The sequence below is a fragment of the Diaphorina citri genome, unplaced genomic scaffold (assembly GCF_000475195.1).
Source record: "Diaphorina citri unplaced genomic scaffold, Diaci psyllid genome assembly version 1.1 scaffold151, whole genome shotgun sequence".
NCBI lineage: Eukaryota > Metazoa > Arthropoda > Insecta > Hemiptera > Psyllidae > Diaphorina > Diaphorina citri.
In genome coordinates this window covers 213208-285296 of record NW_007377588.1, presented here as the reverse complement: position 1 = coordinate 285296, position 72089 = coordinate 213208, and the positions used below count along the sequence as shown (strand labels likewise).

The 72089-nt window shown below is 36.7% G+C and overlaps 3 protein-coding genes across 4 annotated transcripts; 2 read left to right on the top strand and 1 right to left on the bottom strand.

Moving 5' to 3' along the window:
• The first annotated feature begins 30984 nt into the window (after positions 1-30984).
• On the top strand, positions 30985-48717 carry LOC113465720. Its single transcript, XM_026820487.1, has 2 exons — positions 30985-31087; positions 48187-48717. Exon 2 carries the CDS (start codon positions 48205-48207, stop codon positions 48715-48717), a length of 513 nt encoding a protein of 170 aa, XP_026676288.1. The 5' UTR covers positions 30985-31087; positions 48187-48204.
• LOC103505107 lies at positions 41003-59136 on the top strand. 2 transcript variants are annotated; one of them, XR_541156.2, is made up of 4 exons: positions 41003-42361; positions 58258-58448; positions 58565-58989; positions 59066-59136. XR_541156.2 is itself a non-coding variant. In XM_008469416.2 (2 exons), the coding sequence occupies exon 1, from the start codon at positions 41064-41066 to the stop codon at positions 42348-42350; it is 1287 nt and encodes a 428-aa protein (XP_008467638.1). In that variant the 5' UTR covers positions 41003-41063; the 3' UTR covers positions 42351-42361; positions 58258-58515. The 2 variants fall into 2 exon arrangements, 1 of the variants encoding a protein (XP_008467638.1); XM_008469416.2 differs by lacking the exons at positions 58565-58989; positions 59066-59136 and having other exon boundaries at positions 58258-58515.
• Positions 59137-63919: 4783 nt separating this feature from the next.
• On the bottom strand, positions 63920-70181 carry LOC103505114 (NSFL1 cofactor p47-like; the record flags this gene model as incomplete). Its single annotated transcript, XM_017442273.2, has 3 exons — positions 63920-64005; positions 65315-65515; positions 69917-70181. Coding segments are annotated over 3 exons (552 nt in total), but the record flags the coding sequence as incomplete, so codon positions are not given.
• Positions 70182-72089: the final 1908 nt, after the last annotated feature.

The window sequence follows — 72089 nt, the reverse complement described above, 5'->3', positions numbered from 1 at the left end:
CTTTCGATCAAGATGAGGCCGGAACTCGCAGTACAATGCATCTAGCATTACATACATAGCTCAAGTAACTAGCGAGCAACCAGCGCTCGTAAATTCGAATGGGAAGGAGAGGTGTGAACTGTGACATGTGCTTCATCAGATTCACACGTTTTGCCTGAGCTTCGTCAATAAAATAACCGGAAAGTCAACATGATGCTAAAGCTTGGACTGCAGTTAATGCGAGCTTCAGCATTCAGCTTGTTGACAATATATACTATTGGCAATTTGAACTTGCGTCAGGCCCGTTTATACAGGGTTCGTCGCACTTCAGGAAACGCTAGACCAAAGATCTAGCAATATTAAACCCCCAATTAAGAGAAGAAAGATAAGAAAGACAAGGAAGAGGAAGGCCCTGGATGAGTTCATGGAGCAGATCATAGAGTATGTTTACACAGATTCCTACAGTGAGCTAAAGAGATTAACCCAAGACAGAGAAGCATGGAGAAGAGCTGCCAACCAATCCTTGTATTGAGATGATAGATAGAAACCCCAAAATTTGTTTATTTTGGCAAAGGGGTCACCCGGTCCCACTTGCCCGGGGCTTTGGCTCTTCAAGGGGGTCCGAAACCAGCCGTTTTCCCCCAACCTTGGTATTTTAGGAGGGGCCCGGTTAGGCTCTAAGCGGCCCTGAGACTTGCATTCTGTAGGGAACATTTTTCAAACGGTATAACACCGTGTTAAATGTTCATCCAGTGATGTTCCATCAATTTGTCTGATGATTGTTCTATGATACCTGTTTAGTTTGTCCAGGTCTTGGAACGGTTTGTCCGATTTTAATGAATTTAGAAAAAGAGAGAAAATAAAAAAAAGTAGAATGACACAAAGCGATTTTTTTTTCTTTTTTTTTTAACTTGACTATAGGAGTTTCCCCTTTTCTGTAAGTAGTCTATTACAGTTTACTGAACTGCCAATGATGATGTTATCAGACCAAGCACAGGTGTACACTAGGATCTGAATCATCGGGCAAAACCTATGTTTACATCATTTTCCAATAGGAGATATTGATTTATTCCCATCGCTGATTTTGTTTACTACATCGTGGCATTCTGACATTCCATCGACTTTGCGAGGTTTTTTCATTGAACTTTGATTTTAATGAAGAATTTATGTATAATATTGGCTATTTCTGCCCGTATCTTACTTTTTTTTATTGACATGGATAATTTCATCAATCTCTTTCCAAGTCTAAATGGAATGTATCTTCGCCAACTTAATGGAAATGTTGTGTTCCAACCATTTCAGTCTGAGAAGAGGCACTTTTGTTCGTCTAGTCTTTTATTTCCTAGTAGAATGCACTCTGGTTCCTGTGATGCTCTTTTCAACATTCTAACTAACATAGTTTGTATCAGGCCTTCTTGTAATATTAATGGTTTCTTCTACATTGCAGGTACAATGGTACATGCGTGTTTGTGTGTGTATTATTTTATTTTAGGTTTAGTTTATTGCAGAAGATAGCTACATATTTTGATACTCTTCTGGGTGAAATCGAATATTGGGTTGTCTTTTTAGTTGTCGCTCCTCAGGGCCTTCAGTAGTCTCGATACTTATACCTTCCTACCTATATCTTTGGTGATTTAAAGATTGTAGTCAATAATCTTTGAAAGATTACTTTTAAAGACCTAAGAGCCACTCAAAGCTTACTTGAAAGTTCAAAAGAAATTAAAGTTTTTATTAGCTTACACTTTTTACTCCAGATCGGTCTAAAATCCTTCTACACGTAAATTATCTACTTTCAGTTACGCATTGGATGAGGGAAAGTGTAATGAGTTGGATGATTGGTTTTCTGATTTTTTAGGATTTTTACTTTCCTTATCCTATAGGAAGGAAAGTAATGTAATCGGATCAAATTTTCGATGGTGAGTTTTTAGTGCCATAACACGTTTTAAGGTCCCTAGAGCCTAAATCCAAAGTTTTAGCCATTGGTCCGTGTGTCTGTCTGTCCTTCTGTCTGTCCGTCTGTCTGTAAACAAAATATGAATTATCAACTGCAACAGTTTTTGCTTAATTTATGTATATTAACAGACCCTATAATCTAAACTCTCTAGGCGCTCCGAACAAAATATTATTATATGTACAATGTTCCATGTTATTATATGAAACAGAAGCAAGCGGTCAATATACCTACCTACTACCTATCCATCTAAGTACATATGTTCGTAAGTGTAGAAGAACGAAAATGACTGGCACTACCCATCATCAAGTTAGTGTAACTGACCTCATGAGTAAAACCAGAAGCCAGAAACATCTCTAAACCACGAGACCGAACCCAAGAACATTGTTCAGAGTGAAGAGTGGACTGGAATATACTATATCAAAACATGATGTCATGGATTCAAATAGAAGAGATTAACATTGTAACTAACGCCTTGTCCGCCTCGCTAGTATTTATAGTGTATCAGAATTTTCACCTATTCAACAATAGTCTTGTCAAACTTTTACCTGACTTGAGAACAGAATTTTGAAATATAGACACAAGTGCTCGTATTAGAAGGTGTGGCATTAAATTGTTACTAGACTAAAGTTGATAGCAGGAATTTCAATTATTATTTAGTTTTTAGATAGTAATTATTAATAAATAAACTATTGTCAATTTAAACCAGAAACCTACAATAAAGAGGAAATTCACAGAAGCAAAAATGTTTTCCTAGAAATTCCATGTAGATGCCAATTCCCAGCTATTGCAGGGGCAAGAGATTCAAAACAATGCTCTAGGTTTAGACTTTAGACCTTATTTAAGCCTTTCCAGCTTATTACGATAGTTGTTGAGTAATTCCCAGCTAATAAAGTGTAATACTAATCCTAGTATTAGCCTGTCTGGAACTAGTAAAGCATTAGCATGTCTAGGAATACTAAATCCGTGCTGAAATCATTGTGGTTTGTCATTGACCACCCATCGTTCATCCAATGCATGCAGTTTGTCATGAAATTTATCTAGGTGAAATAATCGGGGAACGATGTTTGTGACAAGCATTTAAATATGCTTAACACAATTAAAATTCCATTTATCCATTGAAAGGACTCTACTACATATATAACAAGGTTATAGTGAATGTCATTTGAGGACATTTTAATTATGTTTAATCATAATCATACCCAAGAAAATTTGCACTTTAGAAATAAACTCGAGTAATTTATTGTTTACATCCATGATCTATGATAGTTCAGCATCAACGAACAACAAATGAGACTCGATTACAAATATCAACAAAGAAAATACCTTGTATCAATAACCAATAGAAACCACCCAGCTCTCTCTCTCCTAGCCTTTCATGTGGGAGGTCCTGAGTTCAGTTTCATTATTGGCAAAATATGCAAATGACATTGTGGACAGTGCATTGTCAATGACTGGTTGGCTAGGATCCGGATCAAGAACTTGCAATGTTGTTATTATACTTGAGCAGCTTAATGTGGAGTTTTGTCTATGATGGGCAAGGGTATAACACTACTTTTATATGATAGAGATAGTGAGTTCATTACCATGTTTTCAACCCAGATGTACTCGCATGTGTTTTGTACAAAGGTTGAATTGTCCTTGAAGTTTAAGGCACATAGTCACATACCTACCTACCTACCCAAGAATTTTCATGAAATGTTGGAATAGGTATCACAACTCAGTTTTAATATAGAACGTTGCAGAACTTTACGGAAACAAAGTTGACTTTCTGTTAAGAGTACCAAGTCACTCAAAACTCCGGAAAGTACACATGAAAGACTTTTACGGACAAAACAGTCTGAATTATCATCCTAAAGATTCTTTAGATTCAGTAATACAAATGGGCTTTTGGCACATCCACTAATCAAATCCTCTTATATGATTAGATACATATTATATATCTACTTGTATTTTTAGTGGATGTGCCAGAAGAACCAAAATTTTGAGCAGTCTTTCCGGACTTTGTTTAGTAGCATGCTTTTTGGATTTAGCTATGTGTTCACTGTTTAATGGATTTGACGTGACAAAAGTTTATTACAGGTTGATATACTCTTTGGATATGGTATGTTATTAATGTAGGTATATTATATACGAGGAGGTATGTAATATTGGGTGTTTGGCAACACTCATCTAGTAGGTGATTTGCTTTGTCAACAATGTCGAATGACTTGGACTTTAATTGCTCCATGAATCTATAAACAAAAGTCTATTAAAATCCTGCAGAACAATGCGTCATTTTGTATTGTTGTCAGTATACTATTCTGGCAATTAATATTTCAGTCATGAGTTCATGTTATAACTTTTGTGTTTATGTAGCCACAAGAATGGTATAATCACATAAAAGGTTTATGTTCATGTTTCTAATTCAATGATGATGTTATCAGACCAAGCACAGGTGTACACTAGGATCTGAATCATCGGGCAAAACCTATGTTTACATCATTTTCCAATAGGGGATATTGATTTATTCCCATCGTTGATTTTGTTTACTATATCGTGGCATTCTGACATTCCATCGGGTTAGGTTCCTACTTGTAATACGCAAGTAGGTTTTCCTAACAATCTTTCATGGTAAAGGGCTTTTTTAATCTTTAACCTATAAACGGAGGAAAATATGTCAAAGTTTTTCGACCCAAAGTTCCAAGACAGATCAAGTGTAACAAAACCCATGCTAATCTTGGAAATGTTATACTACGTGGTAAGCTGAGACTTGAGTTCTCTTTGCTGAAATAGTCTGGTCATGTCTTGAATCTAATCCGGTGTATCCTATCCGAGAGCATAAGTCCAGCCTAAAGTAGAGCTCCGAGCAAATTGCACTGGGAGCGTAAAGCGTAATATCATAAGAAGTTTATTCACATTTTAAGCTTCACGTAACTTTTCATTGACTTACATGGGATACAAAGTTCAATATACTGATGTGTAGAGCAAATTGCACTGGGAGCGTAAAGCGTAATATCATAAGAAGTTTATTCACATTTTAAGCTTCACGTAACTTTTCATTGACTTACATACATGGGATACAAAGTTCAATATACTGATGTGTCGGGTGTCTAAATCGATCTCTAACAGCTGCACATTCCGAAAGACTCCCCCTTTGAAGAAAAAAATCATGAATCAAAACTGAAGTGTAACCGTACTGATGTGTACGAATAAATTTTAACCGAATAAAAAACCCATCAATTCAAAATTATTAGATTGCTGGGTATCGGTTTTTTTATTGGCATCATGGTAGTCAAAAATTCAAAATCAGTTATGGGGCCTTGATTTTGATTGAGCGCTCTAATAAAATTAATGTAGGTACTTATCTCACTATAAAGGGTTCACTGCTCTTATGTTTGAGTGGATTTTCATAACTTTGATACAAAATCCCTATACGAAACAAAGCTATGAAATATTTGGGTGTAAAAGCAGAAATGATAGGTAGTTATAGATACCGCTATAAACCATTCCAAAGTCTGTTTGATTTATATTCCAAAGCTACTCAATACTTATAGGTACACATATATATAAACATAGATATACCTACCTATTATTATAAAGACAGGTCCTAGGTACCAAGTGTTATTTCAACGAGTCAGCTTTTATCGACTTTTGACCATCAATTTCTAGTACAACTACCTAGGTAATAGAAAACATACCTTGACATCATTGGATATGGATAGCTACTTCAAACAATTTCATATCATGATTTTAAAGAAAATAAAATTAGTTACCATCAATAATAAAATATTGATTTATAAAATATGCAGCCATTGGTATTCAATATTCTCAAACATTTATCCAGTTTCTAATTGACTTGGAATATTAATGTTTACGTTTTGCTTTATGATATTGCAGGCATGTTTTGTTTGTTTTCAAATCAATATTGCCCCAGAGAAGAGTATAAGACAATGAAGGAACAGTAGCATCAGGCTAATATAAGGTATAGTAACATAGGGTAGACTGAACTCTTATCAACATACTTCATGAACTAGTAACATTTTATTCCGATGGGAAATTCAAGAGATAGGGTACGTACCTAGTACCTGTAACCTACAAATAGGAGTGTCAACCATCATAAATAAGTAGGTATGTATAGGTATTTGTCTCATAGTGTCACAACCTATCTGTGGGCTAAGTCGGTAGACTAGGTTGTAGATATACGACTATAGATATTACTTAGGTCTGGGAATGTCCACATGTGGCCTTGAATGACTAACCCCCTGATTATGAGTCAAAGGTCTTTGCCAATTTACCTACCCAGTGAGTCACTTTAACTGTCTACGAGTTAGTCTGTGAAACGAGTTCCAATCAGTTTTGTCTGTATGTTGCTTCAGGCAGATACCTTGGTTAGGAAGGAGTCTGAAATAATGTTATTGCGTTTTCCAAGAGAACGATAGACCCTTTATTGAGTTTTAACTCAATTTTCTGAGACATAAGGCATACTGAAACTTTTTCCTCTGCATAAAATTGATATTCCTGTTGAGTATCGAGTAAAAAGTACACTTTGTTTCAGCCTTCATGAAAGTAAAGCTCTAACCTAATCATAAGCACAATAGTTTATATTCTCTCACAACTCTGGGACATACTGGGTGGTTCCTCTTTAAATAGTCATGATTTGGGAGGTCCTAGGAATGAAGATGAAACAGGGTGTAACATAATAAGTATAATTATTAGGTACATATTGAAGTGGGCCAAAACACAAGTTACAAACTCCAAGGAAGGTTTCTTTACAAAGTTTACATTATTAGACCATCAGGAAGAATGCCGAATCTTGTGCTAGATTTAGAGGAAATTAAAAACCAAGAGGTCCATTTGTCTGACTTTCCTAGGTCTCTAGGTATAGTAACTATTCTACACACTGCAACTCATATTATAATATGCGTGCGTTCGTACAACAATAAGCAAAATAATGATCGCCAGCTTCACACATCGAAGTACATGGTCAACCATTCCCAACAATAGGAAATTACCTGGATCAGTATAGCTATAGTTTGGCAGGCATTGTTATTAAATATGATGCAATCCATAACACTACAAGTGCTATTAATCTAGCTACTGACTGACCAATGTTATTACATTTCAGTCAATGACAGTTCAATCAATAAGAACAATATTGACCATTGTGTTATTTGTAATAGTCTTCATTACAGCGAGATTTTTATTGTGCCTGCAGATTGCAAGAGACTATGAAGGACATTCAGTGATATTGATAATGAATCAATAGCTACTAAATGCTTTGTAACATATAGGACAAGAGCTAGTTCATGTACAGAATAACAATGTCCTGCTATGCAGATAAACGTTATGACATATACCTACCTTAGATTGTTGTTAAATGTTTGTTAATAAACGCATGTGTAGGTACGAGTAAATACTGAGTAAGTAAGTGAAGTAACAAAATACATATAAAATAGGTATGTACAACACAACATGAATAATTCTATATACTTCTTTGGCATCAGGCTAATCTTGAAAATCCCAAACCAGTTGACAGAGTTTTAATAAAAATTGAAATATAAAATAATATTTCCATATTTTTCAAGTGTAGGTCTGTACAGTAAAATTTTGCTGTATATTTCCCTGAATCAGGGGAAAAAATCAAGGCAAGAACTATGCAGATAGAACACAGGAATCTAGAATGTCCAGAAAAATGTAATTCTTATCCAAACATTCTTGCTCATTCTGTGTAAGTAAAGTCCTATACAGGTCCAGGTTTAAATGAGTAATTACAGTGCTGCGAGTTCCACGCATTGTTACCATTCTATTAGTTCTTATCATTGTTTACACCAGTGCCGGATTAAAATGTAGCCAATATATCGTGCTAGAAAATATGTGATCTATTTTGATGTGTGTTGGTACTAGACCATTTTGATATATGTACCTCCGACTATCTTAAACCACGGCATCTCCTAAGAATGTGAATTGTGAATATTTATAAAACAAATCTTCTTATTCTTTATCTGACACCCTGTACTGACCTTTGCTCTTCTCAAAGTGCAGCACGGAAATGCATAGGTACCGGGTGATTCTAACGTCGCGCCGTTCTATCATACAGACTTTAAATTTGCTCTTGTCCAGTACCTATATTTGTGGGGACAGAAACGATTTACGGGAAAAAGGGCTAACAGGGACCGAATGGGAAAATGGAACTGACTGGAAAAGGCTGACTAAGAACTCCGACAGCACATCTGGACGGGAAAAGCTAAACGAGAAGGTGTGTTTGTTTAGTTGAGATTAACCAACTGTTTACCATCCTAAAATCAATAAAGAAATAACGGAAAGAAAAAGCTTACCTTTTTCATTTGTGTGTGGCTTTGTTTTTTGCACTTATTGTTCCTGACAATACCCTCTTGGCAATCTTTCAAATATTTGGAGGTATCTGGTAGGTACCTATAGGGGGTATCAATCGTTGAACTGTTGAACAAAAACTTGAAGATCGATATTTGGACACCCTGTATGGAAGGCAAAATAATCAAAATCATAACAATATTGCATGAGAAATTCAGAATTTCTACAACAGGTTTCTTTCACCTTCTCTATCTATCATCTCAATCCAAGGATTGGTTGGCAGCTCTTCTCCATGCTTCTCTGTCTTGGGTTAGTCTCTTCAGCTCACTGTAGGAATCTGTGCCAGCATACTCCATGATCTGCTCCATGAAGCTCATGCGGGGTCTTCCTCTTCCTTGTCTTCCTTCTCTTTCACCTTGATTGCCTTGAAACTTGAATCAAACTGTTCAATTAGATTATTTTGTCGTCGATCCATTTAATTATTATGTTACCCTTCGTTCCGACGTGGATATTAAAGTCAAGATCAAATTTAAGTGAGTCGAATATTGTTTTGATCCATGGAACCTAAATCAAAATCATAACAATATTGCATGAGAAATTCAGAATTTCTACAACAGGTTTCTTTCACCTTGATTGCCTTGAAACTTGAATCAAAATGTTCAATTAGATTATTTTGTCGTCGATCCATTTAATTATTATGTACAGATACCCTTCGTTCCGACGTGGATATTAAAGTCAAGATCAAATTTAAGTGAGTCGAATATTGTTTTGATCCATGGAACCTATACTTTCCCGTTCTTTCTTCCAAGTTTTGATCTTTGGTATCCTTCTACATATTGGAGGTATCTGGTAGGTACCTATAGGGGGTATCAATCGTTGAACTGTTGAACAAAAACTTGAAGATCGATATTTGAAAAAAAAAAAGATAAATTTCTGATTCTAAATAGAGATAGTCATCTATCAAGAAGTAAAAGAGAACATTCAACAAAATGTTGGGGTTCTCTGGAATTGATTTGATCAATTTTAACTTGGTCAGCAAAATTTAGAACCATTGTCAATACAAGTTTCTGGAGCTTAGTATTCAGTTAGGACTGTTAGGAGTCATTAGTGGAGGCGCCATATGCCAGTTAGAAATAAGGAAGGAAAGAAAACATTCATTGTTCATCGACTGCTAATTTCCATGCAAAGGGCCATTCATGTTGATCTCTTGCTCTTTTGCATAGAGAATTCATTTTTCGACCCATCACTCATCTGTCGTGGTAAGTATGGGGGTTAAAGTTTCTGGAGGATAACAAAATCTGACATCAAGCAAGAACCGTTTCCTTGGACCAAATAACCAAAAACATTGGTCATAATAATAATAATAATCCCAATAACATATTTCAAGTGTCACATTGTAAATGATCAATACCGTTTTCCGTTATGTCATTCTGTGCTGTTCATTTCAGATTCTTAAAAAAACATACGGTTGTACGGATTTAAATCACTAAAAACCTAGAATGTCAGCAAACATGACGAGTCTAAGCTCATTAGGAATTAAAATATTCATCATTACACTAAGCAGATATTTGGTTGACCTTTCTTTATCAAATCATTGAGAATTCTGGCTTGTCATCACTTGAGGAGAAAATACTTGGTAAATACGATTTTACACATATTTTATGAATGAATATACCTGTTTCTCAGTTACAAATTATTTTCAATGAATTAAGGATGAGTTCTACAGAAATAAATGGACCATGTTTCTGGAGGATAACAAAATCTGACATCAAGCAAGAACCGTTTCCTTGGACCAAATAACCAAAAACATTGGTCATAATAATAATAATCCCAATAACATATTTCAAGTGTCACATTGTAAATGATCAATACCGTTTTCCGTTATGTTATATTCTGTGGTGCCATTCATTTCAGATTCTTTAAAAACATACGGTTGTACGGATTTAAATCACTAAAAACCTAGAATGTCAGCAAACATGACGAGTCTAAGCTCATTAGGAATTAAAATATTCATCATTAGACAAAGCAGATATTCGGTTGACCTTTCTTTATCAAATCATTGAGAATTCTGGCTTGTCATCACTTGAGGAGAAATTACTTAGTAAATACGATTTTACACATATATTATGAATGAATATACCTGTTTCTCAGTGAAAAATTATTTTCAATGAATTAAGGATGAGTTCTACAGAAATAAATGGACCAAGCGTAATAACAGCATTAACTTGACAAGGATTGAAAACTCTTTGGATGACACGCAAACACGAATCAAATCGTTACCCCCAGAATCATTAGTTTAAGTGATACGGACGACATACAAAGAGGTTTTAATTTAAATTTTACAGATGAGAGTAACTATTTACAGTTAAATCCTCTCGCATGTTACATGCCTCTTTTGTGAAGCCGTGGTATAAGTTGATCATTTAATAATACCTAATTACGCGTACATTTCGTTTTCAGTGGTGTAGGTTTGCTCTATTACCTTACAGACTATGCAATACAACAAAAGAAATTAGAAGAACAAAAGAGAATGACAAATATTCGTAATATGTAGGTAGAATGAAACTACTAAAACGCGCCACCCTATAATATTCTAAATACCTACGTCCTGTAAAGTGTAAACTCATGAACCTGGATTATTCAGAGGAGTTTGATATATGACTGCAATTATACCTACATTTGAGAAGACCACCATAGAAACTTTAATACTTTTACGATTGATATATTGATAAATCTCATTTGAGTAATGGTGATCGTCTATTTATAGGAATCTTCAATTCTTCAATTTCTTCAGTCTGTTGAAGTGATTGATGTAGACACGTTATTCTGTCCCAGCGATGGGGCTGTTGTAAATGATTCAATAATCTTCCTAGAGACAACGGGCATTTCAATAAGATATGAATTGCAATACGTTTGTTTACTAAAAGAGCGTACCTACATAATTTTCCGTAGGTACCTAGTTGTCAAGAGTTTCAAATTTCGAAACATGGAAAGAGGCCCTCTTGCTAAAATGACTGAAAATTACATAAGGACGGATTAGTATAGGACAAAACATAGAAAATATCTGTAATTTCTTCTTTAAGCCAATCCAGTAACAACAATAACCATGTCTCTAATTCAAGTATTCCTAGCATTATCATAAAGTTTACACGATTCCAGTTATTGAACGTTGAACCGGCTCTCAGGCAGCAACAAACATCAGAGGTAAATGACTCGAAGATTATGAACACTCCAAGCACAATCACACACGCATGTCTTTCTGGTGAAAAAAATACTGTCGACCTTCGGATTCACAATCAATAAATAATAAATCTAATCCTCTTTCTCCAAGATAACTAACAGGAACAAGGAATTCTCTCACACTCCCTGGTGAACCCACAAGTACAATGCTCCAAGTCCATTCAATCCATCATATCTTCTAGCTTTGTGGTTTTGGACCCAGGACCGAAACACTGTAGGTACTTCGCCCACAATGGACACCACAAGCACTACAATCCTAAGGTTTATTCAGGATCCAAGGTTCTATAGCTGTATGCTATAGCAGGTTCAACAGCTAACATACACGTTATTTTTTTAACCTGAATAGTTAAGGCAAGAATTTTCCAACATAGGTACAAATCTCTCAGTAAGGAATTTGCAAACTTTTTTTCAAATCAACTTACCAACTAACTATTCTGTCTGATGGTAACATGTTTGTAACATGAGGAATTGAGGACCAATCACCAAGAAAATCAATGTCATCTCCACTCGCATGTTAGTCATCAAAAATTTGCAAGGCTTGAACTATTCGTAGGTAGAACATTCATTGTTTTATTTCTGAGCATGAGCTCAATTGAGCACAAAATTGAGTTGTTAATAAATTATACACAGGAACACAAAGGTGTAGGTACATACGAACAATCTTCCAACAAAAGTACAAGAAATTAATTACATACTGGCAATGATGATGTTATCAGACCAAGCACAGGTGTACACTAGGATCTGAATCATCGGGCAAAACCTATGTTTACATCATTTTCCAATAGGGGATATTGATTTATTCCCATCGTTGATTTTGTTTACTATATCGTGGCATTCTGACATTCCATCGGCCAAGGATGTGACTTCTGACTTGTCCATTGTAGTACGTGACCACGAGACAACTATGATGAGAATTGATGAGCGTCATGAAGGAAAAACTCCATTGTATATCGATATTCTTAATTATCGTTTATTTTTTTAAAATCGAATTGACTTGAGATGTCATGACCTATGTATCTGAAGACTTATCTGCCACAGCAAGATTAACTTTGGAAATGGGATACCATGTCAAGTAGGTACTAATTAATACTAAAATAAGAAAAAAATAAGTCTTCACTTGACTAAAAACATAACTTTATTGATGGAAAAGAGTCAATACGTTAACAGCAAGATTAATAAACCAGGATCCCTGATGTTGTTTGGAAATCTAGGCGTCGCGTCACCTCTTTTCCCGCTCTTTGAGAGCAACAATCAACAACGATCAAATAATGTTCAGCAAAGTTTCTATTCCTGTTCTCGCCAGTTGTGATTTCAACATGAACTCTTGTAACATAACAATAGGTGTGAGCCGTGTAAGACTTGTAAGAGGTTACACAAATTCACAAATCAAGGGACTAACAGGAACTGCAAGTCTTCACGTTCCACTCAATCAATATTGATCACAATGGTGTTGGCTGCATTAATTAGGTAAATGGCAAAACATTAAATTGAACCCTCTGATGTCATTCACACGAATATCACTTGCAGTCCTACTGACCTTTGCTCTTCTCAAAGTGCAGCACGGAAATGCATAGGTACCGGGTGATTCTAACGTCGCGCCGTTCTATCATACAGACTTTAAATTTGCTCTTGTCCAGTACCTATATTTGTGGGGACAGAAACGATTTACGGGAAAAGGGGCTAACAGGGACCGAATGGGAAAATGGAACTGACTGGAAAAGGCTGACTAAGAACTCCGACAGCACATCTGGACGGGAAAAGCTAAACGAGAAGGTGTGTTTGTTTAGTTGAGATTAACCAACTGTTTACCATCCTAAAATCAATAAAGAAATAACGGAAAGAAAAAGCTTACCTTTTCCATTTGTGTGTGGCTTTGTTTTTTACACTTATTGTTCCTGACAATACCCTTTTGGCAATCTTTCAAATACTGGTCACTCAACGCACCCTGTAGAAAATGGCGCAAAAAGTTTCTTTCGATCAAGATGAGGCCGGAACTCGCAGTACAATGCATCTAGCATTACATACATAGCTCAAGTAACTAGCGAGCAACCAGCGCTCGTAAATTCGAATGGGAAGGAGAGGTGTGAACTGTGACATGTGCTTCATCAGATTCACACGTTTTGCCTGAGCTTCGTCAATAAAATAACCGGAAAGTCAACATGATGCTAAAGCTCGGACTGCAGTTAGTGCGAGCTTCAGCATCCAGCTTGTTGACAATATATACTGTTGACAATTTGAACTTGCGTCAGGCCCGTTTCTACAGGGTTCGTCGCACTCCAGGAAACGCTAGACCAAAGATCTAGCAATATTAAACCCCCAATTAAGAGAAGAAAGACAAGGAAGAGGAAGGCCCTGGATGAGTTCATGTGAGCAGATCATAGAGCTAATGTTTCCTTCTCACAGCACAATGAGATTAGGTTTGACCCTTGAGATGTCACAAATTTCCAGTTTCCAGAGCATTAGTGAATTTTATTATTTTGACCATGCTTACATTTTAAACCATGCCCTATTAATAATTTGTTGTTTTAATGTTTCCTTCTCACAGCACAATGAGATTAGGTTTGACCCTTGAGATGTCACAAATTTCCAGTTTCCAGAGCATTAGTGAATTTTACGAGTATTATTTTGACCATGCTTACATTTTAAACCATGCCCTATTAATAATTTGTTGTTACGAAAGGTACGTAAGAAATGGCTTATGTACCTACATCCTTTAGGATGACAAGAAACATAGTAGGTAAAGTACTAAAGTACATGCTAGAGTACCTCACGTGGTGAGGAAATGGCTTATGTACCTACATCCTTTAGGATGACAAGAAACATAGTAGGTAAAGTACTAAAGTACATGCTAGAGTACCTCACGTGGTAAGCTAGTAACTGGTATGAATTTTATTAAATAGTTCACCACTTACCACTCGTAAGAACCCAATGTAAGCATGCTTACATTTTAAACCATGCCCTATTAATAATTTGTTGTTACGAAAGGTACGTAAGAAATGGCTTATGTACCTACATCCTTTAGGCTTTAGGATGACAAGAAACATAGTAGGTAAAGTACTAAAGTACATGCTAGAGTACCTCACGTGGTGAGTTACTTAGTAACTGGTATGAATTTTATTAAATAGTTCACCTCTTACCACTCGTAAGAACCCAATGTAAAAGTGTGCTCGTTGTCTTATCAACAGTTGAAATAGCTTTGGTTTTATCAGCATGCATTACACTCTTACCTATGTCAGTTGAAATGGTTGAGTGCAGTTGGAAACATGGCAGTAGTTGTTGCATAGCAATTACACGAAGCACAAAACCCATGTAAAATTAATAACAACTCATATGCTACTACTGTGTAATGATAGTAAACTATCGAATTATGAAACATAGGTCAAGATTACAATTAATATTTTTTACAAAAGGAACAAATGTGAGTACTCCGCGGCCTTGGTTGTTGATATTGAAGTCAGTTGTATCTAGTCTTTGTGTTTGTATTCATGTTAAGCAACAACTAGCAAATAACTGGGGAGGGCGGATCTGCGAGGCACAAGATGACAAACATAATTTTCATTTGGTCTTGGAGGAGAATGGATTTAATTTATGCAGAGTTCTAATACAAACTCAAGTACACACAGTGTATTGTTATGTTGAAGTCAGTTGTATCTAGTCTTTGTGTTTGTATTCATGTTAAGCAACAACTAGCAAATAACTGGGGAGGGCGGATCTGCGAGGCACAAGATGACAAACATAATTTTCATTTGGTCTTGGAGGAGAATGGATTTAATTTATGCAGAGTTCTAATACAAACTCAAGTACACATATAGTGTATTGTTGTATTGAAGTCAGTTGTATCTAGTCTTTGTGTTTGTATTCATGTTAAGCAACAACTAGCAAATAACTGGGGAGGGCGGATCTGCGAGGCACTCTAGTCAAGATGACAAACATAATTTTCATTTGGTCTTGGAGGAGAATGGATTTAATTTATGCAGAGTTCTAATACAAACTCAAGTACACATAGTGTATTGTTATGTATGGAAGAGTGTTGAGCAATATGACAGATCGTAAATCCTACAGCCGGACTAAAACGTCGCTTGTGGTGACAACTGCAGATCGTAAATCCTACAGCCGGACTAAAATGTCGCTTGTGGTGACAACTAAACATATGTAAGAAGATGACAAAGTTTACACTTACATGACAACACTGAAAGTTCACCGGAACTCTGAAAAATCAGGGTAACAATTGCCCTTTCCCCTCAGATCTACAGAACTTCAGAGCCTAGGAGTGGTACTTCTATTCAATCTTTACAGGATTGATGTAGATGTAGACTGTTATTGTCTGCTCTCCGTCTGCAATCTCTACATTGTCTTCACTCCATCTCCATACTCCATGTCGGATTATAACGTTACCCATCAGCCATCAGAGCCCACAGGATTGATGTAGATGTAGACTGTTATTGTCTGCTCTCCGTCTGCAATCTCTACATTGTCTTCACTCCATCTCCATACTCCATGTCAGATTATAACTTATAACGTTACCCATCAGCTACACTTACATCACAACACTGAAAGTTCACCGGAACTCTGAAAAATCAGGGTAACAATTGCCCTTTCCCCTCAGATCTACAGAACTTCACAGCCTAGGAGTGGTACTTCTATTCAATCTTTACAGGATTGATGTAGATGTAGACTGTTATTGTCTGCTCACCGTCTGCAATATCTACATTGTCTTCACTCCATCTCCATACTCCATGTCGGATTATAACGTTACCCATCAGCCATCAGAGCCTAGGAGTATGGATGCCCTCAGAAATGTCGTGTTCTTCATATTACCGTTGAACTTTGCGAGGTTTTTTCATTGAACTTTGATTTTAATGAAGAATTTATGTATAATATTGGCTATTTCTGCCCGTATCTTACTTTTTTTTTATTGACATGGATAATTTCATCAATCTCTTTCCAAGTTTCCATCACGCCAGAGATCCTGTACATTAGATAATAGATAACATGCAATACTCGTATACAGTTCAAATAGCCTCACACTTCTATCTACAGGATGGCAGTCAGGTGTAGGGCTACAAATAGAATCGGTTTTCCATTCAATTGGGATCTTTCTTATCTATGACTGACCTCAAATCACCCTTTAAAAAGATATTGTGAAAAGTGCACATCCACTAGTACCTATTTCTCAATATGTTTTACACGCAAACATATACGAGTATTATTACGCAGGTGCTGTGGGAACAGGCTGACCAAGGTAATCAGAATGAGGAAATTTTGGGCTGAAAGTATACCCCAAATATTTTGGGATTTCCAAAATAACTTCGGTGTCTACTTTGGTTCTCGGTAAGCATAAGTGTTACATCATTTCTCCAACAGAAACTTTCTTATTTAATCAGTTATGTAAATTTGCCAAATTTCCAATCTTCAATACCGTAAGCATAAGTGTTACATCATTTCTCCAACAGAAACTTTCTTATTTAATCAGTTATGTAAATTTGCCAAATTTCCAATCTTCAATACTGTTTGTTATCTCATTGGAAACATTAGAAGGTATAGTAGGTACATATTCATTGTGCAACTATCTTGATTTGATATAATATGTAAGAAGCAATCAGATTTTGTTTTCAAATAGACTTTCCCTAAATGGAAGTAATTTCATACGACCTATCTAAACCTACATAGGTAGTTGATAGATACATAATAATTCCATTACTTTCCTTCCTATAGGAAAAGGAAAATCATAATTATCAACCTTAGCTACTAGTAGAAAATACATAGAGTAAGTGTTTGTAGATATAATATGTAATGAAGAATCAGATTTTGTTTTCAAATAGACTTTCCCTAAATGGAAGTAATTTCATACGACCTATCTAAACCTACATAGTTGATAGATACATAATAATTACATTACTTTCCTTCCTATATAGGAAAAGGAAAATCATAATTATCAACCTTAGCTACTAGTAGAAAATACATCGAGTAAGTGTTTGTAGATGCATCTCTCATCTACTTCTACTTATTGTCTAGTTGTAGATGCTCTAGGTAGGACTTTCTCTAGTTCACCTACTGGATACTTAGGCACTACTAGATACATAATAATTACATTACTTTCCTTCCTATATAGGAAAAGGAAAATCATAATTATCAACCTTAGCTACTAGTAGAAAATACATAGAGTAAGTGTTTGTAGATGCATATTACATGGGCAGCTGAAAATTATTATCTCTACCAAATCGAGATCCAAGCATTACTCTTATGTTGGGAGTAAGTATTTATTTTAATAATAGTAAAAGTCATGTCTATATTTTATAACTACTACAACGTAACATCCTAGAACCATGTTCGTTCTAATTTGCTTTTAATATTCCATATTATTATCCGTACCTACCTATACACGTAGCGTGTACCCAAGACATCTATTAGTTACCTGTGTTGGGAGTAAGTATTTATTTTAATAATAGTAAAAGTCATGTCTATATTTTATAACTACTACAACGTAACATCCTAGAACCATGTTCATTCTAATTTGCTTAAAAGCAATTCCATATTATTATCCGTACCTACCTTTATACACGTTGCGTGTACCCAAGACATCTATTAGTTACCTATACCTACATAAATATTAAATACAAATGCTCTATTATAAATATGTATTCCATATTTAATAGATATAAAGCGCCATTTTATAATGTTAATCAATATGAAATCGATTTTACGTACCGCTCTGCTTATCTTCTCTAGTGGTCGAGTACAACACGTTTTACATTCAATTAATATTCCCTTCTGCTACTGATGGCGAACCTTTGATCCATAGTTGAGATTATCTGAAAATTGTAGGTATTAGAAACACATAGTAAATAACCAAGTTTATTTCACCTCTCTATCGCCCAAGTGTACGTTGTGAAATGTCAAGAACTAGCAACATTCCAGCAAAATTCGATCTTGAAGAATTAAAATCGAAATCCCCAATCTTTCCTCACTGCTTTGAGACGGAACTCATCGACGTAATTGAGCCATATTTATGAAGATTTTTTTTTCTGACCTCACTTATAAAGTCCTAACTATCTTCTCTAGTGGTCGAGTACAACACGTTTTACATTCAATTAATATTCCCTTCTGCTACTGATGGCGAACCTTTGATCCATAGTTGTAACTACTGAGATTATCTGAAAATTGTAGGTATTAGAAACACATAGTAAATATTAAATAACCAAGTTTATTTCACCTCTCTATCGCCCAAGTGTACGTTGTGAAATGTCAAGAACTAGCAACATTCCAGCAAGATTCGATCTTGAAGAATTAACAAAATCCCCAATCTTTCCTTGTTGCTTTGAGACGGGACTCATCGACGTAATTGAGCCATATATATGAAGATTTTTTTCTGACCTCACTTATAAAGTCCTTCCTACATAATTTCAGAGTGACCCAAGTTTCTTTACCTATCTGTAGGGAAAGCAATAACAGCTCAATCCCAAAAGGCATCATCGCGCCATCTATTTTACCTACCGCTCTGCTTATCTTCTCTAGTGGTCGAGTACAACACGTTTTACATTCAATTAATATTCCCTTCTGCTACTGATGGCAAACCTTTGATCCATAGTTGTAACTACTGAGATTATCTGAAAATTGTAGGTATTAGAAACACACAGTAAATATTAAATAACCAAGTTTATTATTTTCACCTCTCTATCGCCCAATTGTACGTTGTGAAATGTCAAGAACTAGCAACATTCCAGCAAGATTCGATCTTGAAGAATTAAAATCGAAATCCCCAATCTTTCCTTGCTGCTTTAAGTCGGAACTCATCGACGTAATTGAGCCATATTTATGAAGATTTTTTTTTTTCTGGCCTCACTTATAAAGTCCTAAATAATTACTGCCTGACCCAAGTTTCTTTACCTATCTGTAGGGAAAGCAATAACAGCTCAATCCCAAAAGGCATCATCGCGCCATCGACCTACATAGTTGATAGATACATAATAATTACATTACTTTCCTTCCTATATAGGAAAAGGAAAATCATAATTATCAACCTTAGCTACTAGTAGAAAATACATAGAGTAAGTGTTTGTAGATGCATATTACATGGGCAGCTGAAAATTATTATCTCTACCAAATCGAGACCCAAGCATTACTCTTATGTTGGGAGTAAGTATTTATTTTAATAATAGTAAAAGTCATGTCTATATTTTATAACTACTACAACGTAACATCCTAGAACCATGTTCATTCTAATTTGCTTAAAAGCAATTCCATATTATTATCCGTACCTACCTTTATACACGTTGCGTGTACCCAAGACATCTATTAGTTACCTATACCTACATAAATATTAAATACAAATGCTCTATTATAAATATGTATTCCATATTTAATAGATATAAAGCGCCATTTTATAATGTTAATCAATATGAAATCGATTTTACGTACCGCTCTGCTTATCTTCTCTAGTGGTCGAGTACAACACGTTTTACATTCAATTAATATTCCCTTCTGCTACTGATGGCGAACCTTTGATCCATAGTTGAGATTATCTGAAAATTGTAGGTATTAGAAACACATAGTAAATAACCAAGTTTATTTCACCTCTCTATCGCCCAAGTGTACGTTGTGAAATGTCAAGAACTAGCAACATTCCAGCAAAATTCGATCTTGAAGAATTAAAATCGAAATCCCCAATCTTTCCTCACTGCTTTGAGACGGAACTCATCGACGTAATTGAGCCATATTTATGAAGATTTTTTTTTCTGACCTCACTTATAAAGTCCTAACTAATTACTGCCTGACCCAAGTTTCTTTACCTATCTGTAGGGAAAGCAATAACAGCTCAATCCCAAAAGGCATCATCGCGCCATCGCTGGATGCTAGACTTCAGTGACCTGTAGAACTCATTGAAGAAAAAGCCCCTAACGGGGTCCCTGAGGCCCAATGGGTCCCAAAATCTAATCAAATGTCCTATATGTGTTGAACTTGCATGAGGCATTACCATCAACCGTTCGAGAGTTATCTGTGGAGAGTGGAGACAAACAGACAAGTTAAATGGAAAACCGAGTTAAAACTCACTTCGTTTCTTAAACTATTCAACATCTCTGGGTACTTTGATCTTTCTGTCTTTTGATCTTGGATGCTGCTCTAAATCAGTTGGATGCAAATGTTTCCATCCACGTCACCAGACGATCTGGAATCATGATATTGAAATGAAAGTTTCCATTAGACATACGCACACGAGTAGGTGTCAACATTCCTCGAGCTTTCAATAGAAACCTTGTGCAAGAAACATGCTCATAATACGAGAGAGATAAAAAAATGATGGATATTTTTGATAAGAAAGAAATCCGGTTTAGAATTATTGAATTAAAAGTGTGATGATAAAATAGCATTATGAACCAGATGCAAACTAGACTACAAACTATAATAAATAGCTAGGTATCTCTCATATCTACCTATGTGCTTGAATACTTGAACTTATTGCATTAAACTTGTCTAATGTTCATTTCAAATTGGTATAGATACCTATGGAATGTAGGTACCTACTTAAATATCGAGTTTAAAATAAGTACAGGTACCCAACTAATAAATTACCTACCTAGCCCAACACATTTAGCAAGGCTAATAATTGTGTTTTAGTGGAAAATAAAAACTCAATGATACTTTAAGTACCTATATTGGTATGTAATAATAGGTAACATACCTACCTATGTACATATATATGCGTCTAATGTGATACATAATTGTATATTATAGGTTTATGTATAACATGACTATTATATCTAAAGATACATGCGTAGTACCTATATTGGTATGTAATAATAGGTAACATACCTACCTATGTACATATATATGCGTCTAATGTGATACATAATTGTATATTATAAGTATGTATTATAGGTTTATGTATAACATGACTATTATATCTAAAGATACATGCGTTTTCGACACGCTTAACTCTTGGCTATACCTATTTAATTTACATTTTAAGTGATTTTGCATAATATGGCATGTATGTATATCGAATTTCGTAGTAATATTCTGATATTATGTAGGTACACTACATAACAGGTAATAGGTAGGTATGGATTTTTAGTTATTTTTTTTTTATCTAAATTAAAGTATAGACCATGTAGCCTTCTGAACTACATAAGTACAAGAGTAACATACCGAACTCATTGGCAATATTATTTTGTTGGTAAATATCAATATGTGGTGTTGGTAAGTTGAGCTTATACAATACATACACATAGGCACAGTGTAGGTACTTGGTGTAATACATAATAATAAAGAAATAACATTTAGGTAGGTACGTACATAATAAGTTACATTTTTATCGATATGGTTCTACATAAGAATAAATACCTACCCAAATCGTTTTTCTCCCAAATCAATAATTATGATCTCCGAAATGGAGAGAAGGAGGAAAAGTTAATGTAACCTAATCCTTTCAAAATTTGAAGTGTTTTTATAGAGGGAACTACTGAGCTGAGGTATCTTCCTTTATCTACGAACTTGATGTTTTGGCAATAGGGAAGGACCAAAGGGGTTTAAAATGATTTGTATAGTTGGCCAATTTTGAATATCGGCTACTGGAATGGAATAGTCGAAAATTTCGAGACGTCTTCGTATTTACTCATAACAAATGGCAGTCCAAAGCAACATCTGATCAGGTATCTTCGCGCATAGTCCTAAAATCGAAGAGAGAAGAAAGACAGGATAGGAGAGCTTAGCCGTTTCGAGAAGAAACCTTATCTGTTTACTTTTCTTCGGACATGCCTCACTGCATAAGGAACTGCCTTTGCAAAGGTACTTTTTGAAATCAATTCTGACTACGTATAGGTACCTGCTACCTACTTGATGTAACCTTCACTTCAGTGACCTGTAGAACTCATTGAAGAAAAAGCCCCTAACGGGGTCCCTGAGGCCCAATGGGTCCCAAAATCTAATCAAATGTCCTATATGTGTTGAACTTGCATGAGGCATTACCATCAACCGTTCGAGAGTTATCTGTGGAGAGTGGAGACAAACAGACACTTCAGTGACCTGTAGAACTCATTGAAGAAAAAGCCCCTAACGGGGTCCCTGAGGCCCAATGGGTCCCAAAATCTAATCAAATGTCCCTTTTGTGTTTAATTTGCATGAGACATTTCCATGGACTGTTCGACAACTATCTGTGGAGACAAATACCTAGATAAGTTAAATGGAAAACCGAGTTAAAACTCACTTCGTTTCTTAAACTATTCAACATCTCTGGGTACTTTGATCTTTCTGTCTTTTGATCTTGGATGCTGCTCTAAATCAGTTGGATGTCTGCAGGTCTTCTAAAGGCGTTGCAGCTATTGTCATAGCCATGAAACCAGTGGTTGCCAAGATTTTCACACCCAATAACCCAAAATATTTCGCCTACTTTTAATCGGAAATATTTCCCTATGTCTAAATTTTATTGCCATGGAAAAGTCCTCTCAGTTGGATGCAAATGTTTCCATCTACGTCACCAGACGATCTGGAATCATGATATTGAAATGAAAGTTTCCATTAGACATACGCACACGAGTAGGTGTCAACATTCCTCGAGCTTTCAATAGAAACCTTGTGCAAGAAACATGCTCATAATACGAGAGAGATAAAAATGACCTTTGAGAGAGAAAATGATAAGAAGTACTGACTACTATGTCTGCAGGTCTTCTAAAGGCGTTGCAGCTATTGTCATAGCCATGGAACCAGTGGTTGCTAACACCAATAACCCAAAATAGTTCACCTGCTTTCAATCGGAAATATTTCCCTAAGTCTAAATTTTATTGCCATTAAAAAGTCCTCCCTCCCCAAAGAATTCCTTTGCTACCACCGGTCGTAAATCGCTTCAGAGAATTCTGTCAACCATTCGAATATATCTAGGTAATTCCTATGTGTGTAGGTTATGTACTATTGTACATACATAAGTACAAAGTACAGCCATGGAAAAGTCCTCCCTCCCCAAAGAATTCCTTTGCTACCACCGGTCGTAAATCGCTTCAGAGAATTCTGTCAACCATTCGAATACATCTAGGTAATTCCTATGTGTGTAGGTTATGTACTATTGTACATACATAAGTACAAAGTACTTAATTATGTACTTCAATAGCTTCAACGTCTTTTCGTTCATACATATCAGCAAGTTCTCCTATGGTCTCCAATTTGTAACCAACTACAAGAGTATACTCTCGAGACTTTAGTTTAGAGAGTCATCAAGTCCATGGACTAATTAACAGACTAGGTTGTGTTCCTATCAGACTTCCTAGAACAAGATTTGCAATTTTCTAGTGGAACACAAATAATCCATATTTCCAAGAATTGTCAGCAAATAGATACATGTCCCTGGCAAACAGAAATAACTGTAAACTCATAAATTATGAAACAGCTCATCATTAACGATAGATATAACTATTGGTATCTGTAACCAGTAGATATTGTATGTATAAGACTATTTAAATGAGAACCCTGGTTAGTTGCCAGAATTTTCTATGATTCATGTTGCAACTAAGTATTTGTCCAATCAAAATGACAGTCAGCCTTCTTTCAAAAAATACATAAAGAATTTTTAAAATCCTTAATAACACAAACAACAAACGATGTGTTCAAGAATTATTTGACTTTACGAAATAGCAATTGCAATAAGATTTCACTTGGAACTTGAAACGTAGAAGATATTTCCGAACATGGGTGTTATACTCCATAAAGCTTCAGCAAAGATGGGTGGATAAGATATGCTTGAAATGCAATCTTGTGTGTTTAGTTAATTTATTTTATCTGCCAAATAGATCTGGGATACTCCCGGCTTAGGGTACCTTTAGAACCACTACTACCAGGTTCAATATTATTTGCAGTAAATTTGCTCTTGCGGTTTCTATCTACCACATACCGCAGACAAGAAGTTTACCCAATCATCTCGGTAAGGATGTCTCTCTTTCTATAAATATTTGCTTTTTAATCAATTAGCTGTAATCTTTGGTGACGCTAATTAGCATGATGTCTGAGTGAAGATGAGAGGGTATTCTATTGGACATTGACTTTGAAACAAGATAGAGGAGATAGTAGCATTCCACAGTTACCGATGATGAATTTGCAAAAGTTGTCATTTTAAATTTTAAGAATATTTGAATATTAATTACGAAGGTAGGTATATTTATTCTTAACGGATGTTTCTTTTGGATATAACGGACCTTGATGTTGACGAAGCTTGGTTAGGTACCAACAAGATAGAGGAGATAGTAGCATTCCACAGTTACCGATGATGAATTTGCAAAAGTTGTCATTTTAAATTTTAAGAATATTTGAATAATAATTACGAAGGTAGGTATATTTATTCTAACGGATGTTTCTTTTGGATATAACGGACCTTGATCTTGACGAAGCTTGGTTAGGTTCGATTATTATTATCATCCAATGCATGCAGTTGGCGCATTTTATTATTATTATTATTATTATTATTATTATTATTATTATTAGAGTAGAATACAAGACTTGCGAAGAAACAAGGCAGAAAATCATCCCGGATCAAATTTCTTGGAGAATTTCAAGGACATGGTCTCCATCCAAGGGGAAGTTAATTTAGCAGTCTTTGAACTTGGCAATGTGTAATTGGAAACCGAAATTTACATGGGATTACTCTAGTCGAGAGCTGAACAGCGTGGAAGGTATCTCAGTATTCTTAGTATTCCTTGTTTTTACTTTTCTTATTTTTATACCTACCTACTCTATTTCTTTAGCTTCAGAAGAAGTAAGTACCTAGGTAGCTTAAATAGCTCATTTTTTAGCATCTCTTATTTGATTACAAACATCATTAAAATATCTATATGTAAGAATAGGTAGTCATTCCATACATAGGTACTTTTCATGATAATTCTGAAGCAGAACACTTGAAAAACGTATGTAGGTACATCTCATTGAAGGTACATACATAGCTAGCTATTTAAGAAGAAAAACATTGAATGACATACGATACATGGACTGAAAGGAATTTGATACAATTAACAAACTAAATTGATTTTTCACTTTAACAAAACAAATAATAAAGTAAATATGATCTACCTATTCTTCTCTTGAATAACACAACAATGGAACTCTAAATAACAGAACAGCTTGGAGATAACAAGGTACGAACACTTCCTGATTAGATCCTTCAGGATGTGTGGAAGGAACTGGGTGATAATAGTGTCCTGCCATTTTGATTGACAGACATGCTATGTGCGAGAATTTAAGAGAGAAAAAAGTAAAAGTATGAACAGAACAAAGAAAAGAGTCTGTATTGTATAAACACAATACAACACTTTCAAGTACAAAATATTTTGAGTAAAAACTCAATTTTAAATTACTTACATATCTGTGAAACTTTCCTCCAGAATATTCACATTGTTGTGAAGTTACTTTTAGGAGATTTTACTGAACAAATTTCTCTGGCACATCCACTAAAAATGCATCATCCTAAAGATTCTTTAGATTCAGTAATACAAATGGGCTTTTGGCACATCCACTAATCAAATCCTCTTATATGATTAGATACATATAGGTTTGCTCTATTACCTTACAGACTATGCAATACAACAAAAGAAATTAGAAGAACAAAAGAGAATGACAAATATTCGTAATATGTAGGTAGAATGAAACTACTAAAACGCGCCACCCTATAATATTCTAAATACCTACGTCCTGTAAAGTGTAAACTCATGAACCTGGATTATTCAGAGGAGTTTGATATATGACTGCAATTATACCTACATTTGAGAAGACCACCATAGAAACTTTAATACTTTTACGATTGATATATTGATAAATCTCATTTGAGTAATGGTGATCGTCTATTTATAGGTATCTTCAATTCTTCAGTCTGTTCCAGTGATTGATGTAGACACGTTATTCTGTCCCAGCGATGGGGCTGTTGTAAATGATTTCAATAATATTCCTAATAGACAACGGGCATTTCAATAAGATATGAATTGCAATACGTTTGTTTACTAAAAGAGCGTACCTACATAATTTTCCGTAGGTACCTATTTAAAATGACTGAAAATTACGTAAGGACGGATTAGTATAGGACAAAACATAGAAAATATCTGTAATTTCTTCTTTAAGCCAATCCAGTAACAACAATAATCATGTCTCTAATTCAAGTATTCCTAGCATTATCATAAAGTTTACACGATTCCAGTTATTGAACGTTGAACCGGCTCTAAGGCAGCAACAAACATCAGAGGTAAATGACTCGAAGATTATGAACACTCCAAGCACAATCACACACGCATGTCTTTCTGGTGAAAAAAATACTGTCGACCTTCGGATTCACAATCAATAAATAATAAATCTAATCCTCTTTCTCCAAGATAACTAACAGGAACAAGGAATTCTCTCACACTCCCTGGTGAACCCACAAGTAGGTACAATGCTCCAAGTCCATTCAATCCATCATATCTTCTAGCTTTGTGGTTTTGGACCTAGGACCGAAACACTGTAGGTACTTCGCCCACAATGGACACCACAAGCACTACAATCCTAAGGTTTATTCAGGATCCAAGGTTCTATAGCTGTACCTATGCTATAGCAGGTTCAACAGCTAACATACACGTTATTTTTTTACCTGAATAGTTAAGGCAAGAATTTTCCAACATAGTCAATAAATAATAAATCTAATCCTCTTTCTCCAAGATAACTAACAGGAACAAGGAATTCTCTCACACTCCCTGGTGAACCCACAAGTACAATGCTCCAAGTCCATTCAATCCATCATATCTTCTAGCTTTGTGGTTTTGGACCCAGGACCGAAACACTGTAGGTACTTCGCCCACAATGGACACCACAAGCACTACAATCCTAAGGTTTATTCAGGATCCAAGGTTCTATAGCTGTATGCTATAGCAGGTTCAACAGCTAACATACACGTTATTTTTTTAACCTGAATAGTTAAGGCAAGAATTTTCCAACATAAGTACAAATCTCTCAGTAAGAAATTTGCAAACTTTTTTCAAATCAACTTACCAACTAACTATTCTATCTGATGGTAACATGTTTGTAACATGAGGAATTGAGGACCAATCACCAAGAAAATCAATGTCATCTCCACTCGCATGTTAGTCATCAAAAATTTGCAAGGCTTGAACTATTCGTAGGTAGAACATTCATTGTTTTATTTCTGAGCATGAGCTCAATTGAGCACAAAATTGAGTTGTTAATAAATTATACACAGGAACACAAAGGTGTAGGTACATACGAACAATCTTCCAACAAAAGTACAAGAAATTAATTACATACTGGCAATGATGATAGACCCGTCTGCCTACCCTTGTGTTTTACTATTGCAGATTTGCTTTCGCATAAACCCCATTATAGAACAAGAAGAGAGACATTCCTTACGCTTAGTCAAGTTCTAAATTCTCATATATGTCAGTTGTTAATTTTCCGATCCATAACTCTCACGGGACAAAACCTCTGCAGAAGTAAATTACCTCTTTGGATTAGGTATTAGATTACACCTCAATTGTTCTAGATAATCTAGATTACAAAGGTAACGAGCAAAGAGGTATGTGATGTATTGTACGAGTATAAATGTCTCCGTCTGTAATGGAACCAGGTTAGACTCTCTGAAGCGTGGGAGATGATCCCCCTTAGGCGTCTTAATGTCACGATGACTATGCAACGTGCAGTACTGTCCATGTCCACATAGAATGTTAGATTACCTAGGTATGTCTAATACTTTAGCTTTAGCAGGATTGAAATCATGCTCAACCCTATAGGGGAGGGAGGGGGAAGAGAGGTGTTTTATTTTAGTGGATGTGCCAAAAATACCATGAAGAGATAGGGTAGAGAGAATGTTTGTGGGAGCGGGGACGAAGGGGAGAGAGAGGAAATTCGGTACCTTGAAGGGAGAGAGAGATGGAGAGAAAGAAAGGCTTGATTTAGTGGATGTGCCTAACTTACCATGATCATGATAAAAAGGGTGTAAGACAGAGAAATGAACCTCGGATTGAGGAGAAAGCCGGCAGGTCCCCCTTTTGGATTACCCACCAGGGGTGGATGAGGGACTAAAAAAAAGTTGAATTTTCCTGAGCAATAAAACGGGGTAACTCGTTAAAATCGAGCCTGCTACCAGGGATCAGCATAAATCAATTATCTGACTCAAGTAAAACATTCCATCGGCCAAGGATGTGACTTCTGACTTGTCCATTGTAGTACGTGACCACGAGACAACTATGATGAGAATTGATGAGCGTCATGAAGGAAAAACTCCATTGTATATCGATATTCTTAATTATCGTTTATTTTTTTAAAATCGAATTGACTTGAGATGTCATGACCTATGTATCTGAAGACTTATCTGCCACAGCAAGATTAACTTTGGAAATGGGATACCATGTCAAGTAGGTACTAATTAATACTAAAATAAGAAAAAAATAAGTCTTCACTTGACTAAAAACATAACTTTATTGATGGAAAAGAGTCAATACGTTAACAGCAAGATTAATAAACCAGGATCCCTGATGTTGTTTGGAAATCTAGGCGTCGCGTCACCTCTTTTCCCGCTCTTTGAGAGCAACAATCAACAACGATCAAATAATGTTCAGCAAAGTTTCTATTCCTGTTCTCGCCAGTTGTGATTTCAACATGAACTCTTGTAACATAACAATAGGTGTGAGCCGTGTAAGACTTGTAAGAGGTTACACAAATTCACAAATCAAGGGACTAACAGGAACTGCAAGTCTTCACGTTCCACTCAATCAATATTGATCACAATGGTGTTGGCTGCATTAATTAGGTAAATGGCAAAACATTAAATTGAACCCTCTGATGTCATTCACACGAATATCACTTGCAGTCCTACTGACCTTTGCTCTTCTCAAAGTGCAGCACGGAAATGCATAGGTACCGGGTGATTCTAACGTCGCGCCGTTCTATCATACAGACTTTGCTCTTGTCCTTGTCCTATATTTGTGGGGACAGAAACGATTTACGGGAAAAGGGGCTAACAGGGACCGAATGGGAAAATGGAACTGACTGGAAAAGGCTGACTAAGAACTCCGACAGCACATCTGGACGGGAAAAGCTAAACGAGAAGGTGTGTTTGTTTAGTTGAGATTAACCAACTGTTTACCATCCTAAAATCAATAAAGAAATAACGGAAAGAAAAAGCTTACCTTTTCCATTTGTGTGTGGCTTTGTTTTTTACACTTATTGTTCCTGACAATACCCTTTTGGCAATCTTTCAAATACTGGTCACTCAACGCACCCTGTAGAAAATGGCGCAAAAAGTTTCTTTCGATCAAGATGAGGCCGGAACTCGCAGTACAATGCATCTAGCATTACATACATAGCTCAAGTAACTAGCGAGCAACCAGCGCTCGTAAATTCGAATGGGAAGGAGAGGTGTGAACTGTGACATGTGCTTCATCAGATTCACACGTTTTGCCTGAGCTTCGTCAATAAAATAACCGGAAAGTCAACATGATGCTAAAGCTTGGACTGCAGTTAATGCGAGCTTCAGCATTCAGCTTGTTGACAATATATACTATTGGCAATTTGAACTTGCGTCAGGCCCGTTTATACAGGGTTCGTCGCACTTCAGGAAACGCTAGACCAAAGATCTAGCAATATTAAACCCCCAATTAAGAGAAGAAAGACAAGGAAGAGGAAGGCCCTGGATGAGTTCATGGAGCAGATCATAGAGTATGTTTACACAGATTCCTACAGTGAGCTAAAGAGATTAACCCAAGACAGAGAAGCATGGAGAAGAGCTGCCAACCAATCCTTGTATTGAGATGATAGATAGAAACCCCAAAATTTGTTTATTTTGGCAAAGGGGTCACCCGCTCCCACTTGCCCGGGGCTTTGGCTCTTCAAGGGGGTCCGAAACCAGCCGTTTTCCCCCAACCTTGGTATTTTAGGAGGGGCCCGGTTAGGCTCTAAGCGGCCCTGAGACTTGCATTCTGTAGGGAACATTTTTCAAACGGTATAACACCGTGTTAAATGTTCATCCAGTGATGTTCCATCAATTTGTCTGATTGTTCTATGATACCCGTTTAGTTTGTCCGATTTTAATGAATTTAGAAAAAGAGAGAAAATAAAAAAAAGTAGAATGACACAAAGCTTTTTTTTTTTTTTTTTTTTTTTTAAACTTGACTATAGGAGTCTCCCCTTTTCTGTAAGTAGTCTATTACAGTTTACTGAACTGCAATAGGATTGAATGATTAGCTTAGAGACTTCGCTCTACAATACCCTCAGGGTAAGGAACATTGAGTTGATTTAGTTGATTAATTAATTTATTTTAATAATTACAAATCTAATTAATCTGTTTCACTCCAGCCTTGTCAAATCTAAGTTGACAAAAGCTTTGAAGAATGTGGCTGCAAATTCACTTCCAAATTTGAATGCAAATCCATGCAAGATTTTTCTTCGAATGCAAGTTTTTTTTTCAAAGAGCTTGAAATGTATGGCTGGATATTCGTTTTTTAATTGACAAATAGAGAACTTTAATCCAATTTTATCGTTTTTCTGTTCACAGGTATGCTTCATGTAGAGTAAGTCATCAAAATAAACATGACAACTCAATATAAGTATGAAATGAAAAGAAGTGAGGTAAACATTTATATATCGCCATAACAGGTAAGTACGCATAAAAATATTGATTAGCAAAATTATAATAAATTAACAATTATAACCTTATTAGTAGATAAGGTATGTCTTTACTGCATGAGAAGATATAGAAGCTATAATCATGTCAATTAATTGCCAATACAAATAAAGGTAGGTAATTAGTAGGTACGCTTACAAGTACGCATAAAAATATTGATTAGCAAAATTATAATAAATTAATAATTATAACCTTATTAGTAGATAAGGTATGTCTTTACTGCATGAGAAGATATAAAAGCTATAATCATGTCAATTAATTGCCAATACAAATAATTACGATCTGTCCAATAAAATTCTGGAATAGGTAGGTAATTAGTAGGTACGCTTAGTATTCAGTTAGGACTGTTAGGAGTCATTAGTGGAGGCGCCATATGCCAGTTAGAAATAAGGAAGGAAAGAAAACATTCATTGTCCATTGACTACAGCTAATTTCCATTTCATGTTGATCTCTTGCTCTTTTGCATAGAAAATTCATTTTTCGACCCATCACTCATCTGTCGTGGTAAGTATGAGGGATAAATGTAACACCTACATATCAATGGAAACAGTCGAGGACCAAGGTTAACTAGATACCTACCTACATAACTAGTCTATGAATTTTCATGAAGTGTTGAATTTCTCATATGTTTTAACCTATGGGCTCGTAAATAGTTCAAATGTCGCTCGCTTTCTTCCTAGATCTGATCTTTTTTAATAGGTTGGTACATATACATGTAAATTTGCACTTGCCATTGTCCATTTGACTACAGCTAATTTCCATTCATGTTGATCTCTTGCTCTTTTGCATAGAAAATTCATTTTTCGACCCATCACTCATCCATCTGCCGTGGTATGAGGGATAAATGTAACACCTACATATCAATGGAAACTGTCGAGAACCAAGGTTAACTAGATACCTACCTACATAACTAGTCTATGAATTTTCATGAAGTGTAGAATTTCTCATATGTTTTAACCTATGGGCTCGTAAACAGTTCAAATGTCGCTCGCTTTCTTCCTAGATCTGATCTTCTTTAATAGGTTGGTACATTTACATGTAAATTTGCACTTGCTTCTTTGATAGATTTTTCAGCCAACTTGGTACCTCATACTCTTATTAGCTCCCTCTATCTTCGCAGTTTGCAGTCGAAATTTTCTTTTGTTTTCCTTCCGTAACCATCTTTTCCTTGTTCACCTATTCGTGGCTGCCTAGCCTGACTGCGGCTTACTCCACAACTTGCACCCAGAATCTGTCATTTGCCATCTCGTTCCATTCTCCCGGGTTAAGCTCCATCTCCGCAGCATTCCTCCTGATATTGTCTTTCCAGTTTCCACCGATGCAATAAAAAAATCTCCGTGCATCCAGACATTTCAGACTTTTCCCAACCGCTGACAAATCAAATCACAAAAGCTCTTCCAAGTTGAAGTAAATTAAATGTATTGTCTTCGTGGAAGTATGTCAGTTGTCAGATCCATAAGACAAAATAAAAATATTTCAAACATTCTTCGGCAAAGATTTGAGTGGAATATTTCAATGCTATGCAAAACAAGACGTACATTCTTCTTACTTCAGTGGCGAATCTTATTCATCGAACGAAGGGAGATTCAAGTTAACTCGACGATTTTGTTTTTATCAAAAGGTTTTACCTATAGAGGAATCAGGGAACTGTAATTGCTAAGGTCTTATCGTGTCGAAAGCAAAGATGGAAGGAATACAAGATAGGAGAAAGCCAGCCTTGCCGAGAACGAATCTTATCTGTTGGATAAAATCCGCCCCGCGCGGTAATCGAACCCGCGACCTGGAACTTACAAGGCAGACGCGCTACCAACAAAGCTAACTATGCTAGGGTGGTCTTTTTGATAGTAATCGACCACTTCGACCAGTGCTTTTCATAATTATTCAGTGTCTGGCAGGGCAGGAGTTTGTCGTATAAGAACTTTGTTTTCTTCAAACATATTTCCACTCGCGTTTGGTTACATGGTTGTTCTTTCTCCGCCACTGTCAGCACTGATATACTGGATTAGAATTAGAACTCGAAGCACTCGGCAGCTACTCAGCTATAAATTGAAAGTTGAAAGCCAGATCTACAGATTTGTTTCGGAATTCAGAATTGTTCTCCGGAGAAGAATAATGACGTATTTGATTTGTTCTTAATTTGAATTCTCGACGATCTCGACGTATTGTTATTTAATCTGAGAGTGAAATCAAATTGCTAATGTGTGCAGCGGAGATATTTATGCGGTGGTATTTCATTTCAACATCTTCTAGACCCGTCTGCCTACCCTTGTGTTTTACTATTGCAGATTTGCTTTCGCATAAACCCCATTATAGAACAAGAAGAGAGACATTCCTTAAGCTTAGTCAAGTTCTAAATTCTCATACATATAAGTCAGCTGTTATTTTTTTTTCCGATCCATAACTCTCACGGGACAAAACCTCTGCAGAAGTAAATTACCTCTTTGGATTAGGTATTAGATTACACCTCAATTGTTCTATTCTAGATTACAAAGAGGTATGTGATGTATTGTATGAGTATACCTATATAATGGGCTTTTATAAATGTCTCCGTCTGTAATGGAACCAGGTTAGACTCTCTGAAGCGTGGGAGATGATCCCCCTTAGGCGTCTTAATGTCACGATGACTATGCAACGTGCAGTACTGTCCATGTCCACATAGAATGTTAGATTACCTAGGTATGTCTAATACTTTAGCAGGATTGAAATAATGCTCAACCCTTATATTATAGGTAAGGAGGGGGGGGGGAGAGAGAGAGAGAGAGATGGATTTTAGTGGATGTGCCAAAAATACCATGAAGAGATAGGGAAGAGAGAATGTTTTTGGGAGCGGGTACGAAGGGAAGAGAGACGAAATTACCTTGAAGAGAGAGAGAGAGAGAGAGAGAGAGAGAGGGAGGGAGAGAGAGAAAGAAAGGCTTGATTTAGTGGATGTGCCTAACTTACCATGCATGATCATGATAAAAAGGGTGTAAGACAGAGAAATGAACCTCGGATTGAGGAGAAAGCCGGCAGGTCCCCCTTTTGGATTACCCACCAGGGGTGGATGAGGGACTAAAAAAAAGTTGAATTTTCCTGAGCAATAAAACGGGGTAACTCGTTAAAATCGAGCCTGCTACCAGGGATCAGCATAAATCAATTATCTGACTCAAGTAAAACTTCATCTAGAAATCTAGATCACCATAAATATCACCAGGGAGGGAGGTTTAGCTATGGTAGGAGATTTCCATTTAGATAGGTTAAGGTACATGGTAGAAACAATAAAATTATTGTAGGTTTTAATTGACTTTTCTTTACGCGTATAAATCTCGACTTGGCCACATCTGTGTTCCTTTGAGCTTTTCACTCCGTACGGGAACAGTTCCAAAAGATACCGTGAAAAATGTGTGATATAAAGTGAAATTTTCTCAAAAATAGTGAGGCCTTCTTAATGTAGTGAATTTATTAGTGTTAGTTTCAGTTGGGTTAGTACATCAGAAACCCTCTTTTTAGGCGCTATACCTAGTGCAAATAATGTGTCTGCCCTGTGTATAAAGTATGTAGGTAATTCAGTAACTTTCAGAATTACCTATGTTCTAATTTAATACTTACTTATAGACATATTTCATTATTTACACTCTAAATTCCAATACATATGTTATGTCTTTCACTGGTGTCTTAATTTCACTAGACAAATTTCGATTTAGACTAGACCAGCAGGAAAAACGACAACTTTTCGGTAGCTAAAGGTCTGCTTCTGCTACCTACTGTAACCTTGGTTATGACAAATATGAATTGGATCACATTAGGCTGCCCTAGAAGCATGTGTAGCCACTACGGAGTTGTTCAGATGCTTAGGGTTGACCTCTCGAGAAGGAAGTTCAAGACTTGAGGTGTGTTAACACACTTAGACAGTCGCCATAATGGTTGGACCGAAATATAAATGTCATTACCAGAATAGCTACACAATGGCTAGAGGTGAAACTTGCTCTGAACTTTGCACCGATCTTATCAGGACTACCTAATTCAAGTTCACTGCAGAATGCATATTGCAGACATATTGTGTATGCTACCTACAAACCTACATCTAAACTTTTCAAACCGCTTATAACTTCTTTTCCTACTTCTTCTTCTTCTTCTTCTTCTTCTTCTTCTTCTTCTTCTTCTTCTTCTTCTTCTTCTTCTTCTTCTTCTTCTTCTTGCTTCTTCTTCTTCTTCTTCTTCTTCTTCTTCTTCTTCTTCTTCTTCTTCTTCTTCTTCTTCTTCTTCTTCTTCTTCTCCTCCTCCTCCTTTTTCTTCTTCTTCTTTCTCTTCCTCCTCTTCTTTCTCCTCCTCTTCCTCTTTCTCCTCCTCCTTCTTCTTCTTCTTTTCTTTCTTCTTCTCTTTCTCATCTTCCTCTTCTCCTCCTCCTCCTTCTTCTTCTTCCTACTCCTCCTCCTCCTTCTTCTTCCTACTCCTCCTTCTTCTTCTTCACATTCACCGTTTTCGCCGCTTATGCGGGTTCGGTGTTAGGTATGTGTTATTCGAAATAATTTCTAAACTTTATTGCAGTTAATTCAATTAATCTGCAAACTTAGCTACTACTCGTATACCTGTTGCAACCAAAAACATTGCACACATACCTACTTGTGTTACAATATCTGATGGTAATGTAATTAGTAGGGTAATTGGTTTGGTAAGGACCGAAAAAGAAGATGTCTACAAATTGTCCTCATTGCAGTTGTAGGACTTGTAGGAGTCTAAGTAGGTACATAGGTACTTACAGGTACTCACTGTTTCCTGATATTCTTTGTAGGTGTACGTACTACGTAGCGTAGGTAGGTAGGTAATAGGTACCTGTGTACATTGATGAATGGATGTCCTACGTACCTACTTATTCGGTGTATTTTCTATGTCATCAGAGCAAGGAATAATGAGGACCATCTCATAGTAATGGGAGCACCTGGACCCCAAACCAAAACATTGATTTATCACGATGACATTTCAATATCCTGTCATTCAGTCATTCTCGCGGGACTTGGGAGTGCATAAATAATCAATTAACCTCAGGCATGAGGACCTGCGGATCTCCTGTTGGCCATATTAGGCCAGCGACTCACTATCACGTAGACGTACTCCTGATCAGGTCCGCCTGTCAGGTCTATCTGATGGTGTGTGCTCATCAGGTAGACCTGACAGGCACACCATCAGGTAGACCTGACAGGCGGACGTTTTCGGCCGTACCTCTCAGGTCTACCTGATAGTGTGTGTGTGCTCATCAGGTATCAGAAGGACCTGATCAGGTGTACCTATCAGGTCTACCTGATAGTGAGTGGCTGGCTTTAACTATATTGAGAACCTGGTGCTGGTTTGTGGTGTCAACTAACTAAATTCAACATTTCTACTGCAGCCTAACTTCTAATTAAAAATGTCAAGCACGTTCCTGCCATGTTTTTTTTTTTTTTTTTTTTTTGTTCCCTTTTTTTTCGAGAATGACATTGGTCGTTTAGAATGACTTGGAATCTTGGAAAGTATCGTTGCTCCAGAAGTTGTGGGTCAGTGCACTTTTGTTTTGAAGGAATAACAAGGATCCAAATTTTAAGGAGGTTCATAGGTAGATTCGTAGAAGCTTAACCCATCCTTTAGGACTGTTTGCCCCTACACCTAAGCCTTTGAATGGGCTTTTTGTAAATGGAGTTAAGCTAAAGGTTCATAGGTACTCGAGTAGGTACTTTTAGACCACAATAAAATTGTCAATTCGAGGATTCGAGCCCAACGCGCGAGTTGTTGCTGAGCTAACACCACTGATTTACTGTAACTAGTAGCTCCTTACCTCTATATTGCTAAACGTACTAAGTCGTGTTTTCATCTTATCTTTCAAAACACAGTTGCACAACTTTCGAGTATCAGTATCGATAATATTTTTGCCCATCATGTTAATTGCTCATGTAAAACTTCCAATTAAAAATGTCAAGCACGTTCCTGCCATTTTTTTTTTTTTTTTTTTTTTTTTTTTCTTGTTCCCTTCTTTTTCGAGAATGACATTGGTCGTTTAGAATGACTTGGAATCTTGGAAAGTATCGTTGCTCCAGAAGTTGTGGGTCAGTGCACTTTTGTTTTGAAGGAATAACAAGGATCCAAATTTTAAGGAGGTTCATAGGTAGATTCGTAGAAGCTTAACCCATCCTTTAGGACTGTTTGCCCCTACACCTAAGCCTTTGAATGGGCTTTTTGTAAATGGAGTTAAGCTAAAGGTTCATAGGTACTCGAGTAGGTACTTTTAGACCACAATAAAATTGTCAATTCGAGGATTCGAGCCCAACGCGCGAGTTGTTGCTGAGCTAACACCACTGATTTACTGTAACTAGTAGCTCCTTACCTCTATATTGCTAAACGTACTAAGTCGTGTTTTCATCTTATCTTTCAAAACACAGTTGCACAACTTTCGAGTATCAGTATCGATAATATTTTTGCCCATCATGTTAATTGCTCATGTAACAATTTACAAGAGGAACTTTTATAAAGAAAAAAAGACAACAACATTTCAAGACCAAACCGAAACAATAATACGCCGGACGAAAAGGAATTCCGTGGTTCAAAACTGAAAACCAATCTGGTTATTAGGACTGTTAGGAGTCATTTGAGTTCAAAATGCACGGGTTTGTCCTGTATTTATTAAACCTATAGAGATAGGAGGCATTGGAGATTGGAGGCAAGTTCCACATTTCTGAGTCTCGTGCCCAAAATTGATCTACCTATTGTTCAAACGAGCTGAAAATTACTATACCAATTAGGGCCGTATTCAGGGGGGTGCCCGGGCCCCACCCTCGAGGTTAATTTTTCTCCTTCACTGTAGGCCAGACTCTGAAAACTTGGAGCATTCACCCCACCCCCCGGTACATCGCTTTTAGAACACAATCCTGGATACGGCCCTGACACCAATATTATCTTCTATCTGTTTTACCTGCTCTCGGTTGTTACATATGTGTATGTTGGCATGTCTTTGATGTTCATTTGTGTAATACAAAAGGGGGTTTCTACCAACCGATTTAAGACTGAAATTTTTACTTGCAAGTGCAGACATAAATAAAAAAATACCGTCGTAGGGGGATAGATTGCCCATATAGGGGTAACTTTTCCCATCATTGAATATAAAATGTGGCGCCATCTCACGAATTTATTTTGAACAAAAAAGATTTTTTTGGGGGGGATTTTTCTTGTTTACATTATGTCGGACCCGTGTGAGGTGCAAAAATTTGAATTTGTACGCTCAGTTCTCGTAAATTTCAGAAAAAGTGGTTGATTGTTTTTTTTGTGAAAAATTGTGTCTGAAAATTTCTACTTCCTCTTTACTTTTTTCGTTCCCTTTTTTCCATTGAAAAAATACACTTAAAATTACTTTGTTTGACGAAATTTTTTTTGGTCTGTATGATTTTTTCCCCTTCTTTTCATTACAGGTGTTTCCAAACGGGTATCTTTTCTCAAAAACGAATAAAACTCACTTTTACAATGTCCTATCATACATGGGGCAAAGTAACCCCAGCTATGAGGTTACTTTGCCCATGACTTTATGTAAAAAAAAAATCGTAGAAAAATAAAGGATCAGGTTAAAGTACATATCAGTCTTAGAAATACATCCCTTTGGCTACAATATAAAATAATCCACTCTTAAATATGTTAAATAATAAAAAAGTTGTGACTGATTAAAGAAAAAAATGCTTAAATGTTGGGCAATCTATCCCCCACTTACGGTGTCAATAAAAATAATCCTGTAATGATAGGAGTCCGGTACCGGTCGAGTGTTTAACATAAAAGTTGAATAAATAACAATAATGTTTTCCTTGGGTCAATAAATTGCAATTGCCTTATGTAATAAAGTCTCCTCTGCAAGATAAATGTCAATAAAAATAATCCTGTAATGATAGGAGCCCGGTACCGGTCGAGTGTTTAACATAAAAGTTGAATAAATAACAATAATGTTTTTCTGCGAGGTATTCACAATAAACTATCAATGAAGTGATTGAGCGATTCAATACACCGCTTTGCCTGGAGGCGATTTGTGTGGATTAATGACGATCGGCTAAGAGTTCTAGGACAGAGACAATAAAGTCATCAACTTCATCAGTAATCATTGGGGTCTCTGGTCTCTTGATGTTTCATGTTTTGGATCTAGTCCTGAACCAGAGAACAATGTTTTCTAACTTCACCAGGTGATCTATGGGGATTGGAGGAATCATACGAAACCTACTCAATGTTTCTGATTCTGTCTATTCTCATGCTTCCTCTTGACTTTTGTTATTGCAGAAATGCAAGAGCTAGGAACGCCTTCATTACTCGGTGAATTTCCATCTCCTTTTATTTGATACCGAGCAATGTGCAGGTTCTATGTAGAGTATCCCCATCTTGATTTATAGGTAGGAATGCAAGTACCTGGTTTAAGTTACGACTATTGGTAAGGCGATCATAAATTGATCAGCCGATGTTCAGAAATCGATCACATCGTTGAACTATTGACTATTGAAAGCTACATGGCTGAGAACATGCAGCAGACTATATTGAGAACAATAAGACCCACATTGAACCCAAGCTCAGCAGACTAATCAGAGCATTGTATTTTCAGTTTTATGACCAAGAAACTGTTTCCTGCACTCAACAGTCCTTGGAATTTTTTGCAATGTAGTAACACCACATGTTTTGCTATAATATCTTACTACTGATTGTTGTCGATACCTACCTATGTATTCAACAAGTCAATTACGATTCCTTAAAAGGCTACAAATCTACAATTGACTCTCATAGTTTGGTATTTACCTGCCTGGCAAATTGGACAAAAAAGAAAAGATTTTTTGTTATTGTATTTTTTTTTCCTTCCCTCTTTGTAGCCTGTAGATATGTAAGTATCTACTTACCTACGTACGTTTGATCCGAACTACAGTGTGGAAAATAAGTATAGTAATATAGTTACATAAATAAAGACGTTGGAAAAAGCTGTGACTTTCGATTTAGAATTTAAAGATTCTAAAATAGGAACTTTATACGTTTAATTTTATTAATACGTCATCATTCTTCATTCTACTTTTATTGTAGAAATTTTGGTTCAGTTTTTGCTTGAACTTGAGAATACTTTCACTTTTTAGTCTCCCAAACTTCCCACACACTTTGTTCTTTAAATTAGAACGAATAGGAAGTGAGATAAAAAATAGAAATTTAATGCCCGGGTATCATGATATTAACAAGGAGAACATTCGGAGAAGAAAGGATTATAAGCAATGATTCTACCAATGAACATGAAAAACATGGGCATTCTATTCTGTAGGTAACTAATGTAAATAATAACATCACAAAATAATACCTAATTATATTTCTTTTCTTCTCCTAATGCTAAGAGATGATATCAAGTGCCTAACTATACCAAAGAAGAACAAATGCATAGAAAAGAAATGGGAAACCCAATGTGACCTTAATACCAGAGATAGTCTACTATTAGACAAGGTAGAACTGATACACCTAAGATATTAGTTGGAGAAATCTCAATATCAAAATCCAAGTAGTTTAAATAAGAAGCAACTCTAGAGTTTTAAATTAAACTTCAATGTTCTATTGATACGACCATAGGAAGTTAATGTTCTTTGTTTTTTGCTGTTGATACACATAGACATAGACTCTCTTCTTCTTCATCTTCTTCTTTTTTATGGACATTCATAGATTCATAGCATAGGTATGTACTATGTACATACCTGCTAGAGTTTTAAATTAAACTTCAATGTTCTATTGATACGACCATAGGAAGTTAATGTTCTTTGTTTTTTGCTGTTGATACACATAGACTCTCTTCTTCTTCTTCATCTTCTTCTTTTTTATGGACATTCATAGATTCATAGCATAGGTATGTACCTACATCCCAGTTTTATAGCAATGCTAACAATGGTTTCTTTGTTTTAATTTGTTTCAGGCAAAAGTCGATATTTAAAATGTATAGATGAATCTAACGACATGGTACTCCTTGGTATTGAGCAGAAGGGAAAGTTTAGCATATTAGCAAAGGAAGACAATATTAGTGGAGTCCATTCAGCCAAGAATTTGCTCAATAAAAGAATGCCGATCACTGTAAGATTAGTTCATGGACCTCCTCCACGAGGCTTGAAAAGTGCTAACCATTTCGTGCCAGAACTACGTCTTCTATCAACGTATGAAGAAGAACACATATTTGCGTTACCTCTACAGAAAGATTCCAGTGTCTTAACTTTATTACCTCTGTCAGCTGCTCTCAAACTTGTTAAAGTTAAAAATAAGGAACAAATCAAGGACTCTAAAGAATTCAAAAGGTTAGTCATAAAATGTGAAAGCTTACTTGAAGAATTCGGTGATAAGGCAAATGTTTTGGAAGGAAAACTCGGGGATCCAAAAGCACTGAAAAGCTTCTCAAAGGGTGGATATTTCTTAAGACGAAGTGTATCAAGTGACGCAGCATGTCTACCATCCAAGTCTCAGTTCTATCACAAAGATCACTCGCCACTTCCAGATGATTATGATGAAATTGATCAAATCTATGATTATGTGCGAGGATTCGCTCCATTACCTAAAACTATGAAGTCTCCATTCAGCAATGAAAGTGATAGTCGCGTCTTAGAGTCCAACATATCTAGAACACATTCTAGTGCTGGAGAACTGAAAACGAATAGTAGTAGTAATAATCATAATAATAGTACAGACTGCCATAATGCTCAAGTAGACTTAACCAATAGTGATAAACCAGAGCCACCCCCTATAGAAACAATACCAACGAAGAAATTGCAAATACCTTTAGTAAAAGCTGAGAAGAGGACACGTAGATCAAAAACAAGTAGAGAACCAAAAATAGTAGATGAAAATTCTCAAAAAGAGGGATTAAAGTTATATGTTAAAAATACGAATAACCAAAAATCAAGATTATTGCGACATAAAAGTTCGTCACCACTAAAAGAGCAAGTCGGAAAAGCGGGTTCTCCTCTGTTCAACATTCGTTATAAATCTTTGACGAATCTTCAACAAGCTATGGAACTAGATGGAACTTTGGATTCGAGTAACTCTGGAGGGAGAACATCTGGTGACTCCTCGGGCACAGGAGTAAAGTTACCAGAGAAACGATCCAGGAAACTGAGCCGACCAAGATCTCTTACAAATCTAGTGTGGGGTGAAATATTGCCCAAGCCTGTCAAGTTGGAGCCTGGCGTACACAGAACGTCTTCTCACAAGCTGTCACTTGCGGGACATAAGAGGATTGGGACGCTGTACTTGTGAGTTTTAGCCATGTGAGTATTTTCTACTTCTATTTTATTATTGTTTTTTCCTTTTATCTGTAACGCACAATGTCTGCCTCAAACAATCAAAATCATCTAGAAACTTGGGGGCTTTTTGGATCATGTTTTTAGACTATCTTGCATTTTGGGGCCCATCAAATGAATTCAATTATGTAGGTACCAAAATCACCTTTGTCTTATGAAACATCATCTTTCTGCATGCACCGGTTACACGTGCCGCCTAAACCAAGTAAAACTTCTAATGCTACTTTAATGATCCAAAACAAAACTCTAAAGATAAACCTATAATGACAACCATTGAGATAAGTAAGAAGTACCTATCCATTAAAGTAAATAACAGACTTTAAAATCTAAAAGAGATTTGATTTAGGTTTAGTTATTAATTAAAAATAATTCAGTGGCTTCATTGCTTTTAAGTTTTTTAGCTTCTTTCGTCAATAGATAGACATAAATAACTGAAGATACTTCGATAGTGGGCAATCTTCGATGGATAGTCTACTGACTCTAATGAACTTTCTTATCTAAAATAATTATTGATGAAACTTCTATTTACATACCTACCTATGTATCTTATTTATTTCCAAAACAGCTTGATATCCATATGTCTTTTTTTTTTTTTTTTTTTTTTTTTCTTGTTCCCTTCTTTTTCGAGAATGACATTGGTCGTTTAGAATGACTTGGAATCTTGGAAAGTATCGTTGCTCCAGAAGTTGTGGGTCAGTGCACTTTTGTTTTGAAGGAATAACAAGGATCCAAATTTTAAGGAGGTTCATAGGTAGATTCGTAGAAGCTTAACCCATCCTTTAGGACTGTTTGCCCCTACACCTAAGCCTTTGAATGGGCTTTTTGTAAATGGAGTTAAGCTAAAGGTTCATAGGTACTCGAGTAGGTACTTTTAGACCACAATAAAATTGTCAATTCGAGGATTCGAGCCCAACGCGCGAGTTGTTGCTGAGCTAACACCACTGATTTACTGTAACTAGTAGCTCCTTACCTCTATATTGCTAAACGTACTAAGTCGTGTTTTCATCTTATCTTTCAAAACACAGTTGCACAACTTTCGAGTATCAGTATCGATAATATTTTTGCCCATCATGTTAATTGCTCATGTAACAATTTACAAGAGGAACTTTTATAAAGAAAAAAAGACAACAACATTTCAAGACCAAACCGAAACAATAATACGCCGGACGAAAAGGAATTCCGTGGAGACATTTCAGACTTTTCCCAACCGCTGACAAATCAAATCACAAAAGCTCTTCCAAGTTGAAGTAAATTAAATGTATTGTCTTCGTGGCAGTATGTCAGTTGTCAGATCCATAAGACAAAATAAATTCCGTGGTTCAAAACTGAAAACCAATCTGGTTATTAGGACTGTTAGGAGTCATTTGAGTTCAAAATGCACGGGTTTGTCCTGTATGTATTTGTCCTGTATATAACCTATAGAGACAGGAGGCATTGGAGATTGGAGGCAAGTTCCACATTTCTGAGTCTCGTGCCCAAAATTAATCTACCTATTGTTCAAACCTTCAAACGAGCTGAAAATTACTATACCTACCAATTAGGGCCGTATTCAGGGGGGTGCCCGGGCCCCACCCTCGAGGTTAATTTTTCTCCTTTACTGTAGGCCAGACTGGGAAAACTTGGAGCATTCACCCCACCCCCCGGTACATCGCTTTTAGAACACAATCCTGGATACGGCCCTGATACCAATATTAGCTTCTATCTGTTTTATCTGCTCTCGGTTGTTACACATGTGTATGTTGGCATGTCTTTGATGTTCATTTGATGTGTAATAGTAAGCATTCTCTGTTCTCGGCATTCGAAGAAGCTAAGCTGGTTTCAGTATACTGCTGAAATTAAGCATCTTCAGTGACTCATATAGGCATGCTGAGTGTGCCATAGACAAACACAATCAAACCAACAGTAAAAATTTTAATTAGTTTTTTTAATAGAGTCAACAGAGTGTATGTGTAGATTGTGTACTTTAACGGTATTTGGACGCACAGCGGTATTGTGTATTCTTGTGATTCCAATGTTGGTATTCTTCATGGGTATTTTGCTATTTTTCTTGAAGCTACTCATCGCGTTGGTATACTCAATCAGGGTGCTTTAACGGTATTTGGACGCACAGCGGTATTGTGTATTCTTGTGATTCCAATGTTGCTATTCTTCATGAGTATTTTGCTATTTTTCTTTAAGCTACTCATCGCGTTGGTATACTCAATCAGGGTACTCCTGTTGGTAATTAAATGGGCGGTATAAATAGTTCTCAATGTCGCATTAATTTCATCTTCCATGACTGACGTCGTCGGAAAACATAAATTATGATCTGTTATTAACTTATTACGCGTGTGGACAATTTGTTGGTCTAATCGTCTGATGGGTGTGCATTCAACATTGCAGTGCCCACTTCTTGTAAGACCAGCCACTCACTATTAGACCTGATCAGGTGTCAGGTCTAGCTGATAGTGTGTGTGCTCATCAGGTAGACCTAACAATCGGACCTTTTCAGCCGTACCTGTCAGGTCTACCTGATAGTGAGTGGCTGGCCCAAGGGATACCTATTGCTGTACTTTATACAAGCAACAAATTTCAAGTCCCTGTAATTACTCTGAAAGTCTGAAGAATTGGCACTCATTATTTCACCTGCAAACAATCGTACCTATTTAGTTCGAGTTAGTAGCACTTCATTCTTTTCTAAGATCCTAGCTCGCACGTTTTGTCTGCATTTAACAAAACATTTCCAAAATCAGTAGCAACTCGTAAGTAGGTAAGTACCTATTAGAGTAATGTATTGTTTTGGTTCAATTTTGTGTCGATTTGACATCAAGGTCGACAGTACAGGAGTAGGTACCTGCTCTTACCTCTGTACTTACCTTTAATTAAATTAATTACATGAAAAAGTAGGTATACTTACGACTATGAATTTGTCAAGGGCAGTGGGTTATGAATGTTATGATAGTAGGTACACCTAACTACGTACCTCTAAAGTTCTGCACAGGCTTGGACTTACGTGGGAGTGAAATGGATTCATGGGATCAATAGCAATGCTCGCTGAAGCCAACATATTTATTTTGTTCGATTTTTAGCTGAATTTCCTTCAAGAATACCTATTGCTGTACTTTATAGAAGTAACAACTGTTAAGTTCCTGTAATTACTCTGAAAGTCTGAACAACTGGCACTCACTATTTCACCTGAAAACAATCGTACCTAATACCTACCTATTTAGTTTGAAGTTCGAGTTAGTATTATCACCTCATACTTTCCTATTAAGATCCTAGCTCGCACGTTTTGTCTGCATTCAACAAAACATTTCCAAAATCAGTAGCAAACTAGGTAGGTATAAATAGTATACTCGTAAGTAGGTACTTACCTATTAGAGTAATGTATTGTTTTGGTTCAATTTTGTGTCGATTTGACATCAAGGTCCACAGTACAAGAGTAGGTATACCTGCTCTTACCTCTGTACTTACCTTTAATTAAATTAATTACATGAAAAAGTAGGTATAGGTATTACGACTATGAATTTGTCAAGGGCAGTGGGTTATTATAGTAGGTACACCTAACTACGTACCTCTAAAGTTCTGCACAGGCTTGGACTTACGTGGGAGTGAAATGGATTGTGGGATCAATAGCAATGTTCGCTGAAGCCAACATATTTATTTTGTTCGATTTTTAGCTGAATTTCCTTCAATATTGAGCTATTGAGAGAGAGAGAGAGAGAGAGAGAGAGAGAGAGAGAGAGAGAAAGAAAGAAAGAAAGGAAAAGAGAGGAGGAGGGGGGAAGGAGAAGGAGGAGGGAAGAAATTTATTTCAAGACCTTCTAAATATATCGAACATCCTTTGTACCTTGGCCCCTTCATACCCCTTCCCCCCCTCCCTCAGTCCTTGGAATTTTTTGCAATGTAGTAACACCACATGTTTTGCTATAATATCTTACTACTGATTGTTGTCGATACCTACCTATGTATTCAACAAGTCAATTACGATTCCTTAAAAGGCTACAAATCTACAATTGACTCTCATAGTTTGGTATTTACCTGCCTGGCAAATTGGACAAAAAAGAAAAGATTTTTTGTTATTGTATTTTTTTTTCCTTCCCTCTTTGTAGCCTGTAGATATGTAAGTATCTACTTACCTACGTACGTTTGATCCGAACTACAGTGTGGAAAATAAGTATAGTAATATAGTTACATAAATAAAGACGTTGGAAAAAGCTGTGACTTTCGATTTAGAATTTAAAGATCCTAAAATAGGAACTTTATACGTTTTTATTAATACGTCATTATTCTACATTCTACTTTTATTGTAGAAATTTTGGTTCAGTTTTTGCTTGAACTTGAGAATACTTTCACTTTTTAGTCTCCCAAACTTCCCACACACTTTGTTCTTTAAATTAGAACGAATAGGAAGTGAGATAAAAAATAGAAATTTAATGCCCGGGTATCATGATATTAACAAGGAGAACATTCGGAGAAGAAAGGATTATAAGCAATGATTCTACCAATGAACATGAAAAACATGGGCATTCTATTCTGTAGGTAACAAATGTAAATAATAACATCACAAAATAATACCTACCTAATTATATTTCTTTTCTTCTCCTAATGCTAAGAGATGATATCAAGTGCCAAAGAAAGAAGCTATACCAAAGAAGAACAAGTGCATAGAAAAGAAATGGGAAACCCAATGTGACCTTAATACTAGAGATAGTCTACTATTAGACAAGGTAGAACTGATACACCTAAGATATTATTTGGAGAAATCTCAATATCAAAATCCAAGTAGTTTAAATAAGAAGCAACCAAGGAAGAGGAAAAACAAACAATTATTTTATCAAGAAATTCCCAAATAAAATAATAACAATCGAAATAACTCGGTCACAGTTTCTGTGAACAAATTATGGAAGAGGATGATATCACAATAAATACTTTCAAACTAGAGTTTTTTATGAACGGCTACAGGATTTCACAGTTTTGGTTTATTTTTTGGAGATTATTTCGGCCTAAATAGATTGATAAATATTTTCATTTCGTTTCTTATACCTATTCTAATTTGTAACACTAACTAGTCATAGCTGTGAGGTGGGTATGCAATCTGAATTGATTTTATACTTTATCTAGTCAAATTTGTGGGTAGTTAACACCAACTTCTGCTTTCCGGTAGTCAGAACTTATAAGGACAAGGTGCTATAGAAAGAGCTTTCTATGTTTTGTTATGTGAATTACCTACATAATATTTAGACTGGTATACTATTAGTATTTATTTGTCAGTAGGTACACATAAACCGTTTTCAGGCGTGAGGTGTTGTGCTTTTGTCTAACTTCCTCGTATTTTGTGCACTTCTTTTCAACACTCTCTTGGCATGTCTATATGTTTTATTGAGAGAATTCGCTACACTTCTCTACGTTGGGCATTTCTTCTTCCATAATAATCCTGGATAGGAAACACATATCAGAGTTATGGACTTGGGGCCTGTTCAACACATCTTGATGATGTGCTTGAGGTTTTATGGTCTTGTGTAATCTTGTTAAGCTATTACGGGTTTCACACTTGCTCTGAACTTTTTATGTAAGTTGCAGCATTTGACGCGCTTTGTCTCGTATATACCTACTTTGTTATATTTTCTTCTGGTTATTCTTCTTCAAGATGTGCACTGCATGTTAAATTTTATTTACCGTATCGAATAGTACGATGGGTATTTTTATACGAGATAACCTGTCATCTGTCTTACCATACCATATTTCACTCTGCCTCGGATACCAGCGTAACAATCTCATCTAAAGCAGCATTTTATTTTCTTCTGTTTCAGATTATGAGGACATCCTAAATGGCCACTGATGGGCAGATCTTATTAGCCACTGCCAAATGGTCAGACGAAGGGCAATACCTCCGAGAATTTGTGTCCAAAAACAGTCTACCTACCGTTGTGAAAATAATCAAAGGTCAATATGGAAACCTTGGTGTACCTACGTTACCTAGTCCTGGATTACAGTCGACAGTATTGCTTGTATCAGCCGGTAAACGGCAAAAGATAATAGCTCAAGCTGTCAAGTTGAAAGAGGGGCGAAGATTTGTGGGAGTCGGATCTAGGATTGACATCCCTGAAAATTACCCTGGCTACTTTGAACTTCTATCTGAAGAAGGCAAGTCTATGCGATGTTGCGAAACTGTGCTGGAAATATCGAGAAGGAAAATCGAGGCGGGGTGTTTGATACGAGAGGCCATTAAAGGCATTGTTGCCAAGTATGATGAGGAGGGGAACTTGCAGTCGGATGGCGCTCGCATTGTAAATATCGGTGAAGTGCTGCTACCCAAGTCTGAAGTCACACTAGGTGAGTAGCTCATGGTACAAATCAGGTCATCTACCCTCGGTACTAGAAAATAAAACTATTGTCTCATTTCAACAATACAATAACCTAATTACCGCGCCATAATAACCTAATTATTACGGTATGAAAATAAACATCTTGCTTAGTGACCTCCGCATGTAAACTACAGGAAAAAAGCTGTGAAAGAATTCTGTGACTCGAAAAAGTAATAAGATAAAGTAACGCGGAAATAGTTTCAAGTAATTAACTTTACAATAATTAAATAATAGAACTATAGCAATATAAGAGAATGATAAGATTCCTTAGCCTTACCTACTAGAAACAATAAGTTGTATACCTCTTTGCCACAGGCACTTTTCTGAACAAAAGTTAGAGGAAGATGTAGTCCAACTACGAAAACACAAAGTATAGAAAAAGCGGTCAAGTAATGTCATCATCGTTCAAGTACCTACTTGAAACAATCAGAGTAGGTAGGTATTACACGTTTTCTACAACTTTGCCATGGATAAGTAATAGCCACATAGCTGTAGTGACACTGCTGTAGTGTGGTGAACCTTTATTAGTTTTACCTAGCTTCTCAAGCATTTACCCCTCCAACTACGAAAACACAAAGTATAGAAAAAGCGGTCAAGTAATGTCATCATCGTTCAAGTACCTACTTGAAACAATCAGAGTAGGTATTACACGTTTTCTACAACTTTGCCATGGATAAGTAATAGCCACATAGCTGTAGTGACACTGTTGTAGTGTGGTGAACCTTTATTTGTTTTACCTAGCTTCTCAAGCATTTACCCCCAAAAATATCAAAAATGGGAACGGTCTGCACAACTGGAACTTGGCCTGGCATACTACTCTGTTCCTAGTTTGATATTAATATAAGAATAATACCACCTTTGGATATTACACCTGCAGAGAATGCTCTGATTGTATAGCATAGATTGAAGATTTTAAGTTCATCACGGAACTAATTGAATCAATAATACGAACAAAGTAAAAGGACCTTCAGTTCCTGGTAGAATTCTGTATCTATTTGATGGAAGTACTGTACAATGGTGGTAGGTAATACAGATGATGGGATACCATCCCAAGAGTGGAAATCAGCCATTTCCAGGATTCCTGGGATATATTTAGAACCCCGACAGGTTCTACCTCATAGGTATTGGAAGTCTTTGACATACCCAATGGTTAGTCAATCAAATTTCCTGTCTAAAATTAATTAACAAAGTGCCTTATGCTGGTTTTTTCTCATCTCAAACACTTTCAATAATAAAATGAGCCTCTACAATGAGACATAGTGCTATAATCTATCGTAGTTGTTAAGCTGACAAAAATTCTAGGTTAATTTATGTGTCATGATCTATGTCCCAACAGGAGACCCAAATAAATATTTTGAAACGAAATCCTACGTAAAGTTTTATCTGACAAGGGTCAAAAGTTTAATAATCGTTGGTCTTCCCGTACCTATATTCATTTACCTACTTGATGTTCTTCATAGTTACCTAGATAGATATCTACCTATATATTTTTTTTTCACGCGAAATACCTGTGTCCTATGTAGCTACCTACATAGGTAAAAAAGAAATGAATGAATAATAGATTCTTTAGGTAAACACACAGACAGAGGTAGGTAATAGTTACCTATAGCATGTTAAATAACAACTTTGACGGAGAAGGACACAGTCACAACAATTAAAACGGAAACCTCAGCTGTGATGATATGTATGGCACTATCAGCAGTATGGCCAAATAGAACTATCCATCAAGTCAGAAGTACAGTTGTGGAAACGTTCACCAGTTTCCTGTATGCCTTCCTGTCCCTTGCACATATCGGTGTTTCAATAGGTTTGCGCTGCACAGAGTTTTCATATTTCATATAGGTCGTATCTATGTATTTTGTATTTACATTCATTCAGTGGCGTCTTCTATATAGAAGTCAGGGCAGGGGCCGTATCCAGGATTCTGGTTCTAAATTTTCGGAGTCCGGACTACAGAAAAGGAGGGAAATGAAGCTCGAGGTGAGAGCAGCTTTCCTCCTCGCCCCCTAAGTACGAAAGTTTAATAAAGCACGCACAATAGCGATGCTTGGGTCAATAAATTGCAATTGCCTTATGTAATAAAGTCTCCTCTGCAAGATAAACCAGGGGATCACAAGCACCGGTTCCCTTCGTCTTGTTTTAAAGAAAATACTCAAAATAAAACACACAGAATTGAAATTGTACTCATTCAAATTCACAAAAATTTTGAAGAACTTACTTCCAGGGTCATTTGAAGCCTAGAAGCCTTTTTCAATTCCTCCAATGTGTCCTGTTCTCAGCATCTTTCTCTCTCAGATTGATCTATTCCAGGCCTTTCCGGATTTGGTTATTCCATCTGAGGTTGGATCACCCTCTTCTTCTTGGTCCAGACATCTCTGCTTCCCAGATTGAAGATTGATTTCAGCAAGCTATCCTGGTCTCTTTCTCTGTAACTGTACTGTAAATCTGTTTCTAGTTTCTAGCTTGCCCTTTTGTAATTCTCACCCCACGCCACTGCATTAATATTTATATCATGTATATTTGGAGGACAGTGCCCTCCTATCCTGATAGCCCAATGAAGGTCCATACCAAATTTGGTGCTTTCCTGAATAAATGCAGCTTTTGGCCAAAATTGTGACGTTAGGCCACCCACTATTGAGAGAATTCGCTACACTTCTCTACGTTGGGCATTTATTCTTCCATAATAATCCTGGATAGGAAACACATATCAGAGTTATGGACTGGGGGCCTGTTCAACAGTTCAACACATCTTGATGATGTGCTTGAGGTTTTATGGTCTTGTGTAATCTTGTTAAGCTATTACGGGTTTCACACTTGCTCTGACTCGTAAGTTGCAGCATTTGACGCGCTTTGTCTCGTATATACCTAACTTTGTTATATTTTCTTCTGGTTATTCTTCTTCAAGATGTGTGACAACCATTGAGATAAGTAAGAAGTACCTATCCATTAAAGTAAATAACAGACTTTAAAATCTAAAAGAGATTTGATTTAGGTTTAGTGATTAATTAAAAACAATTCAGTGGCTTCATTGCTTTTAAGTTTTTTAGCTTCTTTCGTCAATAGATAGACATAAAATAATAACTGAAGATACTTCGATAGTGGGCAATCTTCGATGGATAGTCTATTGACTCCAATGAACTTTCTTATCAAAAATAATTATTGGTGAAAATTCTATTTACATACTCGTACCTACCTACGTATCTTATTTATTTCCAAAACAGACTTTATATCCATATATGTCTTTAAGAGATAGGTAAAGCTTTGACTCTGAATGAATTAAATATAGGAGGATAAGTTATCTACAAAGAATTCCATGATGCAACAAAACAAAATCATCACTTAGACTACTTAGAGCATTCACCTACCGCAGCCAAAGGGTTAAGGAATACATCAGAAGTTTAGAGGGAACCTCAAAACAAAATCATCACTTAGACTACTTAGAGCATTCACCTACCGCAGCCAAAGGGTTAAGGAATACATCAGAAGTTTAGAGGGAACCCAGATCCTAAACCTCAGAGGTTTATCGTCTGACTTTGACCAGAGTCATCTGAGCAACTGTTAGAGCTCATTATCCATTTTATTGCCCATTTATAAGACCTTAAACTTTGAGTTATTTGAATAGACTGATTGATGGGATGTCAGACGGTTAGAACACCAAGACAGACTGGCAGGATTGGATCCTGCTCAGTACTTAGAGGATACCATTGTAATATGTATAAACTAATCTCCTATAAGAGTGCCCATATTATGATGGTGGCTGTAGTGTTAGTGACCCAGGCTATTATTCTCTCAACATGGTACCAGTGGTACACATTGGGTTCTAGTTTACAATAGATCCTACCAACAATGGTCGGATAACCACTGTATAGACCATTCAGAATGAAGTCTGTACCCATGTGTCGTGGTGTCTAGGCATTGATCGCCTGTCTTTGTATCGAAGTGGCTAAGGCCGTAGTCTGGTGTACAGAAAAGGGTTGTGTGGGTTCGATCCCGATTACATAGTGATATGAGAGATTTTCTCCGAAATTGTTCAAGGGTTTGACTAATGACCAAATAGGTAATACTGACACCACTCGGAGAATCGCCACGATTGACATCATTCGGAAATTGTCGATCTACAAAATTTGAAATGGGAATGTGTCATCAGACATGGGCGATTGGTTCCAAATTGGCTACTTGCATTCCCAATAATTGGGTGAATCTCCCCTTGTTGAGGACATTTGTTACTCCACAAATGTTTGCCCAGATTGGAGACTTTGCTTAAGAGTTATGATTGGATCCAGTGAGACCTCAGAGACTTGGTTATAGATTGTAAGTCAAATCAGGCTATGTCTTTGGCTCTTTCTTGTACAAAAGATTTGGAAAATAATGTAGACTATGCAATGTCCTTATTTCAAATGATTGGATCCAGTGAGACCTCAGAGACTTGGTTATAGATTGTAAGTCAAATCAGGCTATGTCTTTGGCTCTTTCTTGTACAAAAGATTAGGGAAATAATGTAGACTATGCAATGTCCTTATTTCAAACGCACTTTCCATTGTATTAAGCAGACCCTTTTGCTGCATACCGTCTATGATGCGTCTATCTTGGTACTCAACAGTTTTATTTTTCCAGCTTTGAAGATAAAGGTACAAAATCTAAATCGTTGGTCTTCCCGTACCTATATTCATTTACCTACTTGATGTTCTTCATAGTTACCTAGATAGATATCTACCTATATATTTTTTTTTCACGCGAAATACCTGTGTCCTATGTAGCTACCTACATAGGTAAAAAAGAAATGAATGAATAATAGATTCTTTAGGTAAACACACAGACAGAGGTAGGTAATAGTTACCTATAGCATGTTAAATAACAACTTTGACGGAGAAGGACACAGTCACAACAATTAAAACGGAAACCTCAGCTGTGATGATATGTATGGCACTATCAGCAGTATGGCCAAATAGAACTATCCATCAAGTCAGAAGTACAGTTGTGGAAACGTTCACCAGTTTCCTGTATGCCTTCCTGTCCCTTGCACATATCGGTGTTTCAATAGGTTTGCGCTGCACAGAGTTTTCATATTTCATATAGGTCGTATCTATGTATTTTGTATTTACATTCATTCAGTAGCGTCTTCTATATAGAAGTCAGGGCAGGGGCCGTATCCAGGATTCTGGTTCTAAATTTTCGGAGTCCGGACTACAGAAAAGGAGGGAAATGAAGCTCGAGGTGAGAGCAGCTTTCCTCCTCGCCCCCTAAGTATACTTACGGCCCTGAGCCAGGGGATCACAAGCACCGGTTCCCTTCGTCTTGTTTTAAAGAAAATACTCAAAATAAAACACACAGAATTGAAATTGTACTCATTCCAACTGATGAAAAAATTGAAGAACTTACTCCCAGGGTCATTTGAAGCCTAGAAGCCTTTTTCAATTCCTCCAATGTGTCCGGTTCTCAGCATCTTTCTCTCTCAGATTGATCTATTCCAGGCCTTTCCGGATTTGGTCTTTCCGTCTGAGGCTGGGTCACCCTCTTCTTCTTGGTCCACATATCTCTGCTTCCCAGATTGATTTCAGCAAGCTATCCTGGTCTCTTTCTCTGTAACTGTACTGTAAATCTGTTTCTAGTTTCTAGCTTGCCCTTTTGTAATTCTCACCCCACGCCACTGCATTAATATTTATACCATGTATATTTGGAGGACAGTGCCCTCCTTGCATGTCTATCCTGATAATGGTATCTGCATAAATTTATAACCACCTGGTAGGTAATAGAGGCGGTATGATAAACAATACCAGGCTTAATAAGTGTGACATATTTGCAATGTCACAACAGTTTGTGTGGTGCGTATTTTTCACCTGTTTGCACCTATATTTTGCTGAAAACATTTTAATGTTTGAGGGGAAAAGCACGCAATTTTTTTGGGTACTAAGATGTACTTAGTACTTGGGTACTAAGTACTAAGGACATGACTGAAAAGTCCCTTTACTCTCGCAGTCTATAGGTCTATTTGATTGTTAAAGCGGTAACACGTTTAACTTTTACCTACCTAAATTGTTGGAATTATCCTAGTTATTTGGCTTTGAATAGATCCTCTTCAGTTGTACTATAAGTATTTAGCTTAAGTTAATTATTTATTATCTCATTGTAAAAATGGGGATATCCCCGTAAATTTATTAAATAAATACCTATAGGTAATACCTCCCATTCTTTGGTCCATTAGATAATGACCTCGAGACCCAGACCTCTTTCTGTTTATGGTGCTCCTACCCTATATATATATTAGGTTCCCAAGTTCCCATCTTTCAAATCGTTTACAGTTCCATTCTTTATCGCTCATCTCATTTCACCAATCCTAATATTAAAAATACTATTTTATATCTTTTGACACGCGGGAAATTTTAAAAATTCTTCATTTTTAAAAACGTAAAAAGTTGGGTTGGGATTGGGTAATTTGGGTTTTGACTTTTGGGCACTTGGGTGCTTGACTGCTTGAACTTTTTGGAGAAGTGAACTTTGGTCTTTAGTATCTTTTGTGCCCTGTGCTCAATGGGTCTTCCATTTTCCATTTCTGTGTTACTGAACTTAACGTTTGATACATAGGTAAGTGAACTTTGTATTATTTTGGCAATTTTCATGAAGTTTCAAAGTTTAGCTTTTCACAAGTTTTAGGTAGTACCTAATCCAAGGAAAGCAAACTTCTGAGGTAGGCAACATGAATAACCAATCTGAAGCTTCGAGTTTGAAAATACTCATGCAGTATGGGTATGGGTCGATATACTTTTGCATGTGTATCTATCTCTTCTTTGAGCAGCTGAAGAGGGAATTTTCTGTTCAACGAAATCTCGAAGATTCCGAGTTTTGTAGAACATTGAACCTGTCTTCACACTTTTTCCATACAGCCTAGAGCTCGATATAGGTAAGTACCTCAGACTTATTGACATTGATGTCATAGGACTATTAATTGGAGCCAGAGGTACAATTACTACTTTCTTCAAAGACTTTTGTAACAAATTCAATATCAGGGAAGATACTGTTAAGAAAATTGTCCAGACAACTGTCCGAGGCTCTATAGATAGGGATCATTAGAAACCATATCTATGGACCCAACTAATTCATTGAGTACTCAAAGTTTTAAAACATAAAATATTCTAACTTGATCAGCATCCCCCCCATCATTACCTCTCTCTCATTATCTTCTTGTCAAAATCATTTGGTATCCTTTGTCCATGAGGCAACCTGCTGTTGAGTAGGAGGGTGGCTATTAAGCATTTCTCTCTTGATTTTTTTTTCAACCTCTGCCCTCTTGAAACTGAGCTTTCCAATTATTTCTCCCGTGGGACTGATTACATCCCAATTTGGGTAGTAGCACATCAAACTGTTCTAATAGGGACTTCACAAATAAATGTAGGTACCTATACTCGTACTTACAACTACACACACACTACTCTCGAACTTGAAGAATGAAGAAGTTGTTGGCAAAAAAAAAAAACTAATACTTGCTCCAAGGCTGATTTCCTTTTGGGGAACATTGATCATCAGCATGGTACATACTCGTTTGGTCAGGGGCCCCCATAAGGGGAAGGAAGGGGGAGGGTAATGTATCTATATTAAAAATACTATTTTATATCTTTTGACACGCGGGAAATTTTAAAAATTCTTCATTTTTAAAAACGTAAAAAGTTGGGTTGGGATAGGGGATTGGGTGATTTGGGCACTTGGGTGCTTGACTCACTTCTCACTTGACTGCTTGAACTTTTTGGAGAAGTGAACTTCGGTCTTTAGTATCTTTTGTGCCCTGTGCTCAATGGGTCTTCCATTTTCCATTTCTGTGGTACTAAACTTAACGTTTGATACATAGGTAAGTGAACTTTGTATTATTTTGGTAATCTTCATGAAGTTTCAAAGTTTAGCTTTTCACAAGTTTTAGTACCTAATCCAAGGAAAGCAAACTTCTGAGGTAGGCAATACCTACTTACCAATGATAACACCTTATAACTACACTTGAATGCCCCTGCCTGATGGTTATACTTCCTTTGCATTGGAAACTCGTGTAATGCCTACCTAGTTGCTAGTAATGATTGGCTGGCTCCCTATTTCTTTTAGTTTGTAGTTCCTAGTGTTTTTCATAAGTCTTTTATTTTGTTGGCCATTCAACAAGTTTTTCTTTTTTCTCATACTTATCTGGTACCTATGACCAATTCCAATGTGTTCTTATTGTTACTGTTGTGCAGAGTGTGCCTAATTTTCATGTCTCAACATTGGTTCCTAAAATACTTGTTAACAAGCTGGGCCCGTCCCTCCGGGAATTTTTTAGTCTGTAGTTTATTGAATTGTGGTTAAAGAAAATCAGTACCTATGTACCTTCCTAATTTTTTTAATATTCAGTTTATTATTATTGATTTGATTTTTGATTTTACTTTCATGTAATGCTTTAAAATCAAGACTAAAGCCCATTCTCCCTGTATTCCTATAAGTCACCCATCCATTTATTGGCCTTGCTCAGCATAGCTTAACATAGATGATGCTAAAACCGGTCTCAAATTAACAACTGAATTGTTATCTAAAACTTTCTTGCTTTGAGCTCATAGGTCATTGTGACAAATTTCAAGATCAGAACTCATTTGTGTGAGAAAATGTGAAAAAAATCCCCCAAAAACCATTTTTTTTTTCTTTTTGGTTCTCTGGACAAAATTTGCACCACCACTGATAGATGTGGGAAAGCCTTCTCTTAAGTTCAAGGAGGAAATGATCCTGTTTGAAAAAATTGACCCCCTAAATTTGTGATAGATGACCACCATTTTCGTGTTCCTGGTAAAAAGAACTTTAATTTGATATATAGGTTGACCAGGTTTGGATAAGTCCTTCTATGGGGACAGACAGACGACACCAAAGGGAATACAATAGCCTCCTAAATTTATTTTGTCTCAGTTTCGATCCCTCTCTACCCAATTTTTCGTGTTCCGTAATGCATGTTTGTAATAGACAGTCGTGTGATGGTCACACCAGCCATATTTTCTCTCTAGGAAGTGTTCGGAGCTGGTGATTAACAAGATGATTATTTATCGGAATGTTTTGATTAAATCTTCCACTAGAATTAATCCGGTTCCACGTGGGATGATCTCGTAAATCGTAAATCTTGACTATTTATATGTTTTGATTATTAAACATGTGATACCTGTGCCAGAAACATACCTTTGTCACGGTGGAAACACCAGAGTGAAACCCTCAAGACGAAGAAGAAGATTATTAAACATGTGATACCTGTGCCAGAAACATACCTTTGTCACGGTGGAAACACCAGAGTGAAACCCTCAAGACGAAGAAGAAGAAGAGGAGGAGAGAAAAAACTCATATCTACTACCTACCTACCTAGTAAAAAAAGTATGGTTGATCAATTAAATCTACCTAATACCTAACCATTTTAATTTGCTTAGAGCTTATGGAGAATTATAATACACCTACGTATGTACCTACCTACCTACCTATCTAATAATTAATTAATATAATTATTTATTTTTCTTACATTTGTTTCAGATTTAAAACAATGTTGCCATTTATTCATCGTAAAAGACCCAAATGAGTATTCTGTCGTCATTAAATGTTGCCAAAAACAACCAGGCTCCCACTTGTCTACATTTTGAGGACTCAACAGTGAGACAGCTTTGGGATGAACATCCTTATTGGAAAATTAAAAGAGCCTAGCTAGATAGTACATAGTTATGTAGGTACAGGTACCACCTATATATCTACCTATCTTATTTATGGAAGAAGGTAAATTTGGTACTTTGTTCTTTTGTAGAAGGAACCATTTACTTTTGTAGTACAGGCCATTTCCCTGTAGGTACAGGTACCACCTATATATCTACCTATCTTATTTATGGAAGAAGGTAAATTTGGTACTTTGTTCTTTTGTAGAACCATTTATTTTTGTAGTACAGGCCATTTCCTCGGCTAATAGTAAATCTATGTATACGTAGATACTCCTCTCTTGATTTATCAGTGAATACTCACTATACGTAAATCTACCTTTTATTCGTAAACAGATTTGAAGTACCTAGATATATCTACCTACATTTCTTTTATTACATACTTATAAATATTTATATTTTTGCGTACGTAGACCTAGGTAGGTCTAGGTATTCATGTTATTTTTTATTAATAAAAAATGTTATACCTCTTTGTTTATATTAAAATAAAATAGGTGGTCTGATAATATTTGTTCCCTTGTAACTTTTACTACCACTTTGGAAGTGTAGTTTTGTATAGGTTTGATAGAGAGCTAGAAACTTCGCTTTTTCGATAAAACTTTATTGATGTTTATTGGAAGTGTAGTTTTGTATAGGTTTGATAGAGAGCTAGAAACTTCGCTTTTTCGATAAAACTTTATTGATGTTTATACTTAATTAAAGGAGGAATTTTTAATTGTGTTAAGCATATTTAAATGCTTGTCACAAACATCGTTCCCCGATTATTTCACCTAGATAAATTTTATGACATGACTTGGACTCGAACCACCAACCTCCAGATCCAAAGTCCAACGCGTTAACAACTGCACCACTGAGGTTGGTTACTTAATTAAATATTTATGATGGATTAATGGATTAGACTAGTGCATTATGATCCTCTTTTTACCTGTCTATCTACCGAATAATAGGATTTCACCTAGATAAATTTTATGACATGACTTGGACTCGAACCACCAACCTCCAGATCCAAAGTCCAACGCGTTAACAACTGCACCACTGAGGTTGGTTACTTAATTAAATATTTATGATGGATTAATGGATTAGACTAGTGCATTATGATCCTCTTTTTACCTGTCTATCTACCGAATAATAGGTACCTACCTACCTACCTATATCTAGTATTTGTCTTTATCTAATGTAATAAGCTAAGAGGAAGATAGGTACATAAAGTTACAATTAATTACCTACCTAATTTATTTATTATTATCTACCCATTATGTATTTACATATAACTTTATCATTGATAAGATAAGTTATCTATCGCGCAACTTTCTGGTGAAACAAGGCAACACCACTTCAATAATCTCCTGGTATTGAGCGATTTGTAGATCGAGTGAGGAAATTCTAAAATCTCCCGAAATTTTTCGATAGGAAAAAGAATGCCAAATTTATTCGATCTCACAGATCACTCAATGGTTTCCAGCTTGGGTTAGGTAAGTTTTTATATTTTGTATGTTTGTGTAATGTATTTATTTTTTGTCTACCATTTTAGATTAAGTACGAAGCAAAGGAAATAAGGTATATTCTGTATTGTAAGCTTTGTTGTTTGTGATTTAAACTTTCAGAGCCTTTTTAAATAAATAATAATTTAAAAAACTAATAATAATAAACAGTATTGTGTGTACCTATGTTATTTTGTATTAGGTATGTAAAGGTGTCTCGTTTTAGCTAAATTTTCTTTTTACTTAGGTTTCGTATTAGGTCCTGCCTCAGTGGTACCTATAATAAGTACTACCCACCTACTGTTTGAGGTGCTCGTCTTTTAGGTACCTAAGTGAGATAACCGGTGTTCTACTTGCATTCCCAATAATTGGGTGAATCTCCCCTTGTTGAGGACATTTGTTACTCCACAAATGTTTGCCCAGATTGGAGACTTTGCGAGTTACCAACGTGGAGGAGGACTACAAACACTTAGTTCAGAAGCTGTTGCCTGGCTACAGAGTTTACCTCTATAAGTAGATAGAAGTGTTATTGCTTCTTTTGTTTTTGTTAAATGTTCCTTTATTCTGTATTCTATGTATATCCTTTGAAAAAATAAAACGTCCATACGATAATAATTTAAAAAACTAATAATAATAAACAGTATTGTGTGTACCTATGTTATTTTGTATTAGGTATGTAAAGGTGTCTCGTTTTAGCTAGATTTTCTTTTTCCTTAGGTTTCGTATTAGGTCCTGCCTCAGTGGTATAATAAGTACTACCTACCTACTGTTTGAGGTGCTCGTCTTTTAGGTACCTAAGTGTGATAACCGGTGTTTACTACTACTTGCGTACTGCAGTACTAGTTGCGTACTAAATTTTCAGGTAGACAGTACTACTTGCGTACCTACTAAAGATGTACCACTTGCGTACTGGAAAAACCAGGTAAATAAATAATAATTTAAAAAACTAATAATAATAAACAGTATTGTGTGTACCTATGTTATTTTGTATTAGGTATGTAAAGGTGTCTCATTTTAGCTAGATTTTCTTTTTCCTTAGGTTTCGTATTAGGTCCTGCCTCACTGGTATAATAAGTACTGCCTACCTACTGTTTGAGGTGCTCGTCTTTTAGGTACCTAAGTGAGATAACCGGTGTTTACTACTTGCGTACTGCAGTACTAGGTGCGTACTAAATTTTCAGGTAAACAGTACTACTTGCGTACCTACTAAAGATGTACCACTTGCGTACTGGAAAAACCAGCTAGACTGGGGAAAATACCTCTCAAAATGTGGTCCCACAGAAAAAATCCCTTATTTTATCCCACGAAAGAATTCTAGAACGCGAAAAGAACTTTTGCAAATGATCAACTTTCTGGGAATGATATGGTTAGGTAGAACGCGAAAAGAACTTTCACAAATATAATGATATAAGTATAACTAGAAAACGCCGTATAATTATTTACTAGGTATGCAATTTCAACGCATATTTAAATGATGCTTATTCTAGAACGCGAAAAGAACTTTTGCAAATGATCAACTTTCTGGGAATGATATGGTTAGGTAGAACGCGAAAAGAACTTTCACAAATGATCAACTTTCTGGGAATTATAGGGTTAGGTATAGGTAGTACACATCAAGAACTTTCACAAATGATATAAGTATAATTATTAACGCCTATATAGGTCCTTATAATCCTAGGGTTACATATTATAGGGCCATATAATCCGAGGGTTTACATATTATAGGGCCATATAATCCTAGGGTTTACAAGTTTACATATTCCATGTGAAATATGGGCGCAAAACCCTTTGCCTATAAATATGTTATGTTACGTTATGTTAGGTGTATAGGAAATTTTGGAAAATTAAACATTCTGTTGTTTAGATACTTCTCTAGGAGAGTCAGTCTGTCAAGTAGCAACATATTAATATAGGAAAAGAACGTCTTCACTTGACTATAGTAACTTTGGAAACTGTAGGTAATTTTATTTCTACAAGAGATAAAAAACAATTATACCTAGAACTAAAAAACATACAGGAGATGACGGATAAAATTACCTACAGTTTCCAAAGTTACCAGTCAAGTGAAGACGTTGTTCTTTTCCTGTATTAATTATGTTGTTTTACCAATTTATTTGCTATACTTGTAAGAAAATTGGGAAAACTATATCTGTTTTACCACATGTTTTCGTTGTGGGACTCGGCAACTCGGTTCAAATACCTATTACCTACCTGTTTGATTCGTTGGAATAGGTGTTTTTTTTTAAGAGGTTTGACAGAGGGAACTGTAACTTCTATGGTCTTATCGTCCCGAAAATCGAAGAGAGAAGGAAGACAGGATAGGAGAAAGCCAGCCGTTCCGAGAACGAACATTATCCCTTCAGGATAAAATCCGCCCCGGGCGGGAATCGAACCCACGGCCTAGCGCTTACAAGGCAGGATTAGGTGTTTGCTATTGACGAAAGTAGTGGAGATGTCTGATCAACAATTAGTGGCATAGCTCAGGCTATCGTGATAGGATTCAGATCTGAAGGTTGGTGGTTCGAGTCCATGTCAATTCATACAATCTAGTGAGGTGTAGTAATTGGGGGACGATCTCATCAATTGTTACAGTTCCCTCGGAAACTATCGGGGAAAAAGGAATCAATTCTTAAATAATAAATATAAAATCATTCTATTAAACTCTCCATGTCACATAGCTTAGAAGCTTGTGGAAAGCTATAAAACATTAGAAAAAGCTCGAAAATGTCTCAAATAAATCCCTCCCTCTCTCTTTCAACTCCCATCAGTCCCATCTCCCTCTTCGTTCGTCTTCCTCCCTCTCCCCCCTCTCCCCCTATCTTCTTTCTATATTCTGCTTATTAACTACAAGTTCGGCCATGCCTTTTCCACAAGTTTGGCCATGCCTCGGGATGAACTAGCGGGATTCCGGAGCGAAGCGACGGAATACTTGCATAAATACGCTACCTATTATTAACATGAAAATAAAAGGATTGGTCATTGGTGACCAGAGTAATTAAAAATAACTTATACAAATACTTGCATAAATACGGTACCTATTATTAACATGAAAATAAAAGGATTGGTCATTGGACATCATAGCAGAATAACACTTGAAGCAACGTCTTCTCATTTTTCTTCCTCTGGCATCATATCGTTGAACAAGTTCATGAACTGTTACTGCCCCCCTCTCGGAAGAAAAGGCTGAAACAAGAACCTTTTACCCGTCATAATACAAAGGCCCTGGTGATTTACGATATTATGAAGGAGGAGGAGGTGGAGGAGGAGAAAAAAAAAGAGTAAGAGAAGTAGATAGAGAAGTAGGAAATGAAAGAGGAGGAGAGGGAGGAGGCGCAGAAAAAGCAAGAAGAAAAAATGAGGAGGAGGAGGAGAAAAAGAAGAAGAGGAAAACGGAGGAGAAGAAGAAGAAGGAGAAGGAGAAGAAGAAGAAGAAGAAGAAGGAGGAGGAGAAGGAGAAGAAGAAGAAGAAGAAGAAGAAGAAGAAGAAGAAGAGGAGGAGGAAGAAGAAGACGAAGAAGAAGGAGAAGAAGAAGGAGAAGAAGAAGAAGAAGAAGAAGGAGAAAAAGAAGAAGAAGAAGGAGGAACAGAAGAAGAAGGAGAAGAAGAAGAAGAAGAAGAAGGAGAAGAAGAATAAGGAGAAGGAGAAGGAGAAGAAGAAGAAGGAGAAGGGGAAGAAGAATAAGGAGAAGGAGAAGGAGAAGAAGAAGAAGGAGAAGGGGAAGAAGAAGAAGGAGAAGGAGAAGGAGAAGAAGAAGAAGGAGAAGGGGAAGAAGAAGAAGGAGAAGAAGAAGAAGAAGGAGAAGGGGAAGGGGAATAATACTTGTAGATATTTCCAACTCTTCAAGGAATGTTAACGGCCCTCCTTCCTTTCCCCTCCCTCCTTCCCTTCCCCTCCCTCCTCCCACTGGTACAAGTAAGGCCAGCAATGCCAGCCTAGTTAGCTTAGTTGGTAGCGCGTCTACTTTATAAGCGCTAGGTCGCGGGTTCGATTACCGCCCGGGGCGGATTTTATCCTGATATGGCCACCCTATCCTTCTCATCAAACACCTTGGTCTGGCCTATAGCTGTAGGCACTGGACTGCCCAGTGTGTGCCCTGGAACAACAAAATATTAAGAGTGCAAATATCCGCTGAAGATGGGTAACAAGTACGAGTAGATGAGAATTTGAATTTAATTTTTATTCTAATGAATCTGTTCAGCTTTGGTGAGGTCTATGTGAGGATTTGTTTAGCCTGTTACTGAATAGAGGGTAAAGAGAGGACAGGACAGGAGACAGTCAGCTGTTGCGAAAACAAACCCCACCTGTTTAGGAGAAAGTTTGGCCCGTCAGGAATCGAACCTGCGATCTACCACTTATAAGGCAGGTTTGCTACCCTCCAAGTCAACTAGTATATCCAATGAAAATATTTAAGATAGCCAAGAGATCGAAAGGACAGTTTGGCGTCCAAATGTAGTCTGCTTAGCGTTATCCAGGGTGTACCAACGTGGAGCCCAGTGTGTCCCAGTGTGTGCCCTGGAACAACAAATATTAAGAGTGCAAATATCCGCTGAAGATGGGTAACAAGTACGAGTAGATGAGAATAACCAAATAGATGAGAATTAAGAGCTATTTCGACCGTGTGATTGTAAAGCTATGTCCACACATAGTCGACCTTATAAATCGACGATGTGAAGAGGTAAATCTATGTTGTCGAGGCAGTGTACGGTTTCAGTCAACGTGGATCGACCATTGCTTGACGGTCGATCGACTATGTGTGGACACAGCTTAAGCGCTAGGTAGAGGGTTTGATTCCCACCTGGGCGAACATTGTCCTGAAGCGATAAGGTTCGTTCTCGGAACGGCTAGTTTTCTCCTCTCCGGTTCATCTCTTGTCGATTTTGGAACCATACGACCTCCGTTGTTACATTTCCCTCGATCAAACCTCGAAAAAAAAAGTTACATATTCTCGAGGGTTCATTGGAACGGTGCGGTGGTTACATTAATTAAACTTACTTTATCATGGACGCTCATTGGTATGTTGATAAATCAAGAAGAGGTTAGGTAGTAGAACAGCCGCAGGAGACTTTTTTCTGTGAACTTTTTCTACCGCGGCTGATCTATTACCTAACCTCTTCTGGGCTTTTAACATAGCAACGAGTGTCCATGATAAAGTAAGTCTTAAAAAATGTAAATTCCATACCTCGGCTGGGATCGAACCCACGCCCTCCTGATTACCAGGCGAGCGTCTTGACCACTACGCCACCGAGGCAGGTAACTTTTCTGTGAACTTTTTCTACCGCGGCTGATCTATTACCTAACCTCTTCTGGGCTTTTAAAATAGCAACGAGTGTCCATGATAAAGTAAGTCTTGAAAAATAGCTTGACTGGGATGTGAACCCACGATCTCCATTTAAGCCACTCACCAGTTCCAGCGAAGGCTTTCAGTTTGGGCTTGGGCGCCACGTAGGTCTCATGCCTATTGTCCACCATACTCATATGAATCTCGCCGCCCTTTGCGTCTCGCAGCAGTTCTGTGGGTACCACACCACGCTTGATGGCGCTCAGGAATTCGGCATTGGCCGGATCTGTGTACGCCCGGAGTTCCCCATCATTTATGCTGAATCCTGAAACCGATAAGAGATGGGAAAAATAAAATACCTAGTCTAACCATCAATAATCTAACCATGAGTAATTCCTCCAATGGTCGTTTCGCTCAAACTTCAGGTCTAAAAGAGTGTATGTGTTGAAAGGCCGAGTTGGGAAACATGCAATAAAATGTGTACCGGGCTTTAGTTGTAATGTTGTACAAATAGTATTTTTTTGGTTGTCACCTGGGTCTTTATTACTTAGTTCGTACTTTTAAAAAAAAGTATTGAAGGGGATTCGAACCCGTGACCTCGAGGAGTAGGAACTAGACCGCCGCTTACCAGTTCCCGCAAAGGTTTTTAGCTTGTGAAAATACCTGTCTTGTCTACTTTAAAGGACTACGTCTTTATCAACAGTTATCATGGAAGATCATAGTCTTGCATTTCACCCACAGTTAGTTGCAGTTGGCTGACAAACATTTTTACCTGATAGTACCTACTTTATCTTTAGTCTTGTTTATTTCTTGTTATTAGTTATTTTAGCATACTTTCCATGCATGATACGTGACGCAAAAGTCGTGACATTAAGAAAGAAAGGACTACGTCTTTATCAACAGTTATCATGGAAGATCATAGTCTTGCATTTCACCCACAGTTAGTTGCAGTTGGCTGACAAACATTTCTACCTGATAGTACCTACTTTATCTTTAGTCTTGTTTATTTCTTGTTATTAGTTATTTTAGTACACTTTCCATGCATGATACGTGACGCAAAAGTCGTGACATTAAGAAAGAAAAAAAGTAAAAAATCCAAGATAAGTGAACATTAGAGCTCAAAATCTAGCAATTAAATAGCTCGTAAAACATAGCAAACAAATAAGAGGACAGTTTAGGGTTACTATTTAACCAGTGGGTTTCTCTGGCTTCTCACCATTTTACAAGTACCTATAATACCTATAACTATCAGTAATAATCAGAGGTAAAGATTTCACCATGAAAGCTATAAGTTCGATTGTGTTAGCTTGTCTGTTAGTCGTGGGTAAGTCATTTTTCACTCTTTTTACCCTGTGATTAGTAAGTAAGTCTTACGAAAGTGAGTAATAGGTATGTGATAGATGTGGGAAAGCCTTCTCTTAAGTTCAAGGAGGAAATGATCCTGTTTGAAAAAATTGACCCCCTAAATTTGTGATAGATGTGCTGTTGTGGGAAAGCTCTTTAAGATAAACGAGGAAATGGTCCTGTTGAAGGAAACCAGAGAATTCTGGCCTTGTCATTGGTTCCGACAGTTGATATCTAATCATATACTCAAAAACTCTAAATTTAATGTTCCAGCACAGGACATTAGTTTCCGAAATTTAATGATCTTGCTTTAAAATCTTACCCGTACGCTAAACATTACCTTCTTGATCAGAGGCCATTTATCCCCTTGGAAAGTCAGGGTGAATTTAGGAGAGAGGTTAAGTTTTATCTTTGGTTGGAGTAAAAATCTCCGATGATTACATGTTATATAATGTTCCAGCACAGGACATTAGTTTCCGAAATTTAATGATCTTGCTTTAAAATCTTACCCGTACGCTAAACATTACCTTCTTGATCGGAGGCTATTTATCCCCTTGGAAAGTCAGGGTGAATTTAGGAGAGAGGTTAAGTTTTATCTTTGGTTGGAGTAAAAATCTCCGAGGATTACATGTTATTAAGTGTTTTTCATTATGAACAGTCAAATTTGTGCCTTACCTATTCATCTTAGTATTCTAGGTATTCTTAGCAGTTTGGTCCATTTTTTCTCCCTCTCACTTTTGTTAGTGGTTTTATTAACTTCATCCCTATGAAAAGGATAGTTCTCAAGGTCTTCTTGGATGGTAGGTAAATACTTTTTTTTCAAGTCATATAAGTAGATATTTTGATACCTAATAATATCTTAATATTTCAGGAATTCGGCTCCTGTACAGTGCAGAAGCCCTAGGTCTTGATGGTTATAAAAATAGCAGAGAAAAAACAGCATTGCAGTTTCAAGACCTGAAAGACAAATTTCATCAAAAGATGACAGAGTTCAGTGATCCAGCCTCAAACAACATGGTGTTCACAGAGGATCTCAAACAAATGCTCCATCTTGCTGAAGAAAAGGACTTGGAACTGGTCAAACAAATGATTATAAAAGTGTTTTTCATTATGAACAGTCAAATTTGTGCCTTACCTATTCATCTTAGTATTCTAGGTATTCTTAGCAGTTTGGTCCATTTTTTTCTCCCTCTCACTTTTGTTAGTGGTTTTATTAACTTCATCCCTATGAAAAGGATAGTTCTCAAGGTCTTCTTCGATGGTAAATAGTTCTTTCTTTATTACCTACAGGAGAAACTGTACAGAAAGACAGAAACCTCCGGAAAACTTTTCTAACTTTTTACTTTTTTTGTTTTTGCGTTCTCGTTCTGCCAACTTCTGCCATCTGTGGTTCTGCCGAGTCAGGCGCAAGATAAACAAAAACGTCAGCTGATTACAGCGTTGTCAGTTGTCATGGGGCGAAGGTATTTTTTTTTCTTCGAATCCAACGAATCCGGATTCTACATGGAGCTATAAGGAAGCTCCTTTGAGCTCCTTGGGATTCTATTTAATGAACTCCCCATTCATGAGTGTACTGCAGAACTAAAAGAGCCCTTAAAGGGCCCCACAAAAAACCTGATGGTTTCTAAAGTAATTGTAAATTTTCCTCTATGAATGACTATATAGAAATTACCAACGATTCCTACCAACGAAACTACAAATTCGTCAGGGTGTGACAAAAGACAATGTAACCCCATCCGTGGCACAAGCTTCGGCTTTTACGGATGGGTATACCATTTGTTAACAATTTATTTGATGAGAGAGTTGTGTTCTGAAAAATCAATATAAATGGAAACTTATAAAATAAATAAAAAATTTGGTGGATTCGATTAATATCCCAATCCGATTCACTTTCTTCCAAGGTGTTCTTATTTATAACTCCATGCTTTCTTCGGATTGTGTATTAATTTGTTATTTCGGTTTTGACTTCTACCAATGAAATTGTCGGGATTTTGTCGTACCCTGTATAATTTTTGGATTTTTTTCTACCAACGTTTGTAACTTCAGGGACATCGCAAGATAAACAAAAACGTCAGCTGATTACAGCGTTGTCAGTTGTCATGGGGCGAAGGTATTTTTTTTTTCTTCGAATCCAACGAATCCGGATTCTACATGGAGCTATAAGGAAGCTCCTTTGAGCTCCTTGGATATTCAAGCATTTGGTGGATTCGATTAATATCCCAATCCCAATCCGATTCACTTTCTTCCAAGGTGTTCTTATTTATAACTCCATGCTTTCTTCGGATTGTGTATTAATTTGTTATTTTGGTTTTGATTTTTTTTTTCCCACCCTAAAAAATCCCCAGAAAATTTACCTTTTTAAAATTAGGGATGAAAAATACACTTTATATATTACTATTTTTATCACTTTACCCATCGTCGTGTGTGGTGTGCAGGTGCAAGCAGGATCCTCTTGAATTTTGGATGAATGTGCTGACTTTGGGTTCGCGCCCGGGGGGTGGAATTTTTTTAAGGGGTCGGTTTTGATTTTTTTTCTTTTCAAAATGAATCTGGATTCTATTGTAAAAATATGACGTACGGTAAAATATGGTCGCACGGTAATCCCATATGACCAATCTGGCAACAGTGGATTACTGGAAGTCACAAGTCAGGAAGCGGCAAATTTTAAAATTTCCATGTGTGTCTAGCTCTAGGTACCTATGTAGAAGATATGTGATAAGAGTGATAAGGATTTAGCTTTTTCTAGTTTCTAGTGTCCAACTGACTGAACTGACAAGTCATTATTTGGCATTTAAAAGTTTTCCATCGGTCTTACCCACTAAAAAATTGAAACATCCACTATGTTTCTGAGGACTTTATCATCATTTGCCCAGGCTGGTAAATTTTTGTAAATTCAATGAGGAATGTTCATGGGGCACAAAGCATGATCCCAATTCTTGCCCAACTGTTTGATCATTCAAATTGATAAAAGATTACTACTTTTAGCCTTAGCCCTTGAATTCCTTAAAGCACCATATTTCTTATTCCTTTTTTTTTCTGTGCTTGGAACACAAAAAATAAATTCCTTAAAAACAATAAATGTATACATCTGGAGATAATTTTCAAATCTGACTCTACAATCCACTCTTATATGTTTTTAATTTTATTTAGGTATGAACTTGAGTTAGGAATGATTTTCAAGTAGGGGCCTATTGGACAATATTTTATAATTGAATCACCTAATATGCATTAGATATTAACATTGAAAAGAAGAAGAAAAAAAAATACCTATTGAAGTAATTTTACTTCTAAATAACAGTAGTCAATAAAACATTATGCAATACAGATAAATAACTCAAATTTACTGCCCACTTTTTTGTGGGACAGGGGCTAATTCACTTACCTTCTTTCCAGAGTTTCAATGTGATTTCTATTTGTCTGTCCTGGTTCCCTTGGGTAGCAGGGGACACTATAACCTCTGTGTCATTTTCCGTCTGACCTAAACGGTACCCTGTGCCTCCATATTGATTACGACCAGAACTACCAGAAGAAGTTTGAGGATCAGCTAAGATTTCAGGACCTTGATCTTGCACTGATTTGAACATTTCAGCCACAAAGTCTTTCTTCTTTTTACCTAAAATAAAGCATAATGTAAGAACATGTAAGTAAATAATATTTTATTTTTTCAAAGAAACAATAATTAAAACTAGCAGGAGTTAAAAGAGCAAATATTTCTACAGGGTGTTTTTTTTTTTTTTTAATCAATAGCCACCTTGAATATCTCAAACACAGTACTGATTAGAATCGGGTAAAATGCAAAAATACATATTTTTTTTTTCTAATTCAAGGGGGTAACTTATTGCAATGGTCTTCTTCAAGTTGTTGACATTAGCAGGGTCAGCCCCAGGAGGGTCAAATTCAATAATTCTGTTTTAGATTCAATTCACAAAACAAAGAACTAAGATTTGGTGCCTATACATTTGGTCCTGTGATCATGAGGTTGTATCATCACTTGAATCAGCCAGAAGATGCATTAGAGGTATGTAAAAAAGAGGTACCTACTTGAACCCTTAAAAATCTGGTGTGAACATCACACGACTTTCCTTATCCTATTGAAAGATGCTTCTATTGTAACTTTTACAAAATCTCTCACCGTTTAGTCACTATAGCTGAAAACTGCCAAAAAGTGGTTGAAAGACGCCAAAAGGGGGCCGAATTGCCGCCATCTGCAGCACTTATCCTAACCAAAAGTTTTGTGTTGTATCCTTGTCACATTTGTGGACTTCATACCAAATTTCAAGTCTCTAGCTCATACTGTTCCCGAGATATTATTTAATTACACCAAAAACCGCCAAAAAGCGACAGAAATGCCGCCAATCGTTGCACCGATCTTAACCAAAAGTTTTGTATCGCATCCTTGTCACATTTGAGAGCTGCATGCTGAATTTCAAGTCTCTAGCTCTTACCGTTCTTGAGATATATTGTTTACAGACAGAAGGACAGACAGACCAAAGAGTTGTGACGTCAGATTTCACGTCAAAATGCGCAGAAACGCTTGCGCACAAACAAACGAAGCGGGAGTAATGAATTATGACGTTATCGCCTACGGGTGCGTATGCTGTGACGTCAAACTTCACAGAATACCGTCAATACCGGTATTTTTTAAATCAATATATCTCGGTATCTAGAAGTCGTAGAAGAAAAAGAAAAAATCCGTTGGTCCTCATTTTTCCTGCTCTATGACTTTGAAACATCACCCAAGTAAGCGCAACTGATCTATTCTCTTGTCCCTCTCTTCATTTTCTTCCCCTCTCTTTTTTTCCCTTCTCACCTCTCTTTGTCTCCCTCTGCCTTCTCCTTATTTCGCTTCTCTCTGTCTCTCTTCCTTCCGATATTTACTAACTGTAAGCACCAATTTTATTACTCTTGTCCCTCTCTTCATTTTCTTCCCCTCTCTTTTTTTCCCTTCTCACCTCTCTTTGTCTCCCTCTGCCTTCTCCTTATTTCGCTTTTCTCTGGCTCTCTTCCTTCCGATATTTACTAACTGTAAGCACTGATTTTATTACTTTATTAAATTTTATTCTCTCTCTCTCTTCCTCCCTCTGTTTCTCTCACTCTATTCTTCTCCCCTTCTCTTCTTCTTCTCTCTCCCCCTCTCCTTCTTCATTTCCACGTGTCCCCCCCTTAAATTATAAACTTCACCCCCTCTCCCCAACCTCTGCCTCCTCCTTCACCCACTCCCTCCTCTACCTTCTCTCTCTTCTTGTCAAAAAGAAAAAGTTAAAGGCGAAGCCCTCAAAAAGAAGCTGTTTTATTTCCCTTTGTGTTGGTTCATATTGCCACCAATTACCCTCTAAACTTCTGAAGATTTCCACGATTGTGCCCAAAATTGACCATTTAAATGGAAATGCGACATTTCTCGTACTTCTTCAGGATTTCGAAACTTTTGTGTGCATCTATGTTTTATCATCTGGAAAGGTCTAAGAACTTCAGGGGCAACAACTTTAGGATTATAAGTAGGTACTTGTATTAGAATTTGGGTAATAGGTACCTAATGTAGTGTGTCAATTAGTGAA

Coding starts and splice junctions, on each gene's coding strand:
- LOC103505107 (XM_008469416.2), top strand. CDS start 41,064: ATGGTACTCCTTGGTATTGAGCAGAAGGGAAAGTTTAGCATATTAGCA.
- LOC113465720 (XM_026820487.1), top strand. CDS start 48,205: ATGGCCACTGATGGGCAGATCTTATTAGCCACTGCCAAATGGTCAGAC.